Source organism: Camelina sativa, chromosome 12 (assembly GCF_030686135.1).
Source record: "Camelina sativa cultivar CO46 ecotype springtype chromosome 12, ASM3068613v1".
NCBI lineage: Eukaryota > Viridiplantae > Streptophyta > Magnoliopsida > Brassicales > Brassicaceae > Camelina > Camelina sativa.
Window position 1 is genome coordinate 40,477,045 of NC_141891.1, and position 70,782 is coordinate 40,547,826.

Sequence of the window (70,782 nt, forward strand, 5' to 3'; positions counted from 1 at the left end):
TTTTTGCAACTGTTGTCATTTGTTTCAAACTTTGTCAAGTACCATGTGTAACGCCCCCAAATCGTCCTATCGCCGGAAATATCCAGAACGGCCCTGAGACGCCACTTTGGAAACGATCACCAACAACCCGGTCGAGGTTCTAAAACCCATTTATGGCCTTGATCGGTCCATCGGTGGGGTTTCCACCACTATTGTAACATCCGTGTTCCGGGATTAAAGTTTGAGATATGTTGAGAAAACCAAAGTGGTGGATTTTAACTGATTTTGGTTTAAATAAATTTTGGTTTAATCTAATTAAACCAAAAATTCTATTTTCACTCTTGAAGTCACGCCTCCTCTCTTCGTTTGTGCTTTTTTCGACATTGTCATCATAGAGAAGGAGAGAAAGATAGATAACTCTTGGTTATTGGGTGTAAAGGAGAAAGAAAAGGAGATTAAGCTTTTTCTCAGAGTAAAGAGAGAAACAGAATTGTCAGGGTTTGGAAGAAGGAAGATCCGACTGGTCAAATAGTTTCGAAAGGTATTGATTTTTGGTAGAGTTGTAGCTAAGAAATTTTCGTACACTGTCCTTCTTACAGAAGTGAATTTGAGTTAATATTATAGGAGATATTGGCAGTTTCATGGGGCGTTTCTACTCATTCGCGGATTGAGACCAGCGGGTGTTTCGGGATCGATTGCGGTTTCATCTAAGATCTGATCGTGCTGAAATTTTGTGGGAAGCTTCTGGACGTATAGCACTTGCTTTTCACCGGAGGGAATAGAAAGTTAACAGTTTATTTTGATTTCGTGGTTTCACTTGTGAGGTTGTTCTTTTCTGTTTTTTCTGGCAGTTTGTTTTCAATATTTGTTTGTTGTTGTGATTGGTTGTAGGAGCGAGTTTGGTTGTTCTTGGATATTGGAGAGCCTCTCATTTGGTTATAGTTAGTTTCGTGAATCACGTTTTAAGGTGAGTGCGTGACCATGAGCTTATCTAAGCGATTGGGTTGTATAACCTTTTTTGTGTGATGATGTGTAGGTATGGTGAAAGTGTTATTGGTTGTTCAGCTTAATGGTTGGTTTGTTATAATTTTATTTTTATTTGTACTCTTGATTTGCTTGTGTGTATAGCTCGTAGATGGGAAGATCGCCTCACTGGGTATTTCTGGTAATACTCACGCATCTCATTGTGTTTGTGGTGCAGGTAGAGGCAATATTTATAACGTTTTATGGCCAGGCCTAATGCCAAAAAGATTATACAGATTTTTCTTATAAAATATAAGGGAGATTTGTACTCAGACACACTTTCTGTAAAAATATGTTCATTTAACACACTTTCTGTCCATGGGGCACTTTTTTGCCTAGTTTTTTACTGTTCACATAATTTATAGACTATTTTAACCTTCATCATGTAAGTTGAGGTACAACTAGAGAGAGAAAAGTAGTTTGTATTACAAATAATAAGAACCATTGGATTGAAACTATTAGTTAACATTCAATGGACAAGATTTTCTGTCACATTTTTTTTTCTATTCTTCACCTTTTTTTTTCTCCTACTCTCTTTGTAAAACTTTATTTAATTATTATGACATATATTTTTGATTTTGTTTTTATGATTGATTATAATTTTATTTTTTCTACATTTTAAGATCCATTTTACTATATTTAAAATGAATATATATTATCCAATTATAATGGAATATTTGTAGATTGTTATGTGTGGATGCTAAAAATGTATTATTATGTGGATACTTATTTGTGGATACTATACTTATTCTAAAATCAAGTCCACATGGACGATGAGTTATACACGTCCACTAAAAACTACTTATGTTTTGGTGAAGTAGTCGTTGTTAACTATCAAACAATGTTAACCTCATCATATCACCGAAAAACCTAAGCATGAAACCGTTCATCATATCATATCCTAAACTCTAAATCAGAAACCTCTAAGCCCTAAGCCCTAAACCCTAAACCTTTAAGCCCTAAACCCTAAACCCTAAAGCCTAAATCCTAAACTATAAACCTTAACCTTAGATCATAATAATAATCATAAATTTAATTTCATAGCAATTTTAACAAATGTAGCCAAATATGAAGATCTTTTACTACAAAACATGAAATTGACCCAGCCCAACCTGTAAACCCTGACCCTCAAATTAGGCCAAATTTTTGACTACTTGCATTACATTCTTTATAAATTTCCAAAGTTATTGATATTGTTCGTGATTATGTGGATGGTTAACATGCATAGATGGATACTTATTTTGGATGACCAATTAATCAAACAACTTGTGGTTTGGTAAAGTAGTCATTGTTAACTATCAATCAATTTTAATATTTCATGTCCATAAAATCAAGTCCACATGGATGAGTTATGCACATCCACAAAAAAACTACTTGTGTTTTGGTGAAGTAATCATTGTTAACTATCAAACAATTTTAACCTGATCATATCCCCTAAAAATCTAAGCATGAAACCGTTCATTATATCCTATACTAAACCTCAAACCCTAAACCCTAAATCCTAAACCCTAAACCTCTAAATCCTAAACCCTAAACCCTAAACCCTAAACCTTAAACCCTAAACCCTAAATCTTAAATCCTAAATCCTAGAGTCTAAACCCTAAAGCCTAAATCCTAAACTTTATACCTTAACCTTAGATCATAAACCATGATCATAAATTTAATTTCATAGCAATTTTAACAAATGTAGTCAAATTGAAGATCTTTTACTAGAAAACATGAAATTGACCTATCCCAACTAGTAAATCCTAAACCTTAAATTAGGCCAAATTTTTGACTTCTTGTCTTACATTCTTTATAAATTTCAAATTCATTGATGTTGTTCACTATTATGTGGATTGTTAACATGCATAGATGGATACTTATTTTTGGATGATCAGAGAAAAAAACATATGAATACCTAATTAATTAAAAAAATTGTGGGTTGATAAAGTAGTCATGGTTAACTATCAAACAATTTTAATCTTTCATGTCCATAAAATCAAGTCCACATGGACGATAAGTTATACACGTCCACTAGAAACTACTTTTGTTTTGGTGAAGTAGTCATTGTTAACTATCAAACAATTTTAACTTCATCATACCCTAAATCCTTAACTTTAAATCATAAACTATAATCAGAAATTTAATTTCATAGCAATTTTAACAAATGTAGCCAAATCTGAAGTTTTTTACTAGAAAACATGAAATTGACCTACCCCAACCTGTAAACCCTAAACCTTAAATTAGGCCAAAATTTTGACTTCTTGTATTAGATTTTTTATAAATTTCCAAATTTATTGATGTTGTTCTTAACTAGTAAAGAAAGATTTGGAAATTATATTACTGGTTTTTGTGCTAGAAACACTTGGAATCCGGCGCCTCAATTCTTTGAGCTTAAGAGAAATATTTCATTGAAAAAACTCTATAACAAGTGTTAACTAGAATTATCCATCTAAACATGTCCACATGTTCATGATTTGTATGACATAATACACCATTTTGCTTCTTTCATTTAGAAAATATTTCTGCTTTTCTCTAACAAAAATTATATATTTTTGTGCCAACACTTTCCAACTAACAAAAATTATATATTTATTTAAACAATGAAAGAGAGAGAAAATAATGAAAAAGAAACATGTGAATTGGATAACTAGAGAGAGATTTATAGTTTGATGGCATTGTTGTAAATAGAGTTATAGTGAAAGGATATGATAGTTAATAAACATAGAGAAAGTATCCAAATAGTAGAAAGTGTGTCACATAGCAGATATTTTTGAAAAAAGTGTGTTAGAGTGCAAATATTCCAAAATAAAAACATACTTTTTCTTTACACAAAGGCACAAAAATCTACTTTTCGGGCTCCTATCGCCCAACACACCCTCTACTGGTTGCCTGCAGGACAAAACACTATTATAAGTAATCTAAGATTACTTAGTGAGTATCAGGGGTCCCTGCAGAAGATTAGATTCTCATCCCAACCCCAAATCACAAGGAATCAATCATGTAACACACAATAAGCAATCACACACATCAAGCAATCAAGCAGAGAAATGCATGCGGAAGCAAATCACAGCAAATGCAAGTAATCTACAAACATGCAAACTTGAATAAAAAGAACAATATTTTTAAACAAGTTTACTATGGTCCAGATATGCTGCCTCTCGCCAATCACCCATTTTCTCAGCATTGCATCCACCCAAGGCATGCAATCGGAAATTTCCACATAAACTACGCCGTCGTGTAGAGCTCCGGCCATGGAAGCTAACCAATTCTCTCCGAGCATTCGACATGCAATACAGCCTTTATGTCTAATGCATGTCGAAATCAACCGGGCGAAGGTCAGACACATCTTTTTCTTAGTGTGCTTATGGCTGTAGGACCTCCTGACACAACGCCACACACTAAGACCTTCCATTTTATGGGTACTTATGTTTATAAGCCTTAAAGAACTTACAACACACCAAGTCCTCTCAAAAGTAGGTACTCAAGTTTATAAGCCTTATAGAACTTATAAAACACTAAATATCACCACTTAACCTCACATGCAATAGATCTAAAATGCAGATCCGTGATCATGCATAATATCTACCATGGAGCACATCCCACACTGAGCAACCAACTCAAGGTGCATGCAAAACTCAAGAAATTCTAACAAGAAAATCAAGCAGAAATGCAACTATATGCACATGCAAACTGGCACTAGATTGAGTCGTTGACAACAATCTAGTTCAGATTTATGCTCCCTGAACTCATAGATTGTCAAAGAACCCAAGAGAAAACCGTTGGAATCCTTGGTAGCTTCAATCTTCACTTCGCAGATGCAGCACCTGATCGGCGAGACCTCTCAAAAATTCTCCAGAGCTTCGCTCTCTTCTCTTCTCTCTCACTCTCGACAGCCCTTGGCACTCCACTCTTTTTATCTTCTCCATATGAGAAAGAAATGAGGTATTTATAGAGTCTTAGTGAAGTAGTGGAGACATGCAAAAGAGGTGAGGTGTCGCCTTCTCATGACTTAGGCGTGTGGTGTTGACACCTCAGGGATGATGTGTCACACTTACATTCATCCAAGTTGCATGGCATCAAAGTATATTTTCCTTCACTCACTCATTTTCGATGGCATCTAGGAATATTCTTCTCCACTCACACTCTTGTGTGATTAAATAATTCTTCCACTTCTTCTTGAGACAAAAATCGAGTGGGAGGGAATATTCCTCTCCACTTTCCTCTCCATCAATTAAATAATTCCTTAGTGGTTCCTCCATTATGAATATTTAATTAATTTCCTCCACTCCGCTAACTCTGCCTTATTAAAATATTATTTTAGCGGGTTCCTTCCCGTTTTCTGTAACCCTCTTGGTTTTCGGTACTATCTGCATGGACGTCCACTTGTCCATCTCCGTACGCTGTCTTGCGCGTACCGCGTACACTGGTACGTACAATCGATCGGCCTGTTGCTTGATTTACTTTTTCCCCGAACATCTCTCGGTAATTCTTTCCTGCTTCCAACTCTCTTCTTTTTGATCCCTTTCCAGGTCAATTCTTCAGCAAAAAATTGTCCTGTAGTGAGGGTCACTACATTCTCCCCCCCCCTCTTATTAGAATTCGTCCCGAATTCTATAAGGTTTTGGATGGCCCTGCCTCATCTTCTTCATCGATAAAGAACTAAGGATACTTGGCTCGGAACCTTCCTTCATCTTCCCAAGTATTAACCCTTCAATTCTGCTTTCCCCAAAATACTTGGATCTGTGGAATTTTTCTCCTCTTCAGCTTTCGAGTCCACCGTTCACCAATACTCATTGGTCCTTCTGGGTATGTCAGGTTTGTTTTCAACTCCTGTATTGGTTCTTCCACAATCATATTAGGATCTGGAACGTGTTTCCGAAGTTGAGACACATGGAAGACTTTATGCAAGCGCATTTCTTCCGGCATGGCTAGATGGTAAGCCACTTCTCCAACTCTCTGCTCAATCTGGTAAGGGCCTATGAACTTTACCGCCAACTTTCCAACTTTCCCAAATCTACTCTTTCCTTTCTGGGCTGCGACCTTTAGGTACACCCAGTCTCCAACATCAAACTCCACCTCACGCCTCTTCTGATCGGCATACTTCTTCTGATGATCTTGGGCGTTCTTCATATTCTCCCGAATATACTGGATCTTCTCCGTCGTCTCGTCGATCATCTCATGATCAAAACTCGACCTCTCCCCTACTTCCATCCAACAAAGTGGGGTTCTGCATGGTCTTCCGTACATAGCTTTGAACGGAGACATGCCGATACTAGAGTGATAACTATTGTTATAGGAGAATTCAATCAGAGATAAGTTACCTTCCCAATCTGCAGACCAGTTGAACGTGCATAGTCGAATCAAATCTTCTATGGTCCGGATTGTCCTCTCTGTCTGCCCATCTGTCTCTGGATGAAATGAGGTACTCATGTAAACATCTATTCCTAGTGCTTGTTGTAAATCTTGCCAAAATATCGATGTGAACTTTGGGTCGCAATCCGATACTATGTTGGCTGGCACTCCATGGAGTCTCAAAATTTCATCAATATACTTCTCCGCTAAGTCTGCGGCCTGATCTGTGCTCTTGACCGCAACCAAGTGTGCGACCTTGGTCAAACGATCCACCACTACCCAAACTGCTTCATTAGCCCTTCCCGGCCTTGTGGGTAATCCTCTGATGAAATCCATCGAGATCGACTCCCACTTCCACGAGGGTATAGGTAAGTTGTGTAGCAATCCTGCTGGTACTTGATGCTCCACTTTCACCTTTTGGCATGAGTTGCATTAACTCACCCACTTTGCGATTTCCTGTTTCATTCCAGGCCAATGATAGTACCTTCGAACATCTCGATACATCTTGGTGCTTCCTAGATGAATGCTTAAGGCAAAAGTGTGTGCTGCTCTTAAGATTTCCTGTCACAGTCCACCCCGGTTTGGAACTGTGATTTTCCCGTTAAGTAGTAGCGTACCATCATCTGCCAAATGGTAGCCACACACGTTTGGCCCATCCAAACTCCTCATCTCTTCAACAATCTTCTTAAGATTCTCATCCATTGGTTACTATTCATGGATCTGTCGTAAAAGACTAGCATGCATCACGGCTTGCAGTCCTAACGGCTCACTAGACTCTCCTTCCAAGGCGAATAGTCTTACCTTCTTAAATTCTTCAGACAATGATTCCATGTCTTTTTCCACATCTATGTCAACCCTTCGACGGCTCAAGGCATCTGCTACTACATTAGCTTTTCCCGGATGATAATGAAACTTCAGATCATAATCGGCAATTAACTCATCCATCTCCTTTGCCACAAATTGAGGTCTGGCTGTGTGAACAGATATTTAAGACTTTGGTGATCAGTAAATACCTGGACCGTCTCTCCATACAGGTAGGACCTCCATATCCTTAACGCAAACACTACAGCAGCCATTTCCAAATCGTGCGTAGGATAATTCTCTTCATGTTTTCTAAGCTGTCTTGATGCGTATGCAATCACTTTGTCTCCTTGCATTAACACACCTCCCACGCCAACTCTTGAGGCGTCCGTATAAACTGAATACGGTTGGTTAGGCTCTGGTAGAGCTAACACTTGGGCTGTCGTCAAGGCTTCCTTCAACTTTTCAAATGCTTCATGCACCTCCGCGTTCCAAATAAATGGAACTCCCTTACCCGTAAGTCGCGTCAAGGGTTTTGCTAACGAAGAAAATCCCTTAACGAACTTTCGGTAATAACCAGCAAGTCCTAAGAAACTTCGTACTTCCATCACGGTTGTAGGCTTCAGCCATTATTGAATTGCAATAATCTTTTCTGGATCTGCTGATACTCCTTTCTCCTAAACTTGATGGCCTAGAAAACCAATTTTCCTTTGCCAAAACTTGCACTTACTAAATTTTGCAAATAACTTTTGCTCTCTTAGTCTCTCCAAGACCTTCCTTAAGTGCTCTTGATGCTCCTCAGCACTCTTGGAGTAGATGAGAATATCATCAATAAATATTATCACGAATTTATCCAAATAGTCGTGAAATACATCATTGATTAAGCGCATGAATGCTGCCGGCGAATTAGTGAATCCAAATGACATCACTGCAAACTCATACTGACCGTACCTTGTCCTAAAGACATTCTTCATTATGTCTGGTTCAGAGATTGAAATCTAATGATAGCCTGAGGCTAGATCAATCTTCGAAAACCAACACGCTCCCCTAAGTTGATCCAACAAGTCATCTATCCGCGGTAGTGGGTACTTATCCTTGATAGTGATATTGTTAATCCCACGGTAATCTATGACTAACCGCATACTACCATCCCTCTTTTTTACAAACAATATTGGGGCTCCCCATGGTGATGAACAATAAATCCCTTCTCAAGTAAATCTTCCAATTGCTTTTTGAGTTCCGCTAACTCAGCTGGAGCCATTTGATATGGTGCCTTAGCAATTGGGGTAGCTCCTGTTCCAAATTAATGGCTTGAACACATCCTCATAGTCACTGAGTATATCGATATCTCCAACCTTTAGTCTTCAGCATCGTCTCCTCCAACAACAGTTAGAGTGACTAAATATACACCCTCCTTTCAATTGAGTTTCCCACTCTTATCGCTGACGCGAAATAGGCCCCTTTACTAGGACTGATCCCATGGAAGATTAGAGGTGTCCTCCCTCTTCTCTCGAGGATAACTCTGCTTTTATTGCAGTCAAGATGAGCTTCGTATCCTGACAGCCAGTCCATACCCAGTATGACTTCGAATCTCTCTAAAGGCATCACAAGCAGATTCGTATGAAGATTCACATCCTGAACAACCACTGACACTTCTCTCAGCATTCTTCGGGTCCTCAGTGGCGACTGATTCCCGGCTGTGTGAACAATCACGTTCACTGATTCTCGGCTGTGTGAACAATTCCCGGCTGTGTGATTCTTCGGGTCCTCAGTGGCGACTGATTACCACCGACCAGTGATATTCCTAATGCATGAATAAATAAATATGCATGCAAAACCAAAATGCAACACCCAATCACACAATCACAGACAAAAGGAGTTAGAACCCATACTAACATGTTATGGGACATTTCTGAGATCCAGAGGGTTTGGCTGGTTCTATTCCTAAGGCATAAATATTAGTTGGGGTTGCTTGCTTCTTCGATGGGGGTTCCTTAACTGACGACATTGTTGCAGCTCGGTTGGAAGGCTGGGCGTTTGGCTTTGTTGGCTTCAGAGGACATGAGGTCGCGTAATGGCCAGTTTCTCCACAAAAGAAGCATGTGACTAACGCAAGTTTGGGGGACTTGGTTTCCACAAGTGTTGGACAAGATCGGGCAAAGTTTCCGACCTGACCGCACATATAACATCCCCTTGGATCCATGTTTACCGATGTGCGTCCACCTTGATTCACAATCATACCACCCTTGCCACGGTTACTATTCTTATTTCGGTTGATCTCTTGGTTGTTTTTCCGAAATTTCACCACCTTCCCTAGTGGTACACCGTCCTTGCTCTTCTCTCGAAGCATCTTGAGTCTCTCTAACTCAATCCCTTCTTCCACATTAACAGCTCTCTCCTCGAGCTCAGAGACACTCGCATAGGTTACAGCTCGAAGCCGGCTTGAAATCTCTGGTCAAAGTCCCTTCAGGAACATTCGAACCATCGAAGCTTCATCGTCATTTCCATTATACAAGTACTTATGAAGTCTTGTAAAGATCTGACCATATGCCCTCACACTCTTATCTCCTTGTTCCAAACTTATGAACTGTTCCTCCAAACGATCACGAGATTCAGGAGGGAAATACTTGAGCTCGAATTCTTTCTTGAATGTTTCTCATGTTACCGACACATAACGGTAGCGAGAAGACACGGTTTCCCACCAAGCTCATGCATCTTCCTCTAAAAGGTTGATTGTAATCCGTGTTCGGTACTCTGTTGGGCATTCGGACGTATCGAAATGCATCTCCAAATTGCACAACCATCTGTCCGCCTGTACCGTGTTTGTTTCTCCTTTGAATTTTGGAACACCTAGATGATTCATCATCTTTACCAACTTCACAAATTTTCCTATTGGCGTCTCTGCCAGTGGGTCTCCTCGACTTTGTTGTCGTTATTGTTGTTGTTGTATCATGTGTGTCAGCAAGGTCCGTATTATCGCAAGAGTTTGTTGTGTCTCAGACGTGTGTGTCTGTCCACCAGTATTTCCTTCTGGGTTCACTCGATCTCCTCTCGGCATCGTTGCACTTCGATATGCAGGGAATGGCCCAACGGGTGTGTACTCCCGAGTTTGTGGATACACAAACTACGGCGTCTCATAGCGTACCGATCCCCACAGAGAATACCTTGGAGTATCTCCAGGATTATCCCAACCAAACATGTCACTCGCATCTGGTGTGCGGTGAACATGTGCATCATAATCTGACTCATCACCAAAATACGGACCCCATTCCTCAGGCTCAAACGGTTGACCCCAACTCTCCTCATGACCGAACGGTTGTCCCCATCTCTCCTCTTGCTCTGGTGAAGAGTCTCTCGATCCAGTTCTCCCTAAACCTCGACCAGACATCTGCAGCCATCGATAGCAAGGTACTTAATCCCATCTACCTAAAGTGTTGAACGAACCGGAATTCCTAAAATCCCTTATGCGACTCTTGACTCAAAAAAAAAAAATTGAAAACAATACGAGTATAACGAAGCATCATATTCACGCTCTGATACCACCGTTGTAACGCTCCCGAACCGTCCTATGGCGAGAAATACCCATAACAGCCCTGAGACGCCACTTTGGAAACAATCACCAACGACCCGGCCGAGGTTCTAAAACCCATTTATGGCCTTGACCGGTCCATCGGTGAGGTTTCCACCACTATAGATACCACTTAGGCTTTTCTACCTTTGCGATGCCCAAGTGTTGTGCTGTCCCGGACAAGGATCTATGAGCCGATACTTGTATTCAAATATAAAACCGATTCTTTCATTAAATAAAAAAAAATATTTCATAAGTCTTAACAAAATATTTATAACGTTTTATGGCCAGGCCTAATGCCAAAAAGATTATACAGATTTTTTATATAAAATATAAACATACTTTTTCTTTACACAAAGGCACAAAAATCTACTTTCCGGGCTCCTATTGTCCAACACAACCTCTAACACCCTCTACTGATTGCCTGCAGGACAAAACACTATCATAAGTAATCTAAGATTACTTAGTGAGTATCAGGGGTCCCTGCAGAAGATTAGATTCACATCCCAACCCCAAATCACAAGGAATCAATCATGCAACACACAACAAGCAATCAAGCAGAGAAATGCATGCGGAAGCTAATCACAGCAAATGCAAGCAATCTACAAACATGTAAACTTGAATAAAAAGAAAAATATTTTTAAATAAGTTTACTAGGGCCCATATATGCTGCCTCTCGCCAATCACCCATTTTCTCCGCATTGCATCCACCCAAGGCATGCAATCGGAAATTTCCACATAAACTACACCATCATGTAGAGCTTAGGCCATGGTAGCTAACCAAGTCTCTCCGAGAATTCGACATCCAATACAACCCTTATGTCTGATGCATGTCGTAATCAACCGGGCGAAGGTCAGACACATCTCTGTCTTAGTGTGCTTATGGCTGTTGGCCCTCCTGACACAACACCACACACTAAGACCTTCCATTTTATGGGTAATTATGTTTATAAGCCTTAAAGAACTTATAACACACCAAGTCCTCTCAAAAGTGGGTACTCAAGTTTGTAAGCCTTATAGAACTTATAAAACACTAAATACCACCACTTAACCTCACATGCAATAGATCTAAAATGTAGATCCGCGATCATGCATAAGATCTACCATGGAGCACATCCCACACTGAGCAACCAACTCAAGGTGCATGCAAAACTCAAGAAATTCTAACAAGAAAATCAAGCAGAAATGCAACTATATGCACATGCAAACTGACACTAGATTGAGTCGTTGACAATAATCTAGTTCAGATCTATGCTCTCTGAAGTAATGGAGACATGCAAAAGAGCTGAGGTGTCGCCTTCTCATGACTTAGGCATGTGGTGTTGACACCTCATGGGCGGTGTGTCACGCTTACATTCATCCAAGTTGCATGGCATCAAAGTATATTCCCCTCCACTCACTCATTTTTGATGGCATCTAGGAATATTCTTCTCCACTCACACTCTTGTGTGATTAAATAATTCCTCCACTTCTTCTTGAGACAAAAATCGAGTGGGAGGGAATATTCCTCTCCACTTTCCTCTCCATCGATTAAATAATTCCTTAGTGGTTCCTCCATTATGAATATTTAATTAATTTCCTCCACTCCACTAACTCCACCTTATTAAAATATTATTTTAGCGGGTTCCTTCCCGTTTCCCGTAACCCTCTTTGTTTTTGGTACTATCTGCATGAACGTCCACTCGTTCGTCTCTGTACGCTTTCCTGCGTGTACCGCGTACACTGGTACGTACCATCGATCGGCCTGTTGCTCGATTTACTTTTTCCCCGGACATCTCTCGGTAATTCTTTCCTGCTTCCAACTCTCTTCCTTTTGATCCCTTTCCGGGTCAATTCTTCAGGAAAAATTTATCCTGCAGTGAGGGTCACTACACCATGTCTTCAATTGCTTCATCTTTGGTCAGATCTGGAATTCAAAGCTTCAAAGGAGGAATGAGGGATTTGATGAACTCTCTGCTCTTAACGATGACCAAAAAAGAAACGAAGCTTTGGAGCTCCTCCCAGAACTCGGACCATGGCCACCGTATGTTCCCGTCGGGCTTTCAATCATCGGAGGTGATTCAAATCCCTCCACCACCGTTCTCGGGCAGCTGCCGATCTCACCAACCGATTGGCCAGTAATAGAGAAACTAGGGTTTCCCTTAACGGGCCATGTTCCTAACTTCGGCCCAACTCTACTTATAAGGTCTAAGTCCATCAGCCTCCAAATCTCATACACAAAATAGCCCAGGTCCGATATAAAACTCTTTCTCTTGTGTTTCCTGGATGTGTCTCTTAGGGATTTGTGGTATGGGAGCTTTTGCTTGAATAAGTATTTTTACTTGCCTTTGAATCGCTCTTGTTGGGTCTGTAATGGGGGGCTTTAGAAATCTGTCCATTTACCACTTCCCCTTAACCCCATCTGACGAATTCAACCACCTCTTCCCCCTAGCTGATACAACTCTGATCTCAATGTGTCTTAGATTGCCGAAAATTCTATCCACCTCAATCCCTTTAGGCCTTTATGTCTTTGTTTTGACTGGTGCAGAACACCATGTTAGCATAGCAAAAGACCTTCTAGGATGGCTAGATAGATACTCTTGTCAAGTTCAAATGGAAACTTTGTATCACGCGCCCCTTGAATCCCCAACCCCTTGTCTAACCACTCGTCTAAAGCACTGAAGCTCGGGTCTGATCTCTTATCTCATTGTCAAGCTGACTACAAGCTTTGTGTGGAATTCCTTTACCTCCATGGCCTTTGGTTTCATGTGAGGGAGGACCCACCTGCTTTGTTACAGTTTTACATTCATTGTTTGCGTTTCCAGGTTGTAGTTTCATCTAGAGCCTTGAAATTTGTTTGTGAAAGTATGACGGACTTTGATCCAATGCTTGTGAACCTTCCTTTGATGGCGAGGAACCCTACATGTGTCCCATCATTGGAACACTTTTTGAAAAGCTCTTATGCATTTCTTGCGCGAGCCGTTTATGACCATTCCTTGGTCGAGGATGTCGAGAAGCGTGTCTTCATGTTCGAATCCGCTTTGGTCCCAAAAGATTTTTCAAAGAATGCAAGCCTTTCAAAGTTGAGCATCACCTTGAAAAACTCATGGAGCCCTTATCTTTTCTTTTCCCATTGTATTGCCTTTGCTTCAAGTTGTATGAATTGTCCTCTTTTGAGGTTTTAATTTGAATGAAGATTTTGTTTGACCAAAAAAAAAAAAAAAAGTTTATGTTATTGCGTCAAAGATTCAATTCTTAATTAATTTAAAAACTACAATTCATTGCTCTATCAAAGTGATTTTTAGCTTTTGATGATGACACTGCTGATTGTTCCCTCAACTTTGTATCAATGAAACACCTAACAATCATAGGCTATTTGTAATAACATTCCTTAGAAGAATTGGGAGATGAGAGCAATAAAGATTGTGGAGAAAGAAAAAAAAAAGTATGTTTAAAGAAGATTCAAGGTTGAATATTGTTATAGATGAATGTGAAAGATGGGAAAAGAAAGTGTTTAATCAAAATTAATTTCGAAATAAAAATCGAGATTTCACAAGCAAACCAAGACATATTCTTTCTTGTATCCGCTTGTCTGTCTTGGTCGGTTGAGAAAACTCAATATTTGCATTGGATACTAGTGTAGACAACCACTCTTTCCAATCATCACATTCATCCCCAACAATCTTTAATCTTGAATCATCTTGTGACAACCCGTACAGCTTGTCCTATGGAAGTTTGTTAAAGGATGGGGACTAGGGTTCGAGGAACGTCTGGCGCACTATTAACCTACTAGTGGATTTGGATGTGAGTTCCTTTCCACGGTAAAGGGTTAGGATTGATGCCCTGCAGAGCCAGCTTAGGGCCTATGGGGACAAGCTAGCGGAGGCTAGTGGGGTCCACGGGACGGGTTGTTACATAATAAAATGTGAAAAGAGAGTAAATGCAAGAGATAACGAGTGTATACCGAAAAAAAAGAAAAAAAATAATTGTGAAAAAATGTTAAACGAAATAGATAAGTTATATATCAATTTATAAAATAAGTTTAACATTTGTATAGATTTCTATTTTAAATATTGAATAATTATAATTATATTCAATGGATCGTATTAATAATAAAAAAAATGATAGTCCTGCGCAACGCGCGTATAATAAATGTAGTATTGTATAAACCAAAGCGGTAACAATCAGAGAAGTCTTGACCATAAAACCGGAAAATAATGACAGTGTTATTATTTTGTTAACCAGAAATAGATGGTTAGCGTTAGCCAATTGAAATATTTCTTCAAGGTATAGATTGTTGTTTTGACCAGTACTGGTTTTATTTTATAAAAGTAATAAAGTAAACTAAAGTAATAAACTTAAAATTTTGAAGAGATAAATAATACGGTCAAACAAAAAAAAGAGATATATAATATAATTTAAAAATAAATATCTTATATACCCCAATAGAGAGAGGATAAGAAATCTTGTCCAGCCAATAAGATAAAGTGTCAATTCTAATTATAGTTATATGATACATGGAAGTTTTTTTTTTTTTTGTTAACAAATATCATACAAAAGAAGGAATTGTCCAAACATATATATATATATATATAGTCAAACAGGAAAATATTATATAAAGTAGGAAAATATATTTCTTGTTTTAGTCAAACAGGAAAATATATTTCTTTAAATAATATACCTATAAAAATATTGAGGCCAACCAAATCTTTTCAAACTTGAATTAGATTTTACCCAAAACAATCTTTTCTTTGTTTTAAGTTTGTTCCTTTGCACATATTTTTCATAACCATTAAGCAAACACTTTGTTTGTACCATTCAAAAGCTTAAAATTGGTTTGAAACTACTATATTGTTTCCTTGAGACTTGCAATATAGAAATATTGATAAAACAGAAATATTTTATAAAATAATCTTTCACCCAAATAAGGGATGAAAATTACCATAACATATTGTAAAATTTTTATTTCTTATCCCATATAAGCATTATATAAATAGGGAGCTAGCATAGAAAAAAAAAATTGAAACCAAAGTCCACTTAGTACTTGAGACCAAGAGTGAGTTCAAGAGACATGTCTTCTTCATCATTTGTACCATCCCCAGAAGCTATGACATCATTGTCTCTGTTTTCATTTTTTCCCACCTGCCATAAAATATACATCTATATAATTCATATGCATCGAATCTACAAGTTGATGAAAATAAATACTTTATAAGGTAAGAAATGCAAAAAAAAAAAAAAAGGAAAATTTACCCTTGAAGATTGATAGAGAGACTTGCAAGATACTTCCGTTGGGGTTACCTTCTTAGTACTATCCAATTGTAGCATATAAGAAATTGAAAAAGATAGTTAACTAACAAATTACCACAAAATAATGATTATGCAATAACCTAATTTAATTACTTTTGTTGATTTTGGATAGCATCTGGAATACATTCATAGATCTCAAGGTACTGCTGAGACTGCCTCTGATTCATTTTCTGTATCATTCTCCTTTCTGCATAAAAATAACATAATAAATTCACTATGCACTATGTTGAACATCGATGCATGTATTGCCCTATGCAAAGTTACAACGCAAACATATTTAACTCTAAATGGTATGATAGTTATTTACCTTTTACAGATACTCCTTCTTTCTTGTTCCTATACATCTATTGAAAGTAAACACATATATTTAATTATGTACATAGATGCATATATAGCTTTTATATGGATACATATCATGGATACATATCATGTGTGTATGAATTATAAGGACCTGGAGATGGCTTTTAATTTGTGATAAAGTAAGGCCTCTTCCACCCATAAAGTTCAAAATTTTCTTAGGTGTTGCCGCTGCAATTAAGAATATTAACTATAATGAATCGAAAAATGATACATAAAGAGAAATTTGATCATGGATAAGACAGAATCATCGAAAATAATGAGAGGGGAGGTATCTTAATGAAAGAGACAGTTGATTTCAATGACAAAATTTTGGGATACTCTGTTTTACTACAGAGGAATCGACTTTGTTTTAGATTTAAAGAAAATCGCTTACTTCTTTCGCCACCAAGAAATTCAACAGCTTCAACAAAACGGTGATGACGATCGGTAGTCCAGTGCATACGCGACATTGTTGACGTAATGTAAGATCTAACGATCGCGTCTCTCGTCGGATTTTTTCTCCGGCCAAACTCTTAGCTAATTTTATGTTTTGTTTATACAATGTATCGTATATATATATAATATTGTTATGATTAAAATATTCATATATAATTCCTAAAGAAAAATAAATTCAATGCTTATTATTTCTTAGTTGTCACTTGTAGTTTTTTATTTAATTATTCCTCTAAACAAGGAAATACAAAATTGCACATTTTCTTAAAGATATATTTTCTGACAGCTCTGAGTTGTCTTTTGTCTAATAATAATAATAATATGTATGATAGAATTTATAATTTTCAAATCAAAATTAATATTATCAGATTTCTCTTCTTTTATATTCTAATATAGATTTATTTTTATGTATTAATTTTTTATATTCAGAATTCATTTATGGCATAAGCCTTGTTGCTTATTATCATTATTTTGAACAAAATGATATTAACAATTTAAAAACCATCCAAAAAAATAACACACACATATATCTCTATATATATATACACATATATATATATATATATATATTTTAATTATATATTTCATACTGAAACGACCCGACCCAATATCGCTATGTTAACCTATTGCGACTAGGCATGACTAAAATCAAACCGTAACCGTATCTTGGTCCGTAACCAGACCATAACCATATAAAATGGTTAAAAACCGTAAATGTTAACCGTAAATCTGTGGTTAAATTATATTAACCATAACCGACACACATATATCGCTATGTTAACCTATTGCGACTAGGCATGACCAAAATCAAACCGTAACCGTATTTCGGACCGTAACCAGACCGTAACCATATAAAATGGTTAAAAATCGTAACCGTTAACAGTAAATCTGTGGTTAAATTATATTAACCATAACCGTTAATTAACCGTAACCGTATCAAAACCGTTTGTTAACCGCATAGTTAAACCGTAATTTATTAACTGTAACCGTTTTAAAAATATAATAAAATATACTAATAATTATTTATTTAATATGAATTATATGATATATAGAAATATGAATACACTAAAAGAACATATTAATTATAAATAAATAATATCAGTTATATTATATCATCAAATAATATTAATCGTATCATATTATCAAATAACTGTAACCATATATAACCGTAACCGCTTCAATCGGAACCGTATTCAACCGTAACCATTTAACCATTTATTAAATGATTATAGTTAAGGTTAAATAAAATTTCTAACTGTAACCGGTGGTTGATAAACCGTAACCGTGGTCATCCCTAATTGCCACAATGTATTAAAAAACAAAAAAACAAAAAAAAAAAAACTCAAAAGACACGAGTTAAATAGGTCAAAGTCAAAGACACGAGTGAGCACCTTCTTCATAAATCTCTCTCTGGTTACTTTGCGAAGAAAACAAAAGGAGCAATTTTGAAGCCATGTCCGCTTTGTCAGTGATCGAACAACGACTGTTAAAGTGGAACAAACTCGGGTCTTTATTACCTAAACCAAACAAACCTCTTATCCCCATTGATCGTCTTAACGAGCTTTTGAAAGTATGTGCTAATTCAAGCTATCTAAGAACTGGCGAATCGATTCACGCTCATTTGATTGTCACGAACCAATCATCTCGAGGTGAGGACGCGTTTCAGATCAATTCTCTGATCAATCTTTACGTGAAATGCGGAAAGACTGTTCGTGCACGCAAGCTGTTCGATTTAATGCCTAAGAGAAATGTTGTTTCTTGGTGTGCGATGATGAAGGGTTATCAGAATTCTGGGTTTGATTTAGAAGTTTTGAAGCTGTTTAAAAGTATGGTCTTTTCTGGTGAATCGAGACCTAATGAGTTTGTAGCTACTGTGGTTTTAAAGTCTTGTTCAACCTCCGGGAGGATTAAAGAAGGTAAACAGTTACATGGGTATTTTCTTAGATGTGATTTGATCTCTCATGAGTATGTACGGAATACTCTTGTCTACATGTATTCTTTATGTTCGGGAACCAGAGAGGCTTTTCGAGTTTTGGATCATCTTCCTTATTGTGATCTTTCTGTGTTTAGTTCGGCTCTTAGTGGTTATTTAGAGCGTGGTGCTTTTAAAGAAGGGGCTGATGTTTTGAGAAGGATGGCTAAGGAGGATTTGGTTTGGGATAAAATCACGTATTTGTCTACTTTACGGCTCTGCTCCAATCTCAGAGATTTGGATTTGGCTCGGCAGATTCATAGCCGAATGGTACGGTTTGGTTTCAACACTGAAGTTGAGGCAAGTGGTGCACTCATTAATATGTATGGGAAATGTGGTAAAGTCATCTATGCTCAGAGAGTTTACGACGATACACATGCTCGAAATATTGTCTTGAGTACAACGATCATGGATGCTTACTTCCAGGATAAGTCTTTTGAGGAGGTTCTGAATCTGTTTGCAAAGATGGGAACTAAAGATGTTCCACCTAATGAGTACACTTTTGCCATTGTGTTGAACTCAATTGCAGAGCTGTCACTTCTAAAACAGGGTGATCTTATTCATGGGCTTGTTCTGAAATCTGGTTATAGGAACCATTTAATGGTTGGGAATGCACTGGTTAACATGTACGCCAAAAGTGGCAGCATTGAGGATGCAAGGAAAACATTCTCAGGCATGGCTTTTAGGGATATTGTTACTTGGAACACATTGATATGTGGATTCTCACATCATGGATTGGGAAAGGAAGCGCTTGAAGCCTTTGATAGAATGATGTATGCAGGAGAGCTTCCCAACCGCATAACTTTTATCGGCATTTTGCAGGCTTGTAGCCATACTGGTTTCGTGGAGCAAGGGCTTTATTACTTTGACCAGCTAATGAAGCAATTTAATGTTCAGCCTGATCTACAGCATTATACATGCATTGTTGGACTTTTGAGCAAGGCTGGATTGTTTAAGAGGGCTGAAATTTTCATGAGAACAGCTCCAATTGAATGGGACGTTGTTGCATGGAGAGCTTTGTTAAATGCTTGTTATGTTCGTCGGAATTACAATTTAGGAAAGCAGGTAGCAGAATATGCTATTGAGAAGCATCCAAAAGATTCGGGAGTTTACATATTGTTATCCAACATCCATGCCAGGTCAAGGGAGTGGGAAGGCGTGGCGAAAGTGCGTTCTTTGATGAACAAAAGAGGTGTTAAGAAGGAGCCTGGAGTAAGCTGGATAGGGATACGTAATCAAACCCATGTGTTTCTTGCAGAGGAAAACCAACACCAGGAGATTGATCTGATTTATGCAAAGGTGAAGGAAGTTTTGTCAAAGATTAGGCCATTAGGGTATTCGCCTGATGTTGCTGGAGATTTCCATGATGTAGATGAAGAACAAAGAGAAGATCACCTCTCTTATCATAGTGAGAAGCTAGCTGTGGCGTACGGTCTGATGAAAACGCCAGAGAACTCGCCATTGTACGTGACTAAAAACGTGAGGATATGTGATGATTGTCACTCTGCAATTAAGCTTATCTCCAAGGTCTCAAAACGATACATAGTTATCAGAGATTCCAACCGGTTCCATCATTTCCGTGATGGTAAGTGTTCTTGTTGTGATTACTGGTGAAGGTTTGAATCCAAAGCTGATTAGTGTGACGGAGACCTCTTGCGTCTCTCTTGCGGCCTCATCATAAGTAGTGATAAAATAAGTTGCAATTCATTTCTTGCTCTAGTCATCAATTTGTAGGTGTAATTAGCGTCTAACAGTTCGGTTTTTGTTAGGCTTAGCCTCTATGTTTTGGCAGATTATTCATGTCTGTGACAATTATTTCCAATCTCATTGGCTTTTAGGGGGCTTCTGATACGAAAGTTTAGAAATTTATACATGGTTCTGAGACAACAATATTAACAGACACAATCTCAAAAGCATGAAGAAAACAAGTGCATAAATTGATAGATTGTTACTTCAAGAAATACTGACTTCAGCAGAAGTGGTTCTCCATGAATTTAACAAATCCATAGAAATCAATTCTTCCGTCTTTATTTCCATCGAATGATCTGATCATTCTCCTGCAACTCTCAAGGTTAGATTCTTGCTTGAAGCCAAGGATAGTCAAAACTCTTTGCAAATCTATTGGATCGATAAACCCATCTCTGTTTTCATCAAAGACATCAAAAGCTTGCTTCACTTCCTCCAAGCTTGGCTCTTTCTCTTCAAACAGATTAGAAAGATCCTCGGAACTGTATCGTTTTTGAAGTCCCTCGCTTCCTGAATCGGCGACAAGTCCTAAGCTCTTCATCACCATCACTACATCTTCTCTGCAAAGACCGTCATCTTCGCGTTTGATCGAAGTTTGGAACTCGAGATCTTTGCTCTTCTTCTCAGAAACACATTGCTGGTGGTGAAGAAGAGGCCAGAACCTGGAGAAAAATGTCTGAGCAAAAGAAACCCATCTGGAAAAACTGATGAGGAAGAAGTTGATCAGACCAAACAAACGGAAAGAAAAAGAAGAGGACTGGTCGCATTTAGACAGTGAACTCTTCTTCTCCATGGTTATAAAGCTATATAACTGGTTCTCAGTCATAACTTGATGTTAATGTTATATTTTTCAAAAACTAAACTAGGCAAATGAATGAATCACAAAGTAGTAAATGGTAAGTAGGAGATGTGGGAGATATGAGTTTGTTTCATGTCAATATATATACATGATGAATAAGTCAATGTGGACAGAGTTTTGGTGGAGAGGCAAAGGAGAGGAAGTTGCAGTTGGAAGAAGAGACCAAGAAGATGGAAAGGGAAAGGGGAAACTTACAAATAGACTTTAGTGTAAAGATATGAATTAATTAAGAGGAAATTTCTTGTGCACCATTTGGTGGGGGAGTTGTTTTTTTGTACTTATTTGATGGGAAGCTTGGTCAGATTACTATTAAATTGTATTATATACATCTAATGTGTGGTATTAGAATTAAGGTTTTGATTGGTGACCCTTACATAAAGTTGTAAAGTTTAAAATTATGTCGTGTCTTATAATACGGTTTTTGATCTCTAGAGGTATAATTTGTTTTCTTATCAGTTTATATGTAGACTAAATCAACATATTTTTTGTTCATGATTTGAATTGTCAAGTCGTGCTTCAGTTTATTCTCTTACTGTAATTAGTCTAATTTTATACCAAAATTTCATATGTGGGTATTTTACTTTGTTTTATAAATTTTTTTGCCAAGACTAAATTAGACAGAGACACACGTAGACTAAGAAAATCATAAAAGCAAATGAAAATTTCCTACAGCTTGATTTCCACAATTAATCTTCCGATGTGAAGATAATTCTAACACGTTTCCAGATGCCTTTCAAGCTTATACTAAAGTCGACACAAGTTTATAAGCCTCTATTTCAAATAATTAGTCATCATTTTTTTGATTACTCCAACGTTTGGTCAAACAAGTCACGGATAAATGATAAGAAAACGAGTACTTAGAAGTCATAAACGATACTACACAATTCATACAAGTCATACTCCATATATGTTATGAAAACACATCATATTTTATTAAACATGAAGTTCGAACTTTTACTCTGTTGGTTAATAATCCATTTTTGTTTGCTAAACCTCTTGCATGTTTGTTTACCAATTCATACTTTTCATATTTTGTTAATCAATTTGTTATACATGTAATACATTTAAGTGTCCAGTGCAGCAGTGCTACATGTAATCTTACTGAATTATTTGGATTATTTAAAATCAGAGTAATATACGGTATCAATTTATTGTAAATATTTAAGAATTTTCTTGTCACAAGAGTACCATTGATATAGAAATTACAAGGCATACAAGGGCTAACAGTGCGATTATTTATGTCCATAGATGGTAAATAAAAGTTTTCAAACAAAAATTTCTTGATAATTTTTGTTTTCATACAAAAAAAAGATTAAAATTTGTTGTGAAAGGGCCCATAAAACAGTGTTAATATTCTTTTTGTTTTATTAGAATAAAAATAACCTTTTGGTTTTTGGTATGTTGAGAAGTTTGATTTAAAATTTGTCTTAAGACATAAAATGCTTAATCGGCACTGTTTGTACAAAACAAACAATCAAAAACTGTCTAAAAGATTGCATTCTATAAATTTGATGACTGATTTAGTCTTAAAATAATATATAATAGAGTGTATGTGTTTATTCTATACAATGAAGTAATGAACAAAACAGAGATATCACGATAAATAGTTTATGATTTGTTCATATAAAGTCATATAAAATGCATCCTTAAGAGATAGTTGCTTTGCTGTTTCTATAGCTTCCTCACTTGAAATCGCTGACTTCATCCACAATTATATAGCCTCTTGCAGCTGCGATGAATGCTACGCTGAAGCTGGTGTTTCCGCTTATAGGTTCCACCAAGACACTCTTTCAAGGTATTATCAGTCATTTTTTCTCAACATCCATAACCATATTGTACCCAATCATATCATTGATACTGCAACATGTCTCTATGATCACGAGTTTGGCAGCAATATTCGCTACACAACCCTTTGCTATACTATTCAAATACACCATCGAGTTTTTCCAATGAGCTGAGACACATTCTCAGCAATGGCAAAAACTGCTTCCTCTCCACCATGATTGCACAGGGAAAAATGTGCAGCATCTATCTCATACATGCATTTTCTTTCATCCATATGAAGTTGCCTATTATAAACATCAACTTTATGCACAAAGTACTCTTCACCATTCTTAATAACCATGCCTATATCTCCGGCGTTGTCGAGAGCCCTTTGCACATCTTTTACACCTCATCATCCTCTTTAAAATCCTTTTATTGTTCGGTACTTTTTTTTACTCATACCATATTAGCAATTAATGATTCTAACTCAACACCTAAGAGTTAGCTAAAAAAAATTGCCATACATAATATATTGCCTTTAAAATATTAGATTTGAATAGAATTATTGGTTTGAGATTTGAATAGAGTTTTGAAGACTTTAAATGTTATGTAGAATCTGTTGTTATTAGATCAAGATTTTGTTAAACATTGCTAAAGTTTATTGTTATTAGTTTGTGATTTGTAAAAAATTATTTAAAATCTTAACAAATTTGGGTTATTATATTCAGACTTTTATAAAGTCATTAAAAGTTCTTTGTTATTCAATTAAAACAAAAGAATCTAGGATTGTTAATTAATTCAATTATTATGTTATTGGTTCATGATTTTATACATTTTCTTCACAAAATAAAGTCATGGAAAATATTACAAAAATATATAGATTGTTTGGAGCATTTTACAAGATTTTAGAAAACTAATCAACAAAACTATAGAATACTCTCTAGCAATAATTAAAAATCTTTCACTTATTCACTTTTGATGATTTTGTTGAAATCTTCACAATTCTTTATAAATTAGAATCTAATAACACCCCCTTATCTAAGATTTATTAATTTACCTTCAATTGAAATTGACCAAGATTTCATCAAAAAAAAAAAAAAGAGATATTTAAAATTTTCGGATAAATGTATTTAGATTTAGAAGTCAAAATATTTGAATATTTTTTATGTATAAATTTATTAAAATATACATAAGATTTGTTCATATATAAACATCTTATATTAATGATAACAAACATAATGTATCACCGAATATTAATTTTTCAAATATTTTTAAAAGTATATTTAGTCTTATTTTAATACTATTAGCTATTTTTGGTTATTCTAGATCTGGGTGATTTGGCCATTTGGGGGTTTTAATAAGACAAACACGAAATAATGTCACAATTGCAACTAATCTTTCCTTAGTAAATTTCCTGGAAATTGGAAGTGACAAGGTAGTGGCTTTCTTTTTCTTTTGGCGTTTTTCACAAACTTTTCAATATTAAATATACTATTTTGCTTATTTTATCCAATCAAAACGTTGTTTCATTGGTTGTTTTGGTCAATATGAGATTTCTAATATATAGCTGACTCTGTCAATCTATTCTCACATTCAGTGTTGGTTCTTTATCAAAGTATATTTTTGTGCAGCTTGCAATATCTTCTCTTCACACTACTAGAGCAAACCTGATGTACCATAGTAGTATACGCCTGATATCATGGTCATCTACGAAGCTAAAGACAGTGGTTCGCTTCTCTGCAGAAGCTGATAACAAGTTTGATGCAAGATTGTAGCTAACCAAACAAGTATAAATTTGAATGGAAAATAAGTTATTTCTTGCAAGATTTATTTAACTACAGTTTTTGGGGGGTTTTCCATATAATGATACAACAAACTTTTCACTCTGCAACCCAAAAAAGAACTACTTCTCCCTCGCTATGTCAACCATTATACATATACACATACCTGTGTATATATATTTTATATATAGAGCTATATGTACAAAAGGACTCACCTGCTTTCTTCGAACACAAGACTGAACCCAAAAACAATCAAATCAGCTTCTTAATTTGGTACTTCCTTTTATGATGTCTCATGGAAGTTTGTTGACCTAGAAAGAGCAGCAGGATTCGCTTGCAACTCCAGTCTTCTTCCCGGAAGCTTTCCTTCAGAAAGACTGCTTTTTTCTTTGGTTGATGATCTGAAAGCTCCAAAAGTGTCTGCGTTTTCGTCTTTTTTGATCCCTAATGTTTCCCAGATGGAGCTTTTAGCAGCTTCTTCTGGATCATCGACCCTCAATGTCTTGGGAACCCACAAGCATCTCTCAGGTTTGCTTTTCTCTCTACCAAGTGACTCAGTTTCTTCACAAGCTTCATCAGCGTTCTCGTCACGTGAATGTTTACCTAGAGTTGGAGAATTTGGACTGGAGCCAGATGGTGAATTGGGTTGCGGCATCCAAGTGAAACTGTTCCATGCCCCTGGTGAAACTCCCGGGCAACTCCAATAAGCAGGTGGAGGGTAAAACGGTAAAACCGTCCATGAAACTCCGTTCCACGCATAAGGCCAAGCTGGTGGTGGTCCAGGAAAGCAAGGAACTTTTGGCAATGGGCTGACTGTTCCAGCCTCTTCATTTGGCGGGTTTAAAGGAACCGTAACCTTCAAGCCTTCATTAGGTTCTTGCAATGTGGTTTGTGTTTTCAGCATCGACTTCTCAGCAAGATTCAAACCGGAAGCCATGGATTCACAGAGCACTGAATCAGAGCCAAAAGTGAGAAGGTTCGCACCATTAGGATGTTGAAGATCGGTTCTCGCCGCCTTCTGCATGGCTTCCGCAGATGTTATGCTAACATGACGGTTATAATGAGAAGCAGGACTCTTGTTCTTGCGTCTCCCTGCACCAACCGGAACATTCCTCATCGTTCCACCAGCTGTCCAATATCTCTGACATTTCTTGCAGAAATGGCGAGGTTGGTTAACATTATAGTTGTTGTAGTAACAGAACTTGGTTTCCATGCTGTTACATCGCGGACACGGTAGAATCTTATCAGGTTTCTTTAACTTCGCCTCTTGAGAGCAAGCAGTAGTATTACCACCCGTCTCATTCGGTGACGACTCTTCATTCGTCTTTGCAGCCTTTGTTGTTTCCGTCTTGTCAGTTACACCCGATGTCGCAGTAACCTCATTAGATTCATGCTTCAGTAACTCATCCTGACAGTCATTATCTTTTTCTTCCTGGATTTCCTGAGAACAACATAAAAACATATTCACAATGATATTCATAAGAAACCAGACAAAGAATTCGTTGTTCTGTATCTTAATCAAACAAACAACAAAACAGAAGCTAAAGCTAGAAGCATCAAACTATGTATCCATACAATGAAATTAATGGTTTCAGGTATCAAGTTTAAAGCATCAACAGAACCAGAGAAGCAAAAATACTTATTTGTTAATCAAGTGCCTAAGATTGGAATAAACCCTCAAAGTTCTTCAGCAATTCAATATGGAGAACTTGACTCACCGAAAGACAGAACAGATTGAGATCTCGAAACACTTATTGATTTAGAAAAAAAAAAGACTCTTTTGAGAATCTAAGATTTACAATTTTTTTTTACAATCCCCAAAAAGTGGTGAAAACCTAGTTCAACATAAACATACCAAAACCAAACCTTTTCCCAAAAAAAAGCTACGGATTTGGACCAATCTAAGATCAACCCATCAATCATTTCCATTAAACAAATCATGGGTAATCATCAAAATCAATAAAGGAAACAGATTCATATATCACAAAAACAAAAAACAAAAAACAAAAAAGCTAACCTTTTTATCACTCTCGCTCTCTCCTCCTCCACCTTCACCTAAACCAGAATCACCCATCTCATCAATATCATCATCATCTCCGGTACACGAATCTGATAACCGAACAAGAGGATTCTGATCTTGATTCTCGGTAAAGCTAGAACAAGAAGAATCAACAACAACAACACCAAGCTCAGGTAAGGGAATCGTCTTCCCAAACAGCTTAATCGCCGGATCAGCCATATCAATGATTCTTTTTTTTCTCACTTCTTCTTCTTCTTCTTCTCCAGCGAAAAAAAAGCGGAAACTTTTCGAGAAGAAAATAAAAAAGTTACAATTTTTATTTGTGGAAAGAGAGAGAGAGAGAGAGAGAAAGGACAGTCTTGTGGTATTCGGTGGTTGTCTGAGTATTTCTCGGATTTGTTTATTTGTCTCTGCGAGAGAGAGAGAGAGAGATAGAAAAGAAAAAGATTACACTTTTTTGTTTTATTTTGTGTGATCTTTCGAATTGTGCAACCTTTTGATTCGCCGATAGTGCCACGTCATTACACGTGAGGCTTCTCAGCCACAAGTTTTGTACTTTTGTTTTTGTGGACTTTTTTGTTTTTCAATTTAAAAGGTTTGCTCTTTTTTTTTTTTTTTCTCTTTTTCGTCTCGTTTTGGCTTTCTTTTTGTTTTCCTTTTCAAGCTGGTCAGCACTTTTTTTTTCTTTTACTTTTTCTCCATTTTACAGTTTTGTATTTTTTTTTTAGTGTCACCTGAATTTTACCTTTTCTTCATTTACAGTTTTATATTTTTTAATATAAATTTTATTAGGAAAACTAAAAAAAGATCAGCGTTGAAATTATATAAACCGGCAAACTAAAAAATAGATATAAAATATTTGTCAGCTATTTGAAGTATACTCCAACACATAGCCACACATACAAACAATATAAATGTTTTCTTAACTACGTCAACTATTGTCATCACATAAGGACATCCATAAACAAATATAGGTTATGTGTACAACACCATAAACATTCAGTTCCAGTGGTTGGTTCACCGGAATCCGGCATTGACCAGTGTTGACTGACATTGACCAGTTTTAACCGACGTTGACCAGAGTTGACCGGCGTTGACTAGAAAATATATTCCAAAAAAAAAGTTTATTTTTTCCTAAAAATAAGAATTTTTTTCATGTATTTTTGATAAATAAATAAATAAAGATAAATGATTTTTATAATTTACAAAAACAAAATATAACAACAAAAAGTTATATAACAAAATTTTATGTGTAGTAGATTTTTTCATAAAACTATAACAAATATATACCTTTTCCTTTTAACAATCATTTTTTTTTTGTATTTTCAAAGGTGGAGATTTTAAATATATCTTCTTTCTTTTTACTTATTTATAAGATTATGTCATTTAAAATATATCTAAGGCATTGCCAACTATTTTTTTGATTTTACAAAACCAACCTTTGATTTTACAAAATCAACTTTTGTTTTTTAAGTATCTTCTAGATATATGTCTTTCATGTAAATAAATACAATTTTCATTATTTTCTTCCTTTCTTCTTCTTATTAAAAATAAAGAAATAGTTGGCAATGTCTTGGATATATTTCAAATGACATAATCTTATAAATAAGTAAATATATATATATATATATATATATATTTAAAATCCCCACCTTGGAAAATACAAAATAAAAAATGATTTTTGAAAAGAAAAGGTATATATTTGTTATAGTTTTATGAAAAAATCTGCTATACATAAAATTTTGGTGGTATAGTTTTATTATATTATTTTTTTGTATATTTTATGTATTAACAACATTAGTTACTAAATATACCATAAATTTTGTTTGTCATATAATTTTTAATATTTTTTTGGTATATAATTGTCTTGTATTTTTTTGTAGTATAAATTTTTGTTGTTATATTTTATTTTTGTAAACTATACAAATAATTTATCTTTTTATTTATTTATCAAAAATACATGAAAACAAAAAAAAATATTATTTTTAGGAAAAAGAAAAAAAAAATATTTTTTTTTCTGGTCAACGCTGGTTAAAACTGGTCAATGTCGGTCAACACTGGTCAACGCCGGATTCCGGTGAACCAACCACCAGAACTGAATGTTTATGGTGTTGTACACATAACCTATGTTTGTTTATGGATATCCTTATGTGATGACAATAGTTGACGTAGTTAAGAAAACATTTATATTGTTTGTATGTGTGGCTATGTGTTGGGGTATACTTCAAGTAGCTGATAAACATTTTTCCTAAAGTATATGATAACTAATTAAAACTATAGAAAGATACAAATCTAAAGAAAAATAAATGTCATAGAGAAAATGTAATCTAAATACTATAATTAAACAAAAATACTAAAGACTTTCATAAAACTTTCTTGATAACATTAATAAAATTGGATAGATTTCACACCAACGACAAACTAGTAGCAAACCAACATGGAAAAAAGCAGGAACTTACCATGACCATAGATACAAATATACAACTACCATCACACTTCACCAACCATAAGACACCTTGAAAATCAACCATTTTGTATTTTAAAAATCTCTTAAATTTTAATTCAGTTTATATTTAGTCTAATAGTTAATTTTGAGAAGAGTTAAGTAATACTAGCTATAATAATTGTAGTTTTTTTTTATATTTAAAATTATTATCGTAATGATTTTATAAAATATATTCAAATGGATTGTCATTGAAAAATACTTTGAATAGTTTTAAGATGTTAAACCTAATCTTCCTCTCATTTACATTCTGATTAACAAAGCAAATGGTAAATCGAATAAGTAAAAGTGTAAAACCAATCTGGATTTTAACTATTTTTGAAGTAATTATTTAACTCCAATAGTGGCTTAGACTGGTTTTCATAAGCATTTTTATTTAACAGAAAAGCTATATTTTAAAAGATTTTCAATAGGTATCAGAACAACTTATCTACATTCAATCAAAATTATATAAATTTCTTATCTAAACTCAAATCATCTAAATTTTGTTTAAATGTTAATACACCCCTTATATTTTTTTACTGGAAAAAGGAGAGAATATTTTTAAAGCGACAAAGTATTTAGTGGAACTACAGTTTTTTTGTGTTTCACTCTTTTTGTGCCTTTGTCTGGTCATGAAATCTTTTTAACATATCGGAGATACGTGGCTGTAATAAGTCGATGTTACAAGTTGTGGTTACTAATCAACCCCAAGTCGATTTTGGAAAAGTGCAATTATATGGATAAGTATTTGAAAGCCAACTCGAATTGCAAAAAAGTGCAATTATGTGGATAAGTATATATGGCACCTTTATTTCAGACCACCCCAAATCTCAAATATATACTATAATAAAGTCTCTTTTTTTCCTTTCGATTTCACATTTAATAATATATCATCCCACTTGGAGGCACGACGACTGATAAAAAAAGATTCTTAAGAAAAACATATTTTATCATTTTCCGACTGTTGTTCCCCCGACCTGAAGAAACGTTTATTTAGTTTTCTATTTCATTTCTTTATAATATAAAAGTGACGTCCATATATCTCTTTTTTTTGTCACTGATGTTATTGATAATGCTTTGAAGGATATAAGGTGAAATACAACATAAGCCGGCAAAAAATAAAATATCCCCTGAGTCTAAAGCCCAAAAAAGAGAAACTAAACTGGCGAACAAAAGAAAAGTTCCCGAAAACTAAAAGAGAAACCAATAATTAAACTTACTAAGTAGAGAATTTAGATTCTAGAAGAAGGCGAACCCTTAAACTAAAGCCAGAAGCAACAAGGCTAAACCCTTAAACAAATACTAATCTTAGGAAGCAAGACAAGCTCTTCTCTTGAACCACATGCAAGTGAGAAATACTAAGGAAGCCCACGGCCAATCCAAAGCTAACTTCAACCTCCTCCTATCCTCAAGAGAGCTGATCTCTCAGAACCAGAACCAAAAACTTCATAATCCGGCAAGCAAGACCCGAACACGCTTCCGAATACGACGATGACGACACCGCGTCCAAAATCATCTGAGTAGAAGCCTTTCAAAAAGCAATCAGATCTTCACAAATCTGCAATGCCAAAGACAAGGAGCGAAGCCTAACCTCTCACTAAAACTGAGCTTCAACAAGCACAATGATAGAGCGAGAAAGCTATCAACCGCAGCGAACTAACCATGAGAAGAGCCTACTACAAACCAAGAAGACTAGCACGTCTTCTAACAGAACGAAGCCAAAGCTTAGAAAGGGGACAAGCCTTATGGGAATCAACAGCTGGAAGAGAGGACCAAGGGTGAGAGGCAAGACAAAGGCTGGGCGGACATAGCGCAATCACAGCCAAAACAAACACAAACGGCAATCAAACGATGAGAAGCACAAGAAAGGAACCAAAGGGAGGGAAGAGGCGAGAAGACATTTTATTCTTCGAGTCGGACCGTGGAACTACAAGCTCCGGAATTACTAATATCAACTTGAAACCACTAAACCCAACATAATTGGCCGCTCCAACCGCAACCACAAAACCCAGGTCGCAACCCTAGCCAAACCACAAAACTCCCCAATCTAGAGCCAAAATTCACCACCCTATCAGACTACCACCAACAGAAGAGAGGAAACTTACCATGGAGAGTAAAAGCCACACCAATTAGGGAAACCAACCGAGCAAAGAGACAGGAGAAACCACACCGCAGATCCGCTCAACTCAAAGAGAACCAAGCCGATGAGAAAGTAACCCATAACCCATGCCAAAACAATAACCTACGGAACCTTCTCAAGACACTTAAGCACATCGGCAAATCACCAGCTCCTTGGCCGTTAAGAACAAACCACCGTTCTTAGATCTAAGAGACCCCAACCAAAACCCAACACTCCAAAGTTCGCTCGAAAACTCCGCTCACTAAACTGCAAAGGAAAGGAAAGCAATAAACAGGGCAAAGGGTCCTCTTACAGCTACGGCGAGAAGCACCTGTCACCGGAGAGGGCAAACGGAGATTTGATATTTGAGGCGACGGCTGGGGCGAATTTGAGGGGGACCTAACAAAGAAAATAAAATACGAAAAGTCCGCATGCATGTGACGTCCATATATCACATGACTGATTTTCTAACGGATGTGTTTTTTTTTAACTTACTATTCTTTTCCAATCCCATTGTGTATATATTATCAATTGACTTGTTAACACTATTCAAATAGAAATTTAATGAACTTTTCTGTAGAATGAAACTGGCTAGATTCATAATTATATTAAAGAGACACTTGATGACAAAGATATTGTGGAAAATCATAAGAACTGTTACAACGCCGGAACGGTAGAAATACATTGGAGACAGAAGATAAGATTTCTGACATATATAGTGTCAATTGATTAGCCTCTGAAAAGATTACGCTGATAAAAGAGGACTAACTCTTTAACACCTCTCAACTTCGGCTGAAATAAGAAGAATACCAAAACGGTCATCGCCAGTCATCATCCACCGCTTAAACTTCCAAGTTCGAACCGTGTATGGATGACTATGGACATTAATTTCTTAGTCCTGACCAAAATAAAAACCAAATAATCAAGAAAAGTTTGGGCCTTGATGATCCATCACAATATCTCTAGATATAACTCTTACGGTCAATACTCGAACCAATTTGGTTTAGTAGTAAGAATCTGACCACTGAGACCTATCATCTTTTATTTAGTTTTTTTTTTTTTTTTTGTAGGAATGTGAATATCATTTAGAATGAAGAGTTAAGGTTTAAGAAGCTTAACCAAAAGTTTATCCAAAAAAAAAAAAAAGAAGCTTAACCTAAAATATGTAGACGATGCCAAGAAAAAAGATTAAAAAAGCTCACAAGCAAATAAGTTGATCGTGTCAATCAACATTTAACGGATCCAGAGGATCTTCAAGTTTCTCATTTACTTCCTTTCGGTGCTCAAATTTCTCACTTCCCGATGATGTCTTCAAAGATCGTCGTTATGCAGGACGTGTTCCTCTGCTTCCAAATATGGTAGACAGCCGCTTGAGCAGTCAATTTCCGAAGTGTTGGAAGGGAGGCTTCTGTTTTGAGACTATTCCAGGCAAGTAAAGCAGTCCACGTGTAAAAGATACAAGGGGAGAGGCGAAGGCTTACCTTGATCAAGTTCCAAATTTGAACACTAAAGCCGCATCTCAAGGGGAGACCTATCATCTTTGCAGGAAGCCTAATTTTGTATGTCTAACTACTTCTGTAGTTTGATTTTAAAATTTTCGTATGACATGAAACTACGAACAGAAACATATAATGGAGTTTTATTTAACATATAAGTACAAATAGAATTTTCTACCTTTTTTGTTTATATATATACGCTCCGGTCAAACAAGTCTAGATGGATTCGACAACATTTTATTTAACAACACAATAGATAAATAGTAGAACAATGGAGTTTAATACAAATAGTCTAAGTTACAAGGAAAATACAGAATAGATACTTACTAAATACACACCAAACACACAGAAGAAACAAAATGTGAAAATGAATTAAGCGGTCATGCAACCAACACCATATCGAGTGGTCGGGAAAACAAGAAACAAAGCACTACAAACAATTCCGACCATCAATGGGAAACTCTCCATAACTTGATCCATCTCTTTCTCTTTCCCCGGAAACAAACATCCCGTAACTCTTCGGTCCGAGAACGCAATCGCCATAAACACCAAAACACTCATCACCGCATGAACAAAGTCGTTAACCTTCAACTTATACCTATCATCACTCACCGGAATCTCCGCCTCCGCGATCACATCCCCGCCTCCAAACTCCGGAGGCGGCGGTTTCATGAACACAGCGAGTCCACGTGGCGTAACGAACCCGTAGTAGATCTTCCCATCGGACGCTTTGAAACTGTCGGTGAAGTGGAAGAAGAAGCAAGACATAGCGCAAAGAAGCAAGAGGAGATGGATCATGAGGGTGTTGATACCGTTACAGTCTCCATCACGGTAGATCGACGGGAGAACCATCTCGAACATCAAGAGTGTTCCTGTCGGAAGGAAGTTGACGAGCATTGATGTTTTCGAAACCGTCTTTTGAACTCCTTGCGCCACCATGCGACGTTTACGACCTCTTCCTCCTCCGGCAGTGGCTCCTGCCGGGAGTGTAGGGAGTGAAGAGATTGAGACGGGTTTTGGTGAACGAGACGGTGGTGATGGTGATGGTTTCTTCGGCGGGGTCGACGTCGTGTAAACTCTGATCCCGACGCTTTCCTCTGTTCTCTCCATTTTATTTGTGTGTTTCTCTGTTTTTTTCCTTTTTCGTGTGCGATTAAACTGTTTTTCGTCTCTTGCGTGAAATGGTTTGATGACGAATGAGAGTTTTGTATTTATTTCGAAAATCACGGCGGTTATTGACGGTTATAGAGTTTCATCGGACGACGGTTTATGTGGATTTGGATTTTGTTTTGCTTTTTTCTCTGATGAAAAAACCACGTAGTGTATATGGGCTTCAAATTCATGAATTGGCCCAAACAATTAAACAATTAAACAATTAAACAATTAAATGTCTTTGTCACGATGTTTCACGGTGTCCACTCTTGGGAGATAATGGGAAGCAAAAGTTGGAGGATAGGTCAGATCCTGGGCCAGATGATAACTTTCAGAGTTACAAGGGTGCAATGGTCATTGGGGTAAACCCTGGGAATGCTTCAAGATTGAGTGGAGATAATCCAGGGGCGTCTCACCAAGTCACTAACGCAGGTAATGGGCGTGGTGCAGGTTCTCAGCACTTTAACTATCGGTACAAACAGGGGTTTGGTAACAAGGCAAAGAAGGGTAGGAGGGATTTTCATTCTGGGGAGAGGTCAGTGCGGCAGGACAGGAATCCGCCTTTGGCTCCTGCTCCTGGTTTAAACACTCAGGTTGCTATCTTAGGAGATGGCCTATCTCAGTTAAACACCAGTGAGGTCGGATATCATTTCTCTGATAATGAGCAGAAGATGCTTGATGCTTTCTTGGGATCCAACTTGGAAGATGTTGTGGCTCCTGCTGGTTTGCTAGTTGATGAGGAGTCTGCTGTTGTGCAAGGTGCCAATCGGCGGGTGTGTAAGAATTTATTTCCAGGTTCTGGAGATGTAAGTGCTACGGCTTCGGGTTCTCTGGAATTATCCCAGCAAGAGGCTTTGTTCTCGGATGATTTAAAAGAGTTTTTGGATCAAGAGTTCCCTCTTAGGGACAATCAGATGCAGGGTGTTTTGGACACTATAATGGAGGAAAAGGTGGGGAGTCCGAGGTGTCCCATGAAGAGGATACAGTAATCGAGGCCGAGGGGGTGCATCGTGTAGAGGATGAAAATTTTGGGGTGGCTAGCACTGATCAAGGTTTAGCCGGGGTGCTCACCGAGGCTGAAGAGGGCGCTTCTGAGGACAAGTTACAAGGTGAGGAAGCTGGTGACATGGTTCAACCACCTCAGACCAAGCTGGCTAAGAATAAGGGTGTTCTCCCGGGGGTTAGTCTGAAGAAGAGGAATATGTATTCCTTAACATCACCGCGTAAGAAGGTGGTTACCAAGAGTGTTGGACTGCAGGGGCGAGCCGATTCTCACCATGGAGGAAAGCCTCCCGGCTCTTCAGTTGATTGATGTGTGTCGGGAGTAGGGGTTGGCAAGGGGGTGAGGTTGTTATCCACCCGACTGGGCACTGGTTTTTCTTCTGGGAACAGGATTTAGCGTGGTCTTCATTGCTTTTCCTGATTTATTTCAAGTTTCTAGTTCTGAATAATTTGCTACCGGTTGATCCGTATGGTCTTTGTTATTTTTGGCTTTTGATTCCTTTTACGGGGTGTACTCGTCTATTTTTTGCTCATTGGTTTTCTTTTGTAAGAGAATTAATAAAACCTTGTCGGCCCTTTTTTTCACTCTACGGTGTTCACTATTGTTTGTTTACCTTGGTTGGTCTCTATGGCTTGTATTTTAATTGGCTCATTGTACGTAGGATCCGTTTTCATTTTTATTACTCATTGCATACGTTGGCATGGATTTTGTTCTGTGATGGTCTTTTGGGTTTCCCCTGATTTTGGGCTGCGCCTTCTTCTGGGTCTCACTTCCGAATCTGGCTTTGACTAATTTCATCAAAGCTCATTTTCGATTTACGCCGTGGTTGGAGTTTTTTTCCAAATATTTTGGTGTTTGGTTTCTTGGGGTTATTATTTCACTTATCTTCTCAAGGGTTCGAGGAGGTGGGTTTAGGTGGTTTTGTATCACCAAAAATTTACGTTTGTTTATGAATATTATTAGTTGGAATTGTCAAGGTTTGGGCAATAAGGCTACAATTGAGAACCTTAGGGATTTATGGAGTAAGCATCGGCCAGATTTTTTATTTTTAATGGAAACAAAGCAATCTTCTATTTTTTTGGAAAAATTTATTGGTCATTTCGGGTACAAGAATTTAAAAACAATTGATCAAATTGGTTGTAGTGGTGGTTTGGCTTTCTTTTATAATAAAGATGATTTTCAGGCCTCAATTTTGTTTGAGTCAAATCGCTTAATTGATGTTGAAGTGATTTTTAAAGGACGCATAATTTACTTAACATTTGTTTATGGGGATCCTGTCCATAAAAACCGCGACTTGGTTTGGGAACGTTTATTAAGGATTAGTTTATCTCGCTCCTCTCCCTAGTTTATCGTTGGTGATTTTAATGAATTAACGGGGAATCATGAAAAACACGGCGGAAAGCTGCGCCATTCCCCCACGTTCCTTTCTTTTAATGGAATGATTCGGGATTGTGATTTTCTGGAGTTTTCCTTCCTAGGAGATTCATTGTCTTGGAGGGGATGGCGGGATAAGAAACCGATACGATGTCGGTTGGATAGGGCTTTAGGTAATGAGGATTGGCATGAACTTTTCCCTGATACGGTTACAGAATATTTGCCTATGATCGCATCTGATCATAAGCCCCTCGTGGTTAGTGTTGGCGCGAAAAGACCGCGGGGGCGAAGGACTTTTATGTTTGACCGTCGTTGGGTTGGTAAGGAGGGTTTGATGGATGCGATCTCCTCGGGTTGGGATGGAGACTTAGCTCAGGGTCCACTTTCTTTTGTGGACAAAATTGTGAGCTGTCGAAAGGCGATTTCTCGCTGGCGCAAAACACAGGTTCCTTTCGGTAGGGATACAATCGACGATCTTAAAAGGCAGTTGGATGTGGCTCAAGCGGATGATTCAACTTCACCGTCGGTCATCACGGATTTACATTCTCGCTTACGCAAGGCTTATGTAGATGAAGAGGTTTACTGGTATCAGAAGAGTCGGAGTAAGTGGATGCGGGTGGGAGATAAAAATACTAAGTATTTTCATGCCCAAACAAAACAGAGGCGGGCCCGCAATCGGATCACAGGTCTTTTTGACAAAGATAATGTTTGGTCAACGAAAGATGCTGATATTTGTAATACAGCAGTTTCGTATTTTGAGGATTTGTTTACATCCATTAACCCGGAAAATTTTGAGGAAGCATTACGGGAGGTAACCACGGTAATTACGGATGAAGACAATGGGCGGCTGACAGGTCCAGTCACAGAGGCTGAGGTTAAGACGGCTTTATTTATGATGTATCCGGATAAAGCCCCTGGCCCGGACGGGATGACAGCTCTGTTTTTCCAGAAGGCATGGGGGGTCGTCAAAAAAGACCTTGTGTCTTTGGTAAATAGGTTTTTTGAGGAGGATGTTTTTGATAAGAGTTTGAACAGAACACATATTTGCCTTATCCCTAAGGTCGCAAAGCCCACTCGGATGGTGGATTTACGTCCTATTAGTTTATGTAATGTGGGTTATACAATAATTTCAAAAATTTTGTGCCAGCGGCTTAAGAGGGTCTTACCGGGTCTCATCTCTGAGACTCAATCCGCCTTTGTCCCTGGATGGTTGATTTCGGATAATATATTGATTGCTCAAGAGATGTTCCACGTGTTACGCAAAAACCCGTCTTGTAAAGGGAAATTTATGGCGATTAAAACTGATATGAGTAAGGCGTATGATAGGGTGGAGTGGGCTTTTGTTGAGGCGCTTTTACGGAAAATGGGGTTCGCGGAAAGATGGATATCTTGGATTATGTTCTGTGTCACTACGGTTGAGTACAAAGTCCTTTTGAATGGCCAGCCAAATGGATTGATAGTCCCGGAGAGGGGTTTACGACAGGGGGATCCTTTGTCTCCTTATTTGTTTATTTTATGTACGGAAGTTTTAGTAGCAAAGATCCGGAAAGCAGAGATGGCTAAACTTATTACAGGAATAAAAGTGGCGAATAAATGTCCGCCGATAACGCATTTGTTGTTCGCTGATGATAGTCTCTTCTTCTGTAAGGTTGACAAGGCACAGTGTAAGGTTATCCTGGACATCTTAAAACAGTACGAGGCGGTTTCAGGGCAACAGATTAATTTTGCAAAATCATCAATACAATTTGGTCACAAGGTTGATGAGGCGACAAAGGTGGAGATGCAGGGGGTCTTTGGGATTACAAATTTGGGTGGTGTGGGATCATACCTAGGTATACCAGAGAGTTTGGGTGGGGCTAAAACGAAGGTTTTTGCTTTTGTTCGGGATAGGATGCAGAGTAGAACGTGTGGTTGGACAGCAAAATTGCTTTCAAAAGGAGGAAAGGAAGTGATGATAAAATCTGTAGCGACTGCTGTTCCGACGTTTGTGATGTCTTGTTTTCGGTTACCGAAGACAATTACATCCAAACTTACCAGTGCAGTGGCAAATTTTTGGTGGAGCTCCAATGGCCAGACGGGAGGCATGCATTGGCTTGCTTGGGAAAAATTATGTGCTAGTAAGCAGCAGGGAGGGTTAGGATTCAGGAATGTGGATGATTTTAATACGACTTTGTTGGCAAAACAATTATGGCGACTGATTGAGGTTCCGGACTCTCTGTTTGCCAGGGTTTTTAAAAATAGGTACTATAGGAATACACACCCTCTGGATCCTATTCGGTCCTATTCTCCATCGTATGGGTGGAGGAGTATTTGTTCTGCTCGCTCTCTGGTAAACAAAGGACTTATTTCAAGGGTTGGTACCGGGGAATCCATTTATGTTTGGAATGATTCCTGGATACCAGCTCAATTCCCGAGACCAGCTTTATGTACGAATCCGTCTATGGACCCTAATCTCCAATTGACTCAATTAATTGATCGTCGAACAAATACTTGGAGCTTGGATCTGCTCACAGAGCATTTTGATCCGGTGGATGTTGAATTGATAAGGGCAATACCCTTAGGAACCAATCAAAAGTCGGACCAGTTAGGTTGGCACTTTACTAAAACTGGAAAGTATACGGTTAAGTCTGGTTATCACTTGGCCCGCCTGGAAGTACCTCGGACTTTTCAGGCTCCTGGTTGTGGTCCGGAGATCACTCCCTTATTGGCAAGTGTTTGGCGGGTTTGTTGTCCACCAAAAATTCAACATTTTATGTGGCAGGTTTTAACAGGGTGCATTTCGGTGTCGGCAAATTTGGGACGACGAGGTATTGCCTGCGATATGGGTTGTGTCCGGTGTGGTGCGGAGGAGGAAACAATAAATCATGCCATTTTTGTTTGTCCTCCAGCTCGTCAGGTTTGGGCTTTAGCACATGTACCAGTTGGGCCACACTCTTTCCCCTCGGATTCCATTTATGCAAATGTTGATCATTTTTTGGGTCATAATAATCATGCGTCTCAGGTTTTAATGTTTCCTTGGCTTATGTGGTATTTTTGGAAAGCTAGGAATGCACGGATTTATGAAAATATTGAGGAGAAACCTGAGGAGATTGTTTCCATAGCGAAGGGTGAGGCACTCTCGTGGCAGCGGGCTCAGGCGGAGGATGATATGGATATGACCTCTACCACTATTGCTATAGAACCCCGACAGAGGGTTCCTGCCGTAAACCTTCTTGGTTTTTTACGGGTTATCGCTGCTTTGTAGATGGATCTTGGAAAGCAAATGTTCCGCTTGCGGGTGCGGGATGGATATGTTCATCATTCCAGGATGCGACGCCGACCAGAGGAGCTACCAATTTCCGACAAAGTCTCTCTCCCCTACATGCTGAAGTAGAAGCTTTCATTTGGGCTATGCGGTGCATGATCGGACATGATTTCAGAGATGTGGCATTCTATACTGACTGTTCAGACTTGGTGAAGATGGTGTCTTCTCCTTCGGACTGGCCAGCTTTCTCGGCGTACTTAGACGACATCAAGATAGACAGGGAAGAATTTACGTCTTTCTCTTTATCTTTTATTTCCAGAAACGCAAATGTAAGTGCAGACTCTCTGGCACGCCAAGCGCGTACCACTCCGCATCATATTTTGTATGTAAACAATTTTCCTTCCGATTGGCTCGCTTGAGCTAATCTTTTGTTGTCAAAAAAAAAAAAAAAAATTTATAGTTTAGATTTGGAGCTATGTGACGACTTTATAAAGTTAGTACACAATTTTCTAATGTTTTAAAGGAGGCAAAACCCTTATAAAAGTGCTAAATGGAAAGAGTCTTAAGGTAATATAAAAAACCCGTGTTTTCTCTCTCATGCCCAAATATCGAGAAGCTTTTAACCGATTCCTGTTCTGACGCCGGTGAAGCTCCGGTTAACCGATCTGTCCCTAATCCCTTCTTTCCTTTTTTCTTTTGTTGGTGCATGCCTCAATCATTCCAAATCCCTCAGATCCACTCTCAAACTTCCTCTCCCTCGTTGAAAAGCTTTAATGGTAGATCTTCCTCCGGAGACAGACGGCGAGGGAAGTTTCCGTCTACCTGCGTCTGGACCCATGCCCCCTCCCCAATCCCTCTACTGAATCTAGTAAACCTAACGCCTCTCCAAAGGCACAAATCTCGTAAAACCCTCGGCTCGCCTGATTCTCTCTGTCCGGTGTGTAAGACGACAATGCACGAAGCTGTCGTTCTCTGGATAAGAAGGTCAGGTCCGCGAGCACTCGAGATGGTGAGGTTACCTTTGCCCCTCTTTGAATCCTCCTCCGCCTTAAAGGCTTGGTACCACCGACCTCCGCCGGCGTCTAGTGGCTCCAATCGGAACGTCTACTCGCTAGTACGCCGCCACCCCATCGCCACTTCCTGCTCAGTTGGTGAGACTCTAGGGTTCCCACTAATGGACCTGCATCCTTTGTCAGGCCCAGTAACCACCCTTCGGCCCAATACCAAAAACAATGATCCATGTTCTCATCACCTAAAGCTCAGGTCTGTGTTCTCAACTTCCTTACGAATGGTTCCTTTTTGGTTTCTTCCGTTTAATTACCTTGAATTCCTGCTGTCGAATCCTGTATGGTCATTGCTGTATGAGCTTGTGAATTTGCTGAACCACCTTCGACAATGTATGACTAGAGTTAGAATTCCTCTACCTAGATATGTTATTGAGAGCTTTAAGTCAAGTTCAACTCCTTTAGTACTATTTTTCTCTGCTTGGTCAAGACGAGGTTCCCTCGGTAGCAGAACATTGGTTTCTTCAGAGTTGCTTGATAGATTTGTTTGTCGAGGTCGGTTTATTCACCCTGTCCGGATGCTTGTTCTGTTAGCCATAGTTATGAATCTGATCCGATAGCTTGCTTGAACCCTATTCCCAAACCCTTTGATCCCCTATACCATCTACCGCCATTAATTCGAATGCCTTGGTCTGTTGACATTTTCTAGGACCAGACTGATTACAAGCTTTGTGTAGATTTCATTTACCTCTACTGCCATGTGAGGGATGATCCACCTGCTTTGTTACGTCTTGACTCCCATTCTCTACGACTCCCGGTTATAGCTTCATCTAGAATCTTGAGGCTTGTTCCTAAAGGCTTGAAGGACTTTGATCCAATGCTCTTGAACCCCCTCATGTTGGCGACAAACCTCATAAGCGTTTCCCCCGTGGAACAACCTTTCACTCGCTCAAATGCATTATCTGCTAGAGCCATTTATGATTACCCGCTGGTCAAGGATTTCATGAACCTTCACTTCGAATACGAATCCACCTTGGATCCAATAGACTTCTCAAAGATTGTAGAACTTTGCCAATTTGAAAAACCCTTTGTTAAGCTTATGGAGCCTTTATCTTTAACTTTCTATGCTTACTTTGAATCATGTTGTAAAAATATACCCTTTGTTGGGATTTAATTTGACATGAAAGTTTCTTGTTTGCCGAAAAAAAAATAATAATAATAAAATTGCTAAATGATACTACTTAGCAAAATATCCCTTAGAAATGAAAAATTTACGTGAGAGTTTTTCTAATGGAATGATGATTTTGAACACCAGTGTGAGGTAGCTCTGGGCATTTTACCCGGACCCGATTCCCAAACCCGAACCCGACCCGAAGTAGATGGTTCGGTTCGGGTTTGGGTATGGTATAAAACCCGATCGGGTTCAATGCTTCTGAAATTCGGATACCCGATCGGGTTCGGGTATTACCCGAACCCGAATGCCCACCCGAACTAACCCGAATTAAATGTAAAAATGTGCATTCTAGGGGATTTGAACCCATAACCTTGAGCATTTAAGGATCCATCTTTAATCATTTTTCCATCTTAATTTCTCTATCCTAAGATAAAATATTAAATATTTATATATTTACAAGTTTTCTAAAATTTATATAAAAATAAAATTTAGTTTTTTTTTTTTTTTTTTGTTCATGGTTTGATTGAGTTCGGGTATACCCGAATTACCCGAACCCAAACAGGTAATACCCGAACCCGAACCCGAAATATTTAAAACTCGAACGAGTTCTATATATCTAAATCCGAAAACCCGAAAATCCGAAAACCCGAACCCGATCAGGTTCGGGAACCCGAATGCCCAGGACTAGTGTGAGGGTTGAAGAAGCAATAAATTGAACTTACCTAATAAGTGAGATGTTGTCGTCACTCAGAATTAACAAATTCCCCGACGGTCATTTTTCATTTACTACAAAGCTGATAATATAGGTCAAAGGAAGAGCTGTATCTATTATTTTCTAATACAAATACTGTGCCTATCTATAAAAGCTATTTATAAAAGACTTTGCAATGTTTGGTGGTGATAGAGATGTGTCTTATGGTTCTTTATCCTTTACAATTGATAGATGCACACAAATTACTTATTTTGCTTCTTAGAGCTAAATGATAATAGTGTTTTTTCATAAATATTGTTGTTTAATTTTGATACTAAGATTTTTGTATCTCCTAGTAGGTTCAATTAACCTTATGTGTTGTAGTACTTAAAGTGTCAATCCAAATGAGATATTGCTAACAATCAAGATGCAATCAAGCAATCACAAGTCAAGCCAATTCAAGAAGAGTGTTTGTCTAACAATCCTAGAATGGTCCACTACAAGAAAACATAGAATTGCCAACTGCAAGTTGCGACTTAAAACACAGTCGCTAAATTTAGCGACTGAATTGCGATTGTTTTGCTACTGAATAGCTACTAAAATAAAACAGTCGCCTAGTAGACGCTAATTAGAAACTGATGCATAATGTCACAGTGTAGTCGCCAATTTAGCAACTAATTTGGAGACCATATAGACAGTCGCTAAAATTTGCGACTAAAGAGCTACTACTTAGCGACTGCTTTAACTAATTTGGGCTTTAAACCAAATTTGGGCCGTAACAAAACGGCTCAAACCCAAATCGTTTCTCTTCTTCCCCGAGAAAACCCTAATCCCTCATATATCTTCTCAATCGTTTCTCTTCTTCTTTTGTTTATTCCTCAAAACCCTAATTCCTCACATCCCCAACTCAATCGAGAAACGCCATAGTCCCTCCTTGTATCTCTCAATTTCTCTCAATCGTACTACTTCCTCCAGACCTAGATCCAAAACCCTATTCCTCATCATTCCCCTCGTCGCCTTCTATCTTCCTCCGCCCAACCCTCTGTATCCTATGTGAACTCGTAGGAGCGGCCATAGACCTCCTTCGTTGCTTCGCTTGAGCATTTCTTTATCCATAAAGCGCCAAAGCTCACTTCATTGGCTAGAGACGACACGGTTTGTGGAGAGAGTGATGATGAAGATGCGAGGAAGCTCGATGAGATGGTGTTTGAGAGAGAAAATCGTTGGTTGAGCGAAGATCTGAGATCTCCTGTTGGATTTCCGATTAAGGTTTACTTTTACGAGATGCCGAAGAAGTTTACTTTTGATCTTCTCTGGTTGTTTCACAATACTTACAGAGAGACCTCGAATGCTACCTCTAATGGCAGCCCTGTTAATCGTCTTATCGAACAGGTACTATAAGAAAGCTTAACTGAATCACTTGGTTGGTTGTTAGATTGTTAGAAGAAGATCATTTGTATCTTTAGAATAACTTGGCTACATTTTTCAGTATTACAACATTCTATTGACTATACTGGGATAGCTCTTAGTCATTCTTTGCATTCTCTATTCTGTTTCTCACGAATGGGTTGCTGAAATTTTGTTTTAGGGAGGTATAATACGTGCCAAAATCGGGGCAGAACTAAGTGGTATCAAGGATGTTATTATTTCTGAGGGGACTGCTGGAGAGGGAGGAAAATTGGCAGCTCTGAAGCGAGAATCAGGTACTTATCAGTCTATACTCAGATGCTTCATTATCAGGCTGATATGGTTTTTATTTCATGATCATCTTTTGGCTTCTTTGTTATATGCAGAAGATGGTGTTCTCTCTAGCGAAATAGGTATTCATTTAGAGGACTCCCCTGGTACTTGGATCAGTTAAATAATTCATAGAATTTGACTGAGACGTGATATGTGGGTCTAATGTTATATCATTGTTTGCAGTAATGTTCAGCATCAAGTCCCTTAGGATTCCGGAGCTTGTTATTGAAGTTCCAGAGACAGCAACTGTAGGCTTACTGAAGGTGCGTGATTAATTTATCTTTTCCTGTCTATCTCTTTAGATGTTTCGGTTCTGCTGTGTGCAATGATCAATGTTATTTCATAACATTAGTCATGATACTTAATACTTTTGGTTTCAGAGGACGGTGAAAGAGGCTGTTACTGCTTTACTCAGTGGTAGAATACGTATTGGGGTGTTAGTCTAAGGGAAGAAGGTTAGAGATGACAGCAGCACTCTATCACAGACTGGTCTTTTGTGTATAGAAAACAACCTTGGATTCCCCTTGGAGCCTGGTCCCAAAACATTTCTTTTACCTCTTTCGTGTAGAGAAAACAACCTTGGCCTAGGTATATTTGGTATGTTTTAGTTATAATTAGCAGCTCAACATTAAAAACTTTTGTAATGATTGTTTGGATGTTTTCTGGAACTTATGTTGGATGTATGTTGAAACTTATGTCTTTGTTTAATTTCATGTTTGTTATGTTTTAATTATAGTTTTCATAATCAGTTTTGGTATTACAAAATCAAATAATTTGTTTTTACCAGAATTTTTTAAAAAACATAATAATTAAACAGTCGTAAAACAGTCACCAAAACATACACAAAACAGTAACCAAAACCGTCGCAAATGAGTAACCAGATCAGTCGCTAAAGCGTTGCAAATTCAGTCGCAACTTTAGCGACTGTTTGGCAAGGCAATCACGACCACAATTATCAGTCGCCAATTAGTAGCTCCGTGTCGACTGTTTGGCAACTGGTTATTTTAGCGACGCACTGTTTAGCGACTACGTATATCAGTCGCCAATCAGTCGTAACTAAGTAGTTTGCGACTGTTTAGTTACTGTTTTTGTAGTCGGCAAATCCATGTTTTCTTGTAGTGGTCAAAATGCAAAACGAAAATGAGTTGCAGTACTAGAAACGAGATTGCATGACAAGAAGCGGAAATGAATAAAAACATAAACGAGTCTAAGCATGAACTAAATAAGCGAGAAACGAAACAATCTCAGAAATGTAATAAAAATCAGAAAGAAAGAAGTCCTAAGGATGGGGTAATTGATGTCGGTGGAGTATCCTAGTTTACAGAGTGTTTAACATACCACAAGTAAACTATCCCTAAACAATGAACATCACAACTTAGCTAATCCAATCTCTTGGCAAAAGCTACTCAGACTCAACCACTTCCATACCTAACTCTCGCTAGAGAAACGTGGTCGAGCAGGCATGACAAACAAGTTCATTCACGTCAACAAACATCCTAGACAACTAATCTCTTAGGCTAGGAACGTAAGTCTCTGGCACTAGTTGGTCAGACATTTCATCAAACACATTTTGGGTGTGGAGATGTCTCAAACCTAGTTCCAATTGATCAGAGAGAAACTAGTAATTCTAACTCTAGTCCAGAAGGGAATCTTACAAATCAAGCTTAAACACCCTACATCCTAAGATCCTCCACCTAGTCTATCCCATCCTCAAGAACTACCGCGCTACTCAGATCCGAAAATCATAGTCAAGGATGCAAACACAGTAATCATTGAATCAAGCATAATAAGATAGATAAAAATAAGATGAACAACTTTGTAGAAGGAATCAAGTGCAAAATCTGAATAAATCTCAAAGATATCGGAATACAAGTCTTAGAACGTATTGGTGGCTAGGTTCAGAAATCTTCTGGGAACGAAAACGAGATAAAAAATAAGATGTACTCACCCAAGACTTAACAAAATGTATTTTATAGTAAAAACATGTAAATCCCTAAAACTTAAAATGACAAGGTGAAGTGTCGGTTTGGGAATCTCCTGAAGCGCGTAGGACGGAACGTCTTCCTGACATGTGCGGTCGAGTCGCGTGTCGTCTCTCCCTAGAGTGAGGTCGAGTGGAGTGAGTAGGAGTGGCTCCAGTGGGGTGAATGAAAATGGCTCGAGCATGGTCGGTGAAAGTGGCTCGAGCTGGGTGTATACGCATCCACTAAAACGATGATAACTCTTGAACCACACCTCCGATTGGCTTGAAATAAACGGCATTGGAAAGATGACTCAATTCTCTACAACTTTGATGAAGACGTCAAAAGCTCAATCCCTAGACCGGTGGCTCGAGTGATGGCTCGATTGTAGAAGTGAGGAGCGCTCGATTGTGGAAGTGAGGAGCGTGGCTCGATTGTGGAAGTGAGGAGGGCTCGACTGTAGAAGTGAGGAGGGCTCGACTGTAGAAGTGAGGAGCGTGGCTCGATTGTGGAAGTAAGGAGGGCTCGACTGTGGAAGTGAGGAGCGTGGCTCGATTGTAGAAGTGAGGAGCGCTCGATTGTGGAAGTGAGGAGCGTGGCTCAATTGTGGAAGTGAGGAGCGCTCGATTGTGGAAGTGAGGAGCGTGGCTCGATTGTGGAAGTGAGGAGCGCTCGATTGTGGAAGTGAGGAGCGTGGCTCGACCCTCTGTGCTTCCAACGTCTCCTAGACACCTGAAAAACTCCGAAATGCGCAATGTATGCAAGGATGATGCATAAACTTCCTAAACATGCAAAATGTACGAAAGAGGTTCTAAAATGATGCAAAACAACTAGTTGTCCTAGCTAAATGCATGACAAATACAAGCTAAGGAAATTCAAAATACAGACATTTCAACTCCCCCAAACTTATTCTTTGCTTGCCCTCAAGCAAACTATCAAGAACAAAGTATGGAAGAGAGGTGTGAAGATGGGGTCTCAGAACCTAAATATGCTGAATAGAGTAGTTAGAATCAAGGTTCTTGTTTTTAGTTCTATGATGCATGGTGAAGGAACTTTATTTAAAATCTACACATGCAATCCTATCAATCATCCCCATTAACATTCATTAACAGAGAACCGTGAATCAAGCTAAACAATGTTATTGAACTCATTTGGCTAGGGTAAAGGTTCGAGACATAGATGGTCTCCTCATCACGTGGTTTTATCAATACAGAACAAGGTTCTCTCACGAAAAGGAGTTGAGCTTAAAAGAAGGCTAAAGGTTGAAACCAACTGATATATACAAGAGCAGCGTCCTGTCTACCCAAAGAACACTCAAAACTGAAGTTGGTCCTATCTCTACCCTTCATCAGAAACATCATCTCAAATTTTCTCTTCTTAGTCTTAGGAGGAGTTCACTTCTTTTCATTCTAGCGGATTGGGAAATCTTTATTATCACTATGGTTCGTTTTCTTTTTTTTTTCTTTGTCTAATCTTTTTATTTTATGCCCAGAACCAATAACTCTTTTTACTTTGCTCAACCCAAATTCTTTACTAGACTTGTAAACTATGTAAACACATCCCCCTCCTAAAGACTTTCTACCTCTTTACTTTTCTGCACAAATCCATACCCAATACCCAAAATCGAGTTCTCACCTAGTCCTACTAGTCCGGATAACGCGAGCTAGAACTACACAGGATCCTACTCTTGTCGGCTAGAACCTAACACTTTCTAACAAGCTCAACTCGGAAAAGGCCTGACACTCAAGAATACAATTGGCTTGAAAGAACGGTTGGTTAAGGGTGCGGGGAACTGTTCCAAAGATGGGAATCAGCTACTTGGATTGACAAGGGTGGTAAAAATGTGAAAGATAATCCAAGTATGTGTATGGTATCCATGAGTTCAACTTCAATGCATCACATGATAATTGCAAGTCAGGATTAGGTTCAGGTAGATAGGGAATGATATCAATTCAAAACATGCTTCAATCTTACATTTTCAAGCTCAATCAACAAGCATCAAAGAACTAATAACAAGGGTCTTGATCCTATCCTATTGAATCCATCATGCTAACAAGGTTACAATCATCATCAACCCCTATGCTAAATGCAACAACCCTATATGAATAAACCTAGACTCAATCTTAATATGCAAGTGCAAACTACATGAACACTCTGTTTTTGTGGAAATTTTCGATTTTTTATTTTTATTTTATTTTATTTTTTTTTAATTTTTTATGCAATAGATGGATGCAAACTCAAACATGATATGATGCAAAAATTAAAATAAGAATCACAGAACACAACATCAGATACATCATCTCAAACCTTCCCCCAAACTTAAATTACACAGTCTCCTGTGTAAGAAAAATTTTCAGCAGGATTTAAGAATCACAACAGAAACAATGCAGGAATGAAATGCTATGTACAAAGGGAGGGTCGGAGTACCTCAGTAGTAGAAGAAGGAGTCCATGCTCGCCCAAGGAGGAGCGTTATATTGACTTTGTCATTCACCTTGTTCCGGATCCGCAGGGGTGTCCTCAGTGGTTTGGTCGACTAATGATCAGATACTAGCACAACCACCTCTGTGGGCTGATAATCCCCTTGATGTTCGATCTGCTGCTCAACTCCGTGCATGCCCTGATGTGGGCTCGAGCGGATGTCGTGAGTGGCTCGAGAGAGGAAGTCGGAATGTGACTCGATTGAGGCAGTTGGGAAGGTTGGCTCGATTCGTCGGTTCGGAACAGCGAGAACAGCGGCTCGAGTGAGGTAGTCGGGAAGTTCGAGTCGCGAGCGTGATGTGCCAGTGTTGGTCGAGTCGAGTTTTGTAGACCCCTCTAGAATGTCTTGTCTAACCATATACTCTTTAGCATTCTGCCCAGGTTCAATAAGAAAATAGCTTCTCTTCTTCATTATCCCCAACCTCTGTCTTGCTTTTCTTGGAGAAGAGATTTTAACTTTATCCTGGAGCTGCATGATTTGCCCTCTCATCTCCTCCAACATGGCTGTTAACTCCGCCACTGTATCCTTTAAGATCTTGGTTGTTTGGGGTTCAGACAAACTGTCAAGCGCGGGAGGACTTGTCTCTTGTGGTTGGTGATTAGGAAGTAGGTCTCGACGCTTAGGGAGGGTAACGACTGCACTCGAGTTGGAGAATGGTCGAGTGACACTTTGAGTTTTCTCTTTGGTTACCAAAACCTCTGTTTCTGCCTCATTCACATCCTCAAAGATGCCAAACCCAGATTTCTGATCTTTCTCTTCAATCACGAAGGTCTGTCCATCAATAGTTGGTTTCTTCTTAGAATCTTTGATATCAAACTTCATCTTGAATTTTTTACCCAGATTGAGATCAATCATCCCCTTCTTGACATCAATGACTGCTCCAGCTGTAGCTAAGAAAGGCCTTCCCAGGATTAGTGGATCTTTAGGCTCTTCATCCATTCCCAGCACCACAAAGTCAGTAGGAATCTCAGCTTGTCCAATTTTGATGGGCAGGTTCTCTAATAGACCATGAGGCAATCTAGTAGTCCTATCAGCCAATATTAAGCGGAGGTTGCATGACTTGTATTCGTTGAATCCTAGCCTTCGAGCTACAGAGAGTGGCATGAGGCTTACTGAAGCACCAAGGTTGCATAGGCACTTTTTGAAGGCCAATGGACCTAGAGAACAAGGCAAGGTGAAAGAACCAGGGTCCTCTAGCTTCTTTGGGATAATCATCTTCTGAATAACAGCCTTGCATTCATGAATAACCCCACCTATGTCATGTACTACCCTCTCATCTTCCAGAGCCTTAGCTTGAGCACCTTTAGCTATCTCCTCCTTCTCTTTGGTCTTTTCGGTTACCAAGTTAGTTAAAAACTTTTGATATTGAGGCACAAGTGCAAATGCATCAAGCAAAGGCATCCTAAGTTCAATCTCCTTGACTTGTTTTTCGAACAGAGCTTTATACTTCTCAGTAAGCTGCTTCTTAAACCTCACTGGAAATGGTAGGGGTGGCTTGTATAGTGGAGGAATGAATCTCGCAGGTTTATCCTTGGGAGCGGTGGGTTCTTTCGTAGCTTCAGGATTAGATTGCTTGGCTGACTTAATTGGATCCTTGAGCACCTCGACAGGATCCTTTATCTGAACTTCATATTGAAGAAATTCCTCCCCATCTAAACTCTCAGTGTCCTCAGTAAGCCGTACATCTACAGCTTGGGTGGTGATGGAATGCATAGTAGCATAGTCCTTGGGGTTTTGAACTGCTTTTCCAGGTAGTTGGCCAGTTGTTGGGGTAGAAGTAGAAACAGTCTTGCCTTCCATATACTTCATCTTGGAGTTAAGAGCTTCAAACTTGACATTCAGATCATTGTAAGAACATTCCATCCGCTGACTGAGTTCAGCAAACTTCTTAGCAGTATCCAGAGAACCACTAGCTTGACCTTGAAGAAGTTGTTGCAGCATGTGCTTCATTTCTTGATCTAGGGCTGGGGTAGGCGGAACTGGTTGAGGGCGGAATCCTGGCGGTGGTCCCGAGGGAGCTTGGTAACACTGCTGGAATTGTTGTTTTGGTGCGAATCCCAGATTGTAAGGCACAAAAGGTTTTTGTTGACCTTGCTGTTGTTGTTGAGGCGGGTACACCTGATCTTGTGGATTAGCAACATTGGTACTTCGGTAAGACAAATTTGGGTTCGTCTTGTAGGGGTTGTAACCTTTGTTGTATTCACCCTGATTCTGAACGTAGCTGATCTCCTCAGTCTGCTCGCCCTCCCCATCTGGAACTTGGAAATGGTCATCCTTAGATACAAAGTGGACGCTCCTCTGCTGGCTTAGCAAGATACGGTCAAGCTTCTCATTGACATTCTTGAGGTCTTTCTTATACTTCTCCTCAGACCCAGCATCACCGCGAACTGTGCGGTCATAGTCCTCATTGTAGTTGCCGTCTGACTGGGCGAGATTCTCAACCAATTGCCATCCTTCATCAACGTCTTTGTTCAGGAAATTACCGTTAGAAGCAGTGTCAAGCAGCATGCGGATTTTTGGAAGTACACCATGGTATAGAGTGCTCAGCAGTGACTCGTTGCTGAAACCATGGTGTGGACACTGGCTATGGTAACCCTTGAAACGCTCCCATGCTTCATAGAATGATTCTGAGCTCTTCTGAGTGAAGCTGGAAATCTCATTCCTGAGACGTGCTGTTCTGGAGTTGGAGAAAAACTTGGCCAAGAATGCTTTCTTGCAACCATCCAAGGTGGTGATTGATCCCTTGGGAAGGTTTTTCTCCCATTGATGAGCCTTGTCTCCCAGAGAGAAAGGGAAGAGGCGCAACTTGTAACCATCCTCACTCACGCCGTTGATCTTTGTGAGACTGCAAAGACGGTCGAACTCGTCCAAGTGGTCGAGTGGATCCTCCATAGGCAACCCGTGAAACTTGTTTCCTTGGATCATGGTGATCAGACCACTTTTGATCTCGAAGTTGTTGTTCTGCACGGCGGGAGGGATGATTCCAGCACGCTGAGTATGAGTGTTCGGTGCATCCCCAGCACCAATGTTTTGCGGTCCTTGAGGTGGTTCATTATGTTGTGCCATAGTGACTTGTGCGGGATGATCAGTGGGTTGACGAGCTTGTCGTGGTCGTTGCAACCGATTGATTTTGTCGATAACAGGAAGGAGATTCTGATGCCCTCTTGATCTGGTGTGCATGCAAGGTTGCAATCAACAGGTACCTGAGATGCAAAACAAACAAGCAGGAAACCAAAGCAAGTCAGTACTCAGAATGATTGTGTAACAGAACTTAATCTTGCAAAACTTGAAATCTTAAATGTAGCAAAAAGAATCCCAAATGGCAACGGCGCCAAATTGATACTAAGATTTTTGTATCTCCTAGTAGGTTCAATTAACCTTATGTGTTGTAGTACTTAAGGTGTCAATCCAAATGAGATGTTGCTAACAATCAAGATGCAATCAAGCAATCACAAGTCAAGCCAATTCAAGAAGAGTGTTTGTCTAACAATCCTAGAATGGTCAAAATGCAAAACGAAAATGAGTTGCAGTACTAGAAATGAGATTGCATGACAAGAAGCGGAAATGAATAAAAACATAAACGAGTCTAAGCATGAACTAAATAAGCGAGAAACAAAACAATCTCAGGAATGTAATAAAAATCAGAAAGAAAGAAGTCCTAAGGATGGGGTAATTGATGTCGGTGGAGTATCCTAGTTTACAGAGTGTTTAACATACCACAAGTAAACTATCCCTAAACAATGAACATCACAACTTAGCTAATCCAATCTCTTGGCAAAAGCTACTCAGACTCAACCACTTCCATACCTAACTCTTGCTAGAGAAACGTGGTCGAGCAGGCATGACAAACAAGTTCATTCACGTCAACAAACATCCTAGACAACTAATCTCTTAGGCTAGGAACGTAAGTCTCTGGCACTAGTTGGTCAGACATTTCATCAAACACCTTTTGGGTGTGGAGATGTCTCGAACCTAGTTCCAATTGATCAGAGAGAAACTAGTAATTCTAACTCTAGTCCAGAAGGGAATCTTACAAATCAAGCTTAAACACCCTACATCCTAAGATCCTCCACCTAGTCTATCCCATCCTCAAGAACTACCGCACTACTCAGATCCGAAAATCATAGTCAAGGATGCAAACACAGTAATCATTGAATCAAGCATAATAAGATAGATAAAAATAAGATGAACAACTTTGTAGAAGGAATCAAGTGCAAAATCTGAATAAATCTCAAAGATATCGGAATACAAGTCTTAGAACGTATTGGTGGCTAGGTTCAGAAATCTTCTGGGAACGAAAACGAGATAAAAAATAAGATGTCCTCACCCAAGACTTAACAAAATGTATTTTGTAGTAAAAACATGTAAATCCCTAAAACTTAAAACGACAAGGTGAAGTGTCGGTTTGGGAATCTCCTGAAGCGCGTAGGACGGAACGTCTTCCTGACATGTGCGGTCGAGTCGCGTGTCGTCTCTCCCTAGAGTGAGGTCGAGTGGAGTGAGTAGGAGTGGCTCCAGTGGGGTGAATGAAAATGGCTCGAGCATGGTCGGTGAAAGTGGCTCGAGCTGGGTGTATACGCATCCACTAAAACGATGATAACTCTTGAACCACACCTCCGATTGGCTTGAAATAAATGGAATTGGAAAGATGACTCAATTCTCTACAACTTTGTTGAAGACGTCAAAAGCTCAATCCCTAGACCGGTGGCTCGAGTGATGGCTCGATTGTAGAAGTGAGGAGCGCTCGATTGTGGAAGTGAGGAGCGTGGCTCGATTGTGGAAGTGAGGATGGCTCGACTGTAGAAGTGAGGAGGGCTCGACTGTAGAAGTGAGGAGCATGGCTCGATTGTGGAAGTAAGGAGGGCTCGACTGTGGAAGTGAGGAGCGTGGCTCGATTGTAGAAGTGAGGAGCGCTCGATTGTGGAAGTGAGGAGCGTGGTTCGATTATGGAAGTGAGGAGCGCTCGATTGTGGAAGTGAGGAGCGTGGCTCGATTGTGGAAGTGAGGAGCGCTCGATTGTGGAAGTGAAAAACTCCTAGACACCTGAAAAACTCCGAAATGCGCAATGTATGCAAGGATGATGCAGAAACTTTCTAAACATGCAAAATGTACGAAAGAGGTTCTAAAATGATGCAAAACAACTAGTTGTCCTAGCTAAATGCATAACAAATACAAGCTAAGGAAATTCAAAATACAGACATTTCAAATTTCTAAAAGATATGCAATACTGAATCAGTAAATTTAATGAATTAAGAGATGTTAAAATGAAACTGATAGTACAATTAATTTCTAAAAATTGGTCGATTTTTATCATGTATATAATATCAAGTTAGTAAAAAACATATTTAATTTGTATGTCAAGTAATTTATACAGTTGAAGAAAATTATATGGTGAACACCGTAATTTTTTTTTGTATTTACCGGCTTAACAATTTTAATATCAATTTGACTGGCTTAACAACCACATGCGAGACACTATGGTGAATATTAAACTTTTTACTATAGCTATCGTCATATTTCAGTGGTAATTCATACATTTAACAAGTAGTCTTTTTATAATTATAGTTGTATATTTTGAGTTTTCTAGTGCCACTATAGTAAAAGGTTACTCTCGAATGAATCCGTGGATCAAATTTACCAAAAAATGATCGTGTAGTTTCGTTTTTCATTTCTATATATTGTGTATTAATTAATTTCAATGTAAATAAAATAGATATACAGATATATGTCAAATTAATGAATGCAGGTAAATGTGAATTAGTTGTTTTGGGCGTTTGGATAGTCATCATTTTTTATATACAAATCCATTTGCACCTCTATACTCAGATAAACAAGAGCATGACAATATACAACAGATGAACACACAGTAGTGGTGAAGAAAAGATAACTGAAAGGAAGAGAAGTGAATTGTACATCTACTTTATTGTGTTTGTTAAAATGTAAGTTCTTAAATTAGATATGTAAAAGTGTACATGTATGATATCGACTTCACATAACTCTATACTTATTCAAGTACACACTTCCTTCTTTTGTGCGCCTTAGTCAGTACTCTATTTACTTCCACAGTCTATTTCATACTATACAATTGTAGTATTTTACCTTTTCAATTCTCCACTGGTTAAATGTGTGTATTAATATATATATATACTTTGTAAGAAATGGTATATTCGAATTAACTTGAAGTTGTGTTTGTCTTGTTTAATATCTATTTTACTTTATTGATGTTTTTACAAGAAAACATAATAGCTGATGTCCTGTTTTCCTTTTAATTTATATACATTACAATTTTTTTATATTACAAATTATAAACACTTAATAATTTTATATGCATTTTACTAGCAGAATAAGTTTATATGTATAGTACAGCTCCTACGTGCATTGTCTATTTATATAATATGCATATTGCTGCATGCTCCTCTCGGGGAAATAAAATATAAACTTAGAAATATTTATTCAAGACTAGGAACATACTATAAAACTTTTATAAATGTACGAATTAGCTATTGGAAGACGAGCCTATGCAGCGAAACCAAAACATTAATGAGCAATTGGAAACTGGTAGAAAAATCAGTAAGTACGAAACACCTTCAAATAGGTTTTACTTCAAGCGAGCAAGACAATGCCACTTACAAACTTGAATGATCTTTTCATCTTTTCTCCAAATGTCTCTCTTGTTATTTCTTTCTTAAATCTCTCTTCCAATTTTCCAAATGTCTTATTTCTCTATATATTCTCATTTGCTTCAACTATTTTTTTTCCCAAACATTTTGGAACAACAACTACACTCACAATTCACAAACGCCTCTTTTGCTCTCATATTTTTTTGGTTATTTAGGTTTATTTTTTATTATTTAGAAAAATTCACTTTCGTTGTCCAAAAAAATTCACTTTCACTCCAGATAGTTCTGGATAGGAATAAAAATGAAGATGTATGAAGGTGTGAATGGATCGTCTCATCTCATCTAAGGCCTTGTATGTGGGAAAAAGGCCATTGTTGTTCAGCCAAGGATGACTTGCCGGCAGCTTTGAATCTAACTTTATTCTTTATAGTTGATTCAATATACATTCTGAAGATTGTGCTTTCTATATGTGTATATATATATATATATATATATATATAGTTGATATTTTTGTTCTACTTTTTATAATAAGAAAAAGCGAGCCTGGCCGGCAAGTTATCTTTCGCTATACAAATGCCTCTTTCTCTCATTCTAGGCTTAAGATGATACATAAAGATATACCATAGGTAACTCTTCCCTTGTGATATGAATATGGTCTGATTACAGATATTATTACAATGATGTTTATTTGGTTAAAACAAATACAATTTTTTAATCCCTTAAAAACTATATGTAAATTTTGCGATCATATGAAACTTATCTTAATTTAGTATTCAAGTCAAGTCGATATAATTTGGAGGTCAAGTGAAACTTTATGTCTTTTTTTTTTGGTCGACTAATTTATATATATATATATATATAGATATATTAATAATTCGTCTTTGACCTTCGTATCATATATGTCTAAAGCACGACTCTCTATTACATCTTAAATAATATATTACTAGGCAATATCCCGTAGTTTAAGTATGGATCAACATTTAAAAAAAAAATAGAATAATAAAAGTTATTATTATATTTTTTAAAAAAATATTTTGGTTGAGATAATATTTACTTTTTAATTGTGCTGTAAATCTGTATATATTTTTGTGAATCCTACTATATTAATTGGGAAGTACAAATATGAAACTAAACTTAAATGTGTAAAAAATTACATTCAATTACCATTAGAAAAACTTAATTAAAATTAATAAATAAATTAAATAAATATAATTAATTAAAAAACGAAAATCATAGATACATTATATAAAATAAATTGTGGAAAAGTAAAAAAAATTCTATTAGAATCAAACTAATCCGTATTAAAAAAAAAGTTAACAGCTAAGATTTTAAAAATCTAATCAAATAAAATTTACAACTACAAATTTTATCCTACTGTATATTAATTAGGAAGTATAAATATGAAACTAGCCTTAAACTGTGTAAAAATTACATTCAATTACCATTAAAAACATAATTAAGTTTTTTAATAAATTAAATAAATAAAATTAATTAAAAAATTAAAATCGGGGACACATCAATAAAATAAATTGTAGAAAAGTAAAAAAAAAATCTATTAGAATCAAAACTAATTCATACTTAAAAAAAATTAACAGGTAAGATTTTAAAAACCAAATCGAATAAAATATACAACTACAAATTTTATCAAAATAAATTTCTACCACAGGTTAAAATTATTACAGACAAGAAAAGGAAGCCACCGACAAAAACAACGAATATTGTTTTCAAAGAAAACAATGAATATTGTTTTCAAAGAGACTTTTTAGAACTTTTACTAGCTATATTTAGTTGCTCTTTTTTACATGTTAGTAAGGATTGTGTTTAGTTGACAAAGGGTTAAACAATTTTATTCATTACATACAAATGTTTTATTGACAGATTTTCAATAAATATTTTTAAAATACAAAACTTATATTATAAGCAAACCAAATTTTTAATCACAAACTATTATAAATAACATAATAATAAAATAAATTATGACAAATTTTTATTAAAAAAATATTCAGCCTGCGGTTATCCGCGGGTTAGTACCTAGTACTAATTATTTTAGAATATTATAATATTTTTTTTAGGTATATTACAGTTTTATATTGTTTGTTTGTTGTATTTGCATCATTATTTTATAAAATATGAAATAGTAATTTTAATATTATAATTATAATAAATAATATTAATTTATCAGCTATATAAATTTAGTTTTACCAATCCGCCAATATGAAAATTAAAACACACATTTTATCTTCATAGATCGAGTAATATATCTTTGTTTTTAAAAGTTCAAATCACAACATATATAGAAAAAAATCTGCATTTTATTAAGGGAAATTACCTAGAATATTACATAAAAGTAGGTTTATTACTAGAATAACACGTTTAGATTTTCGACTTACTCAAACAACACAGAAAAGTTTGATTATTACTTCTAAACCAGGGTTGTGTGTTTTATTACGGTTTATGCCATTTTCTTTTAAAACGAAGATCTTAAAAGCGAAAAATAGAGAATTCCAATAAAAGCAGGAATCGATCCCTTAAATCTTTGTGTTGTTTGTCTTACGAAAGTTGGGTTGAGATCGGCTCTTTTTGAAACTATTTTGATAGCGTGCGGCGTGGACAGAATCTGTGTGGAGTACGTTTGGCTGGTGGTCCACGGGAGGACGGCGAGTTGACGACGAGGTGGTTTGAAGTTGAGGAGGAGGGAAATATAGCGATCTGCTGTGAGGTAAATTTCTATATCGTGGTTTAGTCTCTATTGCTTACTGTTTAGAAAGAGTTTGAGTATCTCATAGTAGGCGTTGTATTTTGTGGAAGGTTACTTATGACGATATTCATGTTAGTTTTCAGTATTCTTTTGAACTCTGTTTTTTGGAAGATATTTGTGAGACTTCATGTTGTTTCATTGATAATCTAAGCAACAGATGTTTTGTGATATTGAATTAATAACAAAACTAATGCTTCTGTCGTAGTTATGGGGTCAAGCAATAATGCGAAGAGGTATCCAAGAAGGCTGTATCCGGATGGTAAATTTCCACTGGCGATGAGAAGCATGCACCATGATTGTAGTTTGTCCAATCTAGCTGGTTTGAAAGGCTTCGTTGGTGATGAGGTGTACGACAAAATAAGAAAGAAATCGCAGCTGTGAGTGTTATTGGATCTAGCGGAATCCAACTATCTGTTTTGTGGGAAGACCATTCATTATCTATTGACCAATCAATTGTCAATAGATATTCCATCGGAGGTATGGTTTTTGGTTGGAGGAAAGCCGCTAAGGTTCTCTCTATATGAATATGAAAAAATTAGTGGTTTGAATTGTGAGAAGATTGATGAAACAGAGTGTGAAGTCGATCATACACCTTTATGGGCGGCTTTAAAGGTGAAAGCTTTTAATGGACCCAACTGGCAGGAGCTAGTTGACGGTTTGAGAAGCTGCCGTGGGTGGCCTGATGAAATGAAGACATAGATTGTTCGGTTGTATCTTGTGCATGTTGGAGTGCTTGGTTTATCAAGGAACAGTAGGATACCTCTGGAATACGCAAAAAAGGCATTGAATGAAAAAGCATTTGAGAGTTTTCAATGGGGTAGGGTTGGATTCAAGAGTTTAGTTGATTCCATTAAAGTCCTTGGGTTACCTAACAATGGTTATACCCTCCATGGATGTGTCCATGTATTGCTGATATGGGCATTTGAGAGCATGAAGGTGCTGGGGGCTAGCTATGGGAATGTAATAGAAGGTGTAGATTTGCCTCTGTTAAGGTGGAGAGGAGGGAGGCCAAGGAAGGATATTGAAGTCTTCATATCCGGTAGCAAACGCCTTAATAATGGGGAGGTATGCCTTCAATTTACATATACATTATTTGTTAGCATTTTATCTAATAGTAAGCATATTAAAAGGTATGGTATCCAAAATGCAGCTTCAGGTGAAGCATCTAATACCTAAACCTTTGGAGTTCATATATCCAGATTGGCCAGGAGTGTATTCTGTGTATGGTGTAAGGGAAGGTATGAAGAAGAAACTGGATAATCTGCTGTTAGACGTGATCAATGGCAAAGTGGATGAAAGAGAATGGGATTGTGTTAAAAAAGGAAGGGAGAACATACGAAGAAGAGGGAGAGGAGGCAACCTGTTGCAGGGGTAAGTGACGATGATTTCGTTGAAATAGCCCCAACAAGCATCAGTAATGTCCCCAAAAATGCGAAGGAGCAGAAAGAAAGTGTTGGGGACAAATGTTCAGCAGAGAAGGCATCTGGAGATAAGCAGTCAGGTGTGCAGGGTGAAGATGGTAGTGGCAGGTTATTTACTATGGTTGAAACACTAGGGGCGAAAATGGATAATATTGAGTTATCATTTGCTAGAGCAATAGCGAAAGTTGTGTACAAACTTCAAGGTATGGAGAGTAGGATGTGTAACTTTGAGACTGACGTTCAACTATTGAAGAAAGTTGTTATCAACTCAACGGATGAAGGAGCGCATGTGCAAGGACCTCGTACAATAAGAAATGACGAACCAAAAATAGAGGAGGTATGATCTGCGTACCGTATTGATAAAATTGTTATTACATATCTAGTGTTCAGTATGAAGTCTTTGTATTTATCTATTCGAGGAAACAATATTAATTTCAGTATTGTGAAGTTGTATAATTTTGTAATTATTTTGATATATGATTTTTTCGTACACACAAATTTTGCAATTTGTATACTTTGTCTCTAGTTTAACAGCGTCATATTATATTTCAAATGTCTTGTATATAACGTCAAATACATGTCTTTGTTCAAGTCATGGCTATATCAGATGAAGCATTCGGATCAGGATGGTTATAAAGTTGCTAGTTGTGTTAGGAATCCGTTAGCCATTAAGGATAAGGTCATGTGGTCTGGGAGTATTAAAATCGAACCAGAGGGCAACGAAGCCGCGAGTGTAGAGCGAATTCCAAAGCAGATGGTAGACAGTGTACAGCATGGCAAAAGAGTACAGAGTTGGCAGACAGAGGAAGGTGATAAAAGAGCAAAGTATAATGACAAATTAGATGGAGCAGGTGCTCAACCCGTTCCTATTAATGTTATCCATCCGGTAAGTGGTGATCTCCCAAGTAGTGGTAACCCTGTATGGTCGGATCGAAAGTGCGAATCTGTTGTGGATTTAACCGAGGGGACCAGTACTCCTGCATCATCTCATATACTGAAAGATAAGGAGAAAGCCAGGTATTTTGCACATTTGTTACAAAAGGTGTTTCCTCCCTCAAGAGAGCTTGATCTTCTATTAGTAGATCCAGTGGGCACTAACATAGGGTTAAGCCCCAATGACGAATCAATGCGAGTTGCATTAATTACCCGACGTGAAAGCCAAACTGTAGTCCTATCTCCCGCAGTGTACGATCCTTTTACTGAGGCAAGTCCTAAGAAAGTTGCAAAGCTGAAGTCCTTCCTAACTGATGATTTGTAAGTGTTCATTTTGAGTTGTTATATAATTAGTGTTTGTATTAGGATATCAACTACGATTTATAACTGATTTGTTAATTTTGGTATTCAGGGGTAAAGTACCTTGCACTGGAAATGCCGAATTTTATTTCTGCCTCCTGACCACTAAACAATCGTGGCCAACTACAACATTTGGGTGGTTATGGGATGCGGTAAGCTTCGTAGTTTTGTTCCATAACATCTGATGCAGCTAACTATGGTATACTAATGCCTGATAGATGTCACTCGTGTTGCAGCACATGAACACATGTATGCATATGTTCCGTATTAGGGGGACGCAAACGCCATCCCCATATATAACAGATCGTATTGCTTTCCTCGATCCGTTGTTTGTTAGTACGTGGGCATTCGAATTCCGTCGAATGGAAGCCTCTAAGAAATGGGTTTTTGGAGAAGGTTGTTTTGAGACGTACGTGGAGAGGCTGCCAAAATACGGAATGACACACAAGGTGTGGGTTGACGATGTAGACACCTTGCTCTTCCCATACAACCTCGATAACTAAGCTGACTTAGTCCACCGAAGGCTAAAAGTTTACGATAGCATAAACAGCGGTAGAAGCGACGCAAGTCTACAAAGGAAGTGTAAGCCGTTCGCAAAAATGATTCCACGCTTGATACAAGCATATCACCTGAAGTACAAAGATGAGAATATCGGGGGGGGGGGGGCATTTAGTTACTACCGGGTGAAAAGACTCCCACAGAACTATCAACAAGGTGACTGTGGTGTGTACACGTTGAAGTGCTTAGAGTGTATAGCTCTTGGACTAAATTACACAGGCCTCTGTGATGCGGCCATGCCTTCGATTAGGATGAAACTTGCTGCAGAAGTGTTTGATGAGGTCCCAGACCGAGACTGCTTTCTGCAACTAGATGCTACGTCAGAGACATTAGATTATCCGGAAGCTGAGTTCAACTCGGGATCAAAAAGTTGAAGAAGTTAGGTTCCATGTACATTACCGGAGCAGTATGATTTTGGAACCGGTGAAGATTGGTTTTACGCGTGTTGCTAATAGAAGATGCGTGTTTGGTCATATTTTTTGGTAACATGTGTGATTTGAGGATGTCGTTCTTAGATTATCCGACGTCTCGTCACTCACATAGCTCCGATCGGTTTAAACCCTCTTTAGGTGTAGTGTTTTTTGTATATTGCTGGGTCTAGATATGTATCATTATGACGTCTTTCTAACTAGTATTAGTATATGTTAGGCCTTTATCAGATGTGTACGTATCATCAACTAAGTAACGGCCTTATTATGGTCTATGTACGTACATATTATATGTAAGTGTCTACTTTTCGTATATTCATCTGTGTACGTACAATCGATTCTCTAACATTATAGACGTTATTTTTAGGTGCATGGTTGGTGCTTAGTTTCTCTCCATTTAGAGCACACTAAGTTGTCCCTACTGGCAATCCTACGTACATTGGCAACATGTAGGTAGAGGTATGATATGATGAGCGAGGCAATTAAATTGTATTCCAAGTCATCGAACTAAAATCATCCTAAAAACGGTTAAGGATCAGATGGACCACCTGCGTGAAAGTAATAAGTACAACCAGGAAGAATGTTTATTTGCTACTTAATTTATTGGGCCGATACCAGCTTCGTAGACGTCCTTCGGAAATTGTCAATATTGTTGTCAGTGATCTTCAAGCAATCAGCCATCGGTTTACCCATGCTCAACAGTTCTAAAAACTTCATAGCAAAAGGTCCACAATCTCCCGTCCTCAAGTTTTGTCCTATATTGTTGACCCTTTCAGCGGTAAATGGATCGACAGGGTAATTAACATCGTTAACCCTCTGAAGTAGGTACGGTATCATCTTAATCACCGGCTCGATCCGGGACCTCACAAGAGGTTCTCTGGTGGAGGTTATCAAAGGATCGTAAATGGAAACATGTCTCGTTTTAAGATTTAGGCCCACTCCTACCCAATGCGTAGATTTCCAGTTCACTGGAGCATATATAACGTCCACATCTGTAACCCACTTCAACCTTGGTTCGTGGTGCATCCATTCTCCATTGACGATGTCAATGAGTACTTTGTCCCACCAGAAATTCTGTTTCGTCGTGGACTTGTTGAATGCTTGGAACCTTCTTGTCAACTCGTAAAAGAGAATGGGGTCCAAAATTACGCTCCTTCGTTTTATCATGTCTTCTCCGTTTTTGTGCCACAGCGTTAGGGCAATCATCTCCATGTGCTGCAGATGCAGTTAAACGCAAACCAACTCCAATATAAATCCAACAAGAAACCATGAACACACCTAAAATCGTGTACGTAAAGTTTAAAATATGTACCTGACTATGGACCCATTGTTTGGGCGATATAAGAGTAGAGAAGAATAGGCTGTCTGCCTTGCGGAATCCGAAAATGTTTTGTATACTGCACAATATTGTTATGAATATCCTATATTAATGGTTGAGCATACCAATTATGTCATCTGAGTAATATATACTACACTTACACATTATCGCGTTTTATCAACTCGGTGAATTTGGCGAATTTTCCATCATCAACATGTTCCATCAGGTCAGATGAAACCGACCCTGCTTTTATAACTATGGCTTCGGATGGTTGATTCTCACGTATCTCCATTATCACTTCCTCTGCCCGTCCTGTTTCATCAACAATAATAACCGACTGCAGCACTAAATTATCTGAGTCACCGGGAATACATTCCTCCCCAGGACTTTTATCTGGTTGACCTCTAGTTTCTTTACAGCCCTCTTCGACATCGCTTTCCTTGTGTATTGCTTGGTCTCCGGCCTAATAAGATGTACGTACATAGATTAATTATGACGTACACTTGACCATCTAAGTAGACACTATATATATTACAAATAGTCGAGAAAAAAAAAGTTTGACACTTGCTAGTGGTTGGACGTCAACTGTAGTTTCTATTTGTACATGTCCATCAGTTTTGTTACAGCCCTCCTCGACATCACTTTCCTTTTGTAGTGCTTGGACTTCGGCCTAATAAGATGTACGTACATAGATTTATACTTACGTACACTAATGTCACAAATAATCGAAATCAAAAAAGTTAGACACTTACCTCTTGTTGACCGTCAACTGTAGTTTCATTTTCTACAGGTTTTTCGGTTTTGTTACAACCCTTAACTAACTCGCCTTCCTTACGTATTATGTCCCCTTCCTTACTGTTAAACCACTCGACTTTTCCGCCTTCTTGATGCAGTTCTTCCCCATCCACCTATTCAAAATAAAGAAACTTTTGAACCGCGTGTTTGTAGGAGGAACTTGGCACAAAATACATTTTTACACGTTTAGATCGGAGGAGATAAACAAATAACCGAATATATATATGAAACCCACAGATGGTGATCCCCTTTATGGTTACTTCCTGACCTACCATTTTGTTACAATGCAGATCAGGTTCCATTTTAGTATTCAGCTGCAGCAATATCTGTTCAATTAAAGGTGGACAATGCTTTAATACGAATATAGTGTTGTAATCTCCACTTCGTGTCAAATACTTACATTGGATACGGTTTTAGTTGGTGATAGCTCCACAGCAATTTCCCCCGCGTCATAATCTTGGCGACACTCATCAACTCCATTGTCCGGGGATGGTTCGTTCATGCCACAGTCGTAATTATCGGTTACCCACCCATTAATATGACTACGTGTTGTACCCTACAGTCAAATATATAAAGCGTAAATGATAGGTGCATAAACAAAAACACCCACATTAATTTGATTGACCTGGATTCTAAATGACATGTTGTCCATTACCTAGCCTCCAACTGACGAATCACCACTGACAGAGTGTTCACCATCTATGGCATCCTTTGAACCATCAGTATTTCGATAATCCTGTGCACACCACGATAGCAACATAATTTAATATATGTAAGTAGTGAAAAAATTACAACCCTTAAGCTATTTGTCATATCAACTTTAGCATTGTCACCGCATCCCCTGTTTCTGACCTTCTCTCCCCTTTTTTTTCCTAACCATTACTGAACTCATTCTTCGAAACTTTTTAGTTTTCCCTCTTTTTTTGTTTTGAATACTTCTTCTCTGAAACTGTCTTCGAAGCATAAGAAGGTTCTCCATATTCGTTTCTTTTAACCTCCAATAGTGCAGCTCTTATCTCCGTGCGGATCTCTGTACGGACGAATATCTTCATGTTTTCATGATTTTCCTTTATCATTGCTTATTCTTTCCTGTAGATCCGGCTTAGTTCCTCCGCATACCTTTCAAATAGGTCATCTTCCAAACGTTTATCAACAACGGGCGTACCCCCAGTCGCACATTAGGTCTCTTTGTGGTCTTCTCTTTCTTACTTTCAATTGTTGCGGTGTCTGCTCTTTTTCTCTTTCGAGAGTCAACTGCAACTGTATCAATAATAAGCCATTAATAAAATAAAAATGTATTTATAATGAAGCCTTTTTGTTATGTATAAATGTCAACAAACCTTTCTCTTCAGGTCGTATCTGTTTTGGACACTCATCATCACCTCCCAACCATATTGCCTCATCCCATTTGTGGCCAGCTTTAATCAGATTTTCAATGTTGTCAACTTGTTGGTGTTCCTCTTCATCACGCCACGAGAATTCTCCACTATCACGATGCTCCCCATTACCCACCATCCTCCTAATAACCACCTATAAGATGAAACATGTATTAGAAAAATATAAACATATTACGAAACTTATACTTTCAAGTCGTTTACGTATTATATCAACCAAGTACATACCTCGTTAGCAGCCTCGCAAGCGAAGATGTCTGCTGTCCTGATTGGGCGCAGTTTAGCCAGATTATGGATCGATCTTTGATTAAAAGCCTGATCTTGTACGTCATACGGTACTAATCTTGCAAGTGCTGTGATAGAGTGAAAGCCAGCAGCTGGAGTGCTAGAGGAAATCCATGAACAACAAATGATTGTTGCTTGAAAATATTCACTAAACTGTCAACGTTTGCTGGACAATTAAAGCCTGTAATAGTCTCCAACGTCCGTTCAAATGACAACCTTTCCCATGGGTATTTGAAAAAAAAATCTATATTCTTGGTCATTTCCACTGTCTTAGGATCTGGTTTTATTGGTTGCGTAACGCATGTTAGAACTCCATCAACTATTACTATCAGCGCTAAAGCTAATTTCTTCCACGTTTCCATCTCCTCAGTCTCCAACTTTTGTACCAACTCGGAGATCGTTGGTTCTTTGTTTTCGCCAAATAGTGCATCCCAAACAGTCTTACATCCCTATTGCGTTTTTGTAGCTGCTTTAACATCTCTCTTTTTTGGATAATTTCCACACTCGAGATCTGTCAACTCTGAAAATTCTTGTAATCCAAACTTATTGGATTACCACCAAAGACAATCCACATCTCATGCTGCTTTTTGTTCACCAATTGACGGCAAACAAATCCATGAACTAGTTTCCCGGAGAACGAGGTCGTGTTCGCAGGGATACGAAAAAGCTGCCCAAATGGAGATTTTAACGAGTTTTCCATTTCTGCTGTTCCACTCAGCACCTTCGCTATGTTAGAAAGATATTCCTGTTTTGAATACGCATTGATCTTGGTTTGGAGAGGGTAATGGTCAAGAGCAAATAACCTCCTCGGTAGATCAAACTCAATGGAGGAACGATCTCTACTTCTTCGGGATCCATCCTACCACCAACAATTAACGTACTTATTAGTATGTGCGTACACTAAGCCAATAACCCAAATTCCAATGTCTACCAAAGTTCAATTCTCTTCACGATTAGGGTTATTTATCCTTTGCCCGCCACAAATACACAACTATTCATGGAATTCATGACCTGGGCTAATCTAATCGATTCTTAAATGTATTTTCTAGATACTCTTCCAACCAAATATAGAATTTGGGGACCAATCTCTCTTCCAATGAAAAGGGGAAGTCAAGAGAAACACTTACCTTCTGAATCAACACCGGTGATGGAAGAGGGATTGAAACTAGTCGCCTTTTTTCTGATTTCACCCGACCTTCGTAATCTCTTCTTCCTTAAATTTTCCGTCGCGGACTTCTATTCTCGCTCCTCTTGTAGAACTTATCGCAGATCTAAACACCTTAATTCAAATACTCGGGATGGAAACAACTCTATCGGACATCCAAATGCGCCGTCACAACTGAGGCCTCAGTTTCCCGTCTTCTACCAAAAACAAAGATTTAGCTTTACTACTTAACAATTTTTAAATATTTTTTTCAAACAGTGCAACGGTTGGGATTTTCTTTAATATTTTTATTCAACAGACACAGTTCTTTAACGCTATTGGTTTGTATTTAATATTCACTATTCGTTGATATTTGATAAATTTTTACATTGGATTGGTTTGTGAAAATTACCAATCTATTGTTCGAGGATATATAACGTGGACTCTAGGGTCATAATTAAAAAGTACATGCAATCTATTATTCGGCAGTTACACGTGTTAATTATCTAAATACGAGGTATCTGTATGGACTGCAGTCACGACGTTTTGAAAAGCCACAAGATGGATAATCAATTGGTTTTTGTTTGCTGCTTATATAAGAAGACAAATACTCACCCGGTGAAGTATTCATTCGACTCTCATAACCAATTATCACCCGGAAAACATAAGTGCAACAAAGTTATGGTGCATTTTGACAGGCTATCCGATATCCACACGTGGCGTTATGATTGGAAGGTTTCTGTTAAGATCATCCGCAAGTGGGTAAAGAGAGAAGCAAACATCTCTACTTTTGAAATGGTTCTTTTAGATGTTTTCGTAAGTGACTCGTCTCATCATCATATTATATGCACTTAATATTAAATAATTCATACATCATAGTTGAACTTTTTTCCGCACCGTAGGAGAGAAGATGCAGGCAACAATCAGCGAGGACTTGTTGCCCCAGTTCTGTACGGGGATTGAGGAGGGTTCGTGGAAAACCTTCTCAAATTTCGTCGTCGCTAACGACACATCTGCTGTGAAGGTCGTGGCGTCCAACTTCTGGATCAATTATACTGCTGACACGGTTGTGGACAACATTCGTTGCTTGTCGACCAATCACTACATCGACTACATCGCCTTCGACAATATTTATGAACGATGGTCTCCTTTCACCCAGAACTGCTGCTTAGGTAACGTTGCATTCGGTTGTTCCCTTTTCTAATACCATAATTCTAATGACATGACATCATAGACACGATGGGGGAAGTTACTAACGCCGAACCAATCATATTCGTTGACGATCCAACTGCTCCACGGTTTGCTGAGAAAACCCGGTTGATACGGTTTTCATTGATGAATCTTGAGTGAGTCGTTTTCGCGATTATTACCTTTCACACACTTTAAAGATATAACGGGCTATTAACGTAGGTGTCTCTGTGCGTAGGGGTCATCACTTGCAATGTGTAGGTTATGATCAAATGGCCGATGATTTCGCCCGCAATTTTTGGCTATGCTCAGGCAAACCAGTTGTAGTCTTGCAATTTTGGAGGGCGAAGTTTAAGGATGGAGGTACATATTACGTAAACGTATTTAAAACAATTCAAACACCTTTTAACTACAGAAAACTAATTGCAAGTGATACTTTTTCCTTATTTTCTCGCACCGCAGGAGGGATGGAAGTGGTTAGTCAACCGGGTGTCTCGAAAGTGATATTTGAACCATGCTTCCCTGAGGTTAAAGATTTCAAACTCCGGTTGGAATATTTCGACCAGCGCGCGCGGACTGACGACAAATCGTAGCTTATGTTTCCATTTGTGAATGTTGCTTACATTCCAAAATTTTAAACCACGCCGCTGAACTCTTTATGTTATCTACATTACCTACATACCAACAATCTATCTTACGTGGATACTATTAATTGTATGTAAAATGTTGTGTGTATTACGCATGGTTAATTATTTATTTTTTATTTTATTTGGTAAGAATCTTCCTAATACAGCCAACCTTTAATGTTAAATGTATGTGTACATTACAAATGTTTATGTTTAATTCATGAGTTTGGTCAGTAATAATAATAGGACAACGTTTCAAACAATCATTTTTTTTAGACGATAAAAAAATGTAACTAAACCAAATATAATAAAGCAACACCCACATAATTGAGCAACTTAATGTTAAACAATAAAACCACAACCCAAAGTACTACTAATGAAACTTCCAATCTACTTGAAAAAATAGGTCATTATTGCTATTATAACCAAAGTCGCAACAAACACATTCGTCAGTTTTAACTCCATAGGTAATCCATCACTCTTGTACGCAATCAACGCCTTCAGCCTTTCCAACTCCATCTGATTTTCCTTGTGCATATTTAAGATGTTAGCAATCCTCTTTTTGTTCCTGAAGCGCTTCAGGCATTTGATTCAAACTAGTAAACTTTAGAATATTTTCCTTCACTGTTTTAAGTTCCTCCATCATAGCTTCATCCCGCCATTTAAAAATGTGATAGTCCCCATCCTGCAAAGTTTTTTTTTCAACAAAAACCTCCAGAAATGAAAATAAATCTGATGTTTATGCAACCTCGGGGTCACTGTAAGTGATCCAGTCTAAACATTTCAACCAAATTTGGACGCCACTTACCTCTCTATTTCGACATGTGTAGTAGAGCCTCCTTGGGTTTTTCCTTGTAAAAGAAGGTTGTAGCTTTGGCCTTTCACCACAGTAACAAACAACCGGGATCCCATACTCCGCATCGTCATACTCAACTGGACTCGTGTTTGTCAAAGCAGACATTAAGAAGGAAACAGAGAACATAAATTAAGGAGAGAAAATTGAAAAAAGGAATGTTCAACTATTAACAGATATTCCAACTCCTCAATCTAGTACAACATCTATGGCAGCGGCTCTCTCTGTCTCCCCCAAATCGATTTAATGAACCCTAATTTTGATTTATTTTTTAAGATATCGATTTTATTCGGTTTGGTTTATAGAACATTGGGTTTTGTGTCGTTTTTGTAGTGTAAAACAACAAGAAATTTCACAGCTGGTGCCGTTTTCGAAGAGAAACAAACGGCGTCGTTTGTTTGATAGTTATGTGTGTTTAAACCGGTGAAACAAAATACACGTCATCTATACGAGGAAGACTATATTGTGTGGAACTTTCTCGTTTGTTGGGTAGACCACTTTTATGTATTACCATGGTTGGTTATATTGTCGAAAAAACCTCACGGAGGGGTTTTGACACAAAACACGAAGTTATATAACCAAAGTAACGTATGTCACAGTACGTGGTGATTTTTTTTTCTTTCTTTTAAATCTAAACGAGTTTACTAATGTGTAGTCTTCAAACACAGCTTCCAACCGGGATGTTGACAATAACTCGTTACGATGAAGTATGTTACGCATAATGTAAACCTTATTTCCAACAGGTTTAGCTAGGGTGATTAGTAAATCGAGAAAGGTTTACTAAAACAGAGTTGATGAACGACACGTTAATTAACATTTTCCTTACATAGTAATTTCATTAAAAATGTTCCATACGTGGAATTAAATCGCAACACATAAGGGAACCGACAATACACCTAAAGGATTTCACATATAGATTTAGCCACCCACCACTCCGCAATTTACACAGCTAATGTCATAATCACGTGTGTTGGTCGATAATCTGCCCCATCTAAAACAACTACGCATGGCACAGTCCGGGAAACGGAGCAACGAACTGGAGGGATATACTAGTGAATCTCTGTACGTGTTTTTACGCGCCGTCTTAAATGTACACAACCGTTGGAACAGATATTCCCCGATAAGCCGTACTCCCTCTGATTGGAGTGGATAGTGATGTGCATCAATTTGGTGAAGAAAATGAACCGCCATCTGCTCGTCCCCATATAACATAGAGAAAATCCCACATGCTAGTGTGGCCTCGGCT

At 38.0% G+C, this 70,782-nt stretch overlaps 8 protein-coding genes, 1 long non-coding RNA gene and 1 other non-coding gene across 11 annotated transcripts; 5 read left to right on the forward strand and 5 right to left on the reverse strand.

Moving 5' to 3' along the window:
* Positions 1–7,047: 7,047 nt before the first annotated feature.
* On the reverse strand, positions 7,048–9,944 carry LOC104733993 (uncharacterized). The gene is made up of 7 exons (XM_010453509.2): positions 9,806–9,944; positions 9,037–9,591; positions 8,607–8,918; positions 8,308–8,433; positions 7,914–8,119; positions 7,353–7,760; positions 7,048–7,287 (listed from the first exon to the last, which is right to left on the reverse strand). The coding sequence occupies exons 1-7, from the start codon at positions 9,942–9,944 to the stop codon at positions 7,048–7,050; spliced, it is 1,986 nt and encodes a 661-aa protein (XP_010451811.2).
* Positions 9,945–13,338: 3,394 nt separating this feature from the next.
* LOC147933396 (uncharacterized) lies at positions 13,339–13,872 on the forward strand (the record flags this gene model as incomplete). Its single annotated transcript, XM_087477435.1, has 1 exon — positions 13,339–13,872. A coding segment is annotated over one exon (534 nt), but the record flags the coding sequence as incomplete, so codon positions are not given.
* A 1,697-nt stretch (positions 13,873–15,569) lies between these two features.
* Positions 15,570–16,893, reverse strand: LOC104732884 (uncharacterized). Its single transcript, XM_010452480.3, has 6 exons — positions 16,731–16,893; positions 16,449–16,525; positions 16,305–16,341; positions 16,091–16,184; positions 15,941–15,998; positions 15,570–15,829 (listed from the first exon to the last, which is right to left on the reverse strand). Exons 1-6 carry the CDS (start codon positions 16,804–16,806, stop codon positions 15,725–15,727), a joined length of 447 nt encoding a protein of 148 aa, XP_010450782.2. The 5' UTR covers positions 16,807–16,893; the 3' UTR covers positions 15,570–15,724.
* A 1,275-nt stretch (positions 16,894–18,168) lies between these two features.
* LOC104732885 (pentatricopeptide repeat-containing protein At5g39680) lies at positions 18,169–21,421 on the forward strand. The gene has a single exon (XM_010452482.3). It carries the CDS (start codon positions 18,243–18,245, stop codon positions 20,373–20,375), a length of 2,133 nt encoding a protein of 710 aa, XP_010450784.2. The 5' UTR covers positions 18,169–18,242; the 3' UTR covers positions 20,376–21,421.
* Positions 20,589–21,333, reverse strand: LOC104732886 (putative calcium-binding protein CML46). The gene has a single exon (XM_010452483.3). The coding sequence runs from the start codon at positions 21,331–21,333 to the stop codon at positions 20,731–20,733; it is 603 nt and encodes a 200-aa protein (XP_010450785.1). The 3' UTR covers positions 20,589–20,730.
* Positions 21,422–24,027: 2,606 nt separating the features above from the next.
* On the forward strand, positions 24,028–25,383 carry LOC147933397 (uncharacterized). The gene is made up of 2 exons (XR_015573760.1): positions 24,028–24,565; positions 24,762–25,383. It is a non-coding gene; the product is annotated as an uncharacterized LOC147933397 (long non-coding RNA).
* LOC104733994 (cyclic dof factor 2-like) lies at positions 24,925–27,402 on the reverse strand. 2 transcript variants are annotated; one of them, XM_087477469.1, is made up of 3 exons: positions 26,929–27,395; positions 25,715–26,352; positions 24,925–25,298 (listed from the first exon to the last, which is right to left on the reverse strand). In XM_087477469.1, the coding sequence occupies exons 1-3, from the start codon at positions 27,148–27,150 to the stop codon at positions 25,280–25,282; spliced, it is 879 nt and encodes a 292-aa protein (XP_087333595.1). In that variant the 5' UTR covers positions 27,151–27,395; the 3' UTR covers positions 24,925–25,279. The 2 variants fall into 2 exon arrangements, with proteins under 2 accessions (XP_087333595.1, XP_087333594.1); XM_087477468.1 differs by having other exon boundaries at positions 24,925–26,352; positions 26,929–27,402.
* A 5,864-nt stretch (positions 27,403–33,266) lies between these two features.
* LOC104732887 (protein DMP9) lies at positions 33,267–34,211 on the reverse strand. Its single transcript, XM_010452484.2, has one exon. It carries the CDS (start codon positions 34,139–34,141, stop codon positions 33,404–33,406), a length of 738 nt encoding a protein of 245 aa, XP_010450786.1. The 5' UTR covers positions 34,142–34,211; the 3' UTR covers positions 33,267–33,403.
* Positions 34,212–49,354: 15,143 nt separating this feature from the next.
* LOC147933398 (uncharacterized) lies at positions 49,355–61,450 on the forward strand. Its single transcript, XM_087477436.1, has 10 exons — positions 49,355–49,449; positions 58,074–58,194; positions 58,439–58,492; positions 58,792–58,888; positions 58,964–59,298; positions 59,384–59,499; positions 59,556–59,991; positions 60,181–60,908; positions 61,000–61,099; positions 61,184–61,450. Exons 1-10 carry the CDS (start codon positions 49,355–49,357, stop codon positions 61,448–61,450), a joined length of 2,349 nt encoding a protein of 782 aa, XP_087333562.1.
* LOC147933399 (small nucleolar RNA R71) lies at positions 51,419–51,525 on the forward strand. Its single transcript, XR_015576751.1, has one exon. It is a non-coding gene; the product is annotated as a small nucleolar RNA R71 (small nucleolar RNA).
* Positions 61,451–70,782: the final 9,332 nt, after the last annotated feature.

Excerpts from the sequence above, each read along its gene's own strand:
- LOC104733993 (XM_010453509.2), bottom strand. The coding sequence starts at position 9,944 with ATGGTTGTGCAATTTGGAGATGCATTTCGATACGTCCGAATGCCCAAC. Across the intron at positions 8,434-8,606 it reads CTTCCATGGGATCAGTCCTA|GAGCTACCCCAATTGCTAAG; the intron begins GTAAAGGGGCCT and ends AATTTGGAACAG. Across the intron at positions 7,288-7,352 it reads TGTATGGAGAGACGGTCCAG|GAGATGGATGAGTTAATTGC; the intron begins GTATTTACTGAT and ends TTTGTGGCAAAG.
- LOC104732884 (XM_010452480.3), bottom strand. The coding sequence starts at position 16,806 with ATGTCGCGTATGCACTGGACTACCGATCGTCATCACCGTTTTGTTGAA. Across the intron at positions 15,999-16,090 it reads GCTATCCAAAATCAACAAAA|TACTAAGAAGGTAACCCCAA; the intron begins GTAATTAAATTA and ends ACAATTGGATAG. Across the intron at positions 15,830-15,940 it reads CTCTCTATCAATCTTCAAGG|GTGGGAAAAAATGAAAACAG; the intron begins GTAAATTTTCCT and ends ATTTTATGGCAG.
- LOC104732885 (XM_010452482.3), top strand. The coding sequence starts at position 18,243 with ATGTCCGCTTTGTCAGTGATCGAACAACGACTGTTAAAGTGGAACAAA.
- LOC104732886 (XM_010452483.3), bottom strand. The coding sequence starts at position 21,333 with ATGACTGAGAACCAGTTATATAGCTTTATAACCATGGAGAAGAAGAGT.
- LOC104733994 (XM_087477468.1), bottom strand. The coding sequence starts at position 27,150 with ATGGCTGATCCGGCGATTAAGCTGTTTGGGAAGACGATTCCCTTACCT. Across the intron at positions 26,353-26,928 it reads AGAGCGAGAGTGATAAAAAG|GAAATCCAGGAAGAAAAAGA; the intron begins GTTAGCTTTTTT and ends TGTTGTTCTCAG.
- LOC104732887 (XM_010452484.2), bottom strand. The coding sequence starts at position 34,141 with ATGGAGAGAACAGAGGAAAGCGTCGGGATCAGAGTTTACACGACGTCG.
- LOC147933398 (XM_087477436.1), top strand. The coding sequence starts at position 49,355 with ATGGCTGTTAACTCCGCCACTGTATCCTTTAAGATCTTGGTTGTTTGG. Across the intron at positions 58,195-58,438 it reads ATATAGCGATCTGCTGTGAG|TTATGGGGTCAAGCAATAAT; the intron begins GTAAATTTCTAT and ends CTTCTGTCGTAG. Across the intron at positions 59,299-59,383 it reads AACGCCTTAATAATGGGGAG|CTTCAGGTGAAGCATCTAAT; the intron begins GTATGCCTTCAA and ends TCCAAAATGCAG.